This window comes from Schistocerca cancellata, chromosome 5 (assembly GCF_023864275.1).
Source record: "Schistocerca cancellata isolate TAMUIC-IGC-003103 chromosome 5, iqSchCanc2.1, whole genome shotgun sequence".
Classification (NCBI taxonomy): domain Eukaryota; kingdom Metazoa; phylum Arthropoda; class Insecta; order Orthoptera; family Acrididae; genus Schistocerca; species Schistocerca cancellata.
This window is the reverse complement of record NC_064630.1, coordinates 557,406,741-557,478,829: the sequence shown is the minus strand read 5'-3', so window position 1 is coordinate 557,478,829 and position 72,089 is coordinate 557,406,741. Positions and strand designations below refer to the sequence as shown.

The 72,089-nt window shown below is 43.5% G+C and overlaps 1 non-coding gene across 1 annotated transcript; it reads left to right on the top strand.

The window, feature by feature from the left end:
* The first annotated feature begins 27,173 nt into the window (after positions 1-27,173).
* On the top strand, positions 27,174-27,248 carry Trnas-uga (transfer RNA serine (anticodon UGA)). The gene has a single exon. It is a non-coding gene; the product is annotated as a tRNA-Ser (tRNA).
* The last annotated feature ends 44,841 nt before the right edge of the window (positions 27,249-72,089 follow it).

Genomic DNA, 72,089 nt, shown 5'->3' with positions numbered 1-72,089 from the left:
GAATTATGGACTGAGACGGAGTCAGAAAAGAAGAGTATTGAAGCGTCTGATACGATGGTGCATTTGAAGGATGTTGAAAATTAGGCGGACTGATAACATGAGGAATGAGGAGGTACTTCGCAGAATCAGCGTGGAGGGGAACTTTTGGGACAAATTCACAAGAGGAATGCACAGGATTATAGAACACGTGATAAGGGATTAGGAAAAGCTTTCATGGAACTACCGAGACCTGCGTAAGTTGATGTAGGGTAAGACAGAACGAGGACTAATTGAGGACATTGGGAAAAGTGTTACCCTGGGACGAAGATGGCGCAAGAGAGGTATTAATTGCGAGCTTGTATCAACCCACTCGTAAGACTGATGACAGAAGGAAGCTAACATATTACAACATACACACTAGCTTTACTGAAATTCTGCAGTCGTCTGGTATCACGGCACCTCCTGGCTTTTTGTGTATCGATCTCCAGTCGTTTGTTTCTTCTTCTGGTTTCGTATGTTTCTACCTATAATAAGCCAATTTCTCCAAAAGTTTTCAGTTATTTGTCAATTTCGTCTTGGCGATGGCAAAAAAAAATCCATAACGGTGCCAATGAGATAATTATATTGATAAATGGTTCACTAAAGAGAACTTAAGAAGCATATCCACACCATCAAGAGTTAAAAAATTATTGCTACTTCCAATGAAGGGTCAGCTAAAGCGTCGTATTACCGGCAAATGTTGGACAGTAAGGTTTCAAGACAACTATAATCCTACATAGATACTGGTGGTCGTTTATGTAGATTAAGAGCTATGATGGATTATGAATGACGGCGTACAAGTACATATTACTAGCTTGTTCTTTGTTAGAGGTGTTTACGAAAGTATTAAAGGAACTTTTAACTTTTTCATATCAACAGTTTTTTTTCACCAGTAAAACAGGTAGTTGCGTAGATGGGATCATTCCTCACTCAAGGTCAAAGAATTTCGTCACTTCTTTACGAAAGAGAAATATAATGTACGTAATTTCTCTCTCTATGCACTTATGGATTGCTGAAGTCCTAGCAGTAAGCCTGTATGACGGCAAGCTGCAACATTAATTAGAGCTTTTTTTAACTTTTCACCTTACCCGCAACAGTAAATCTACGGTTTCATGTCAGAATGTGATTACAGATTAAATTTTAAAAACGTGCCGTGGGTAAATCCGGTAATACTTGAGCGTGTGGATGGGCGTTATGGCTGAACAGCATCCGTACCAAGTACTAAGTTATCAATGTTATGGAACTATTACTGCGAAACGGCTGTAATTCCACAAACTGTGTTGCGTTGTTAACCCTGAGGAATGGAATCAGGTTATTTCACTGAAATAATTAAAATCAACAAAGCTTTCGGAAGGCGGAAACGTAAATGATACTGAATTAGTTCTCTTCCTAAAGGGCACGAGGAAGAGAACAGTTTTCCCAAAAAATTTCTGATTCTCTCTTCGTCAGCGGTTGTAAACTTAGCTTTATTTCGGAGCACCATATTAATTTAAGCATAACAGAAGTTCACCTCTTCCATACACAAGACTAACGAGGCGATTACATATTGCATTTCTTTTCCAACACTACGATACCAAAAAATGAGACTGGCTGCATGCTTGTCAAATTCCTATTTTCTCCAGTTTCCCCAAAATCGCTTCAGTACTCTTGTATGGGTCCTTAGACAGAATTTCTAATGATTTCCATTCCTGCCGTTGTAATTTAATTCCTTTCATGTTCCTCAGTTTCAGTGGCTGGTCATTTATAAAGTAACGAAATTTTACACACAGTGCATGTAGTGTATAGTAGGAAAAATATACCGTTAAGTTTGTAGGTGCTTTGGAGATACACTGGTTCCGAAATTTAGCAGACATAGCTTACACGTGAGACCGCAACCCGGTTGGGCTTTCAGTCGAACTGAGTTTGGAACCATGTGTCGTTTCTGGAGACTCTTCACATCGTCTGAGAAGCGATGGTTAGGTTAAAACGAAGACTGATAAACCCGTGGTCCAAACGGGATTCGATCTCCCGACTTTTCGGTTTCCAGGAACTTTATTTACCGCTTTTTTGTGTGGAACCCCCTTTTTTCCTATTTAGACAAAAATTAAAACTCTCTTTTCAGTGAAGTAACACTAGTATAGAACAAAGGAAATCTTTTTAGTGCTTATTATAATTTTTTTCTACTTTTTCTATGAAATACAATAGTCATACAAAAGCAAAAGCTTCACAATCGTGAACCCGAGCAAGTATTACCACAAAAGCATCACGGTAGGGTGTGAAGATTTCCAAAACATTAGAGTCCCGTAACTCTAAGTTATCCAGTCTCCTTGCGATTAAAAACAATTGACAGCGATAACGCAGCATCCGCTGCCACTTCTAGTGAGCAGTAACCATGTTTTTCTATAGGGCACGAAGGTCGGGGTAGATCCCCCCTCCCCCCCCCCCCCACTTTACAGTGAACGTAATGGCCTAAGAGCCATATAGTCGTATTGGTTTTCGTCCACGGGAAAAAGAAAGATTCTGGTCGTAAAAGGATGTTAGCCGAAAACGCAATGTCGTTCGATCGGGCGAGAAAAATCGGCTGCCGTCTAATCCCGATCCAGTGCTGTCGACTGCAAAGGACAAACTTATGTCATAAAGTATCAGTTTGGAAGTGACTGCTGCGCTGGTCCGTCGCACTTAGACCTGTACAAAAAGTACGTTCATTGATTGGTACCGGATACTGAACGAACTTATTCCACAATCAGGCCACGTCCATTAGTAGAATGGGCAAGTTAATATGAATCACATCTTCGAAGACGTCGTCGGCGACGCACGTTCAGCAGGGGAGACTTAAGCGAGACGTCTCCAGCCGTGAAAAAATAGTCTGGTGGTGAGATGTGTCTTTGAGAGGATATCGGCTCCCAAAAAACTGACAATGATATAAAATTCCCGTATATGCTTCAGTTCGGAATTCATGCTGCCAACATCGATGGGGGCGTCAAACTGACCTGTCGGAGACAGGTAAACAGTCGAGACGTTACTGAATGAGTGGCCTGAGTACATGTTAATAAAGTGTGCCACATAAATTATACCGAAACCTTCACCTGTATATCAGGAAGCCCCAACCCTCCAAGGAGACTGGCCCCCGCCACCACTTTACATCATACTCGAAAACTGTGATGTTCCTATAGGAAATTTCCAGATAATCGTTTTAATTTAAGGACTATAGTCACGATTTACATAACACGAGGTACTGGCAGAAGTAAAGCTGTGAGTACCGGGTGTGAGTAGTGCTTCGGTAGCTCAGTTGGTAGAGCACTTGCCCGCGAAAGGCAAAGGTCCCGAGTTCGAGTCTCCATCGGGCACACAGTTTTAATCTTCCAGGAAGTTTCATGTCAGCGCACACTCCGCTGCAGAGTGAAAATCTCATTCGAGAACCAAGTTAATTAATTTTTATGCTTGTTATTATTTTAATAAATGTGAATGAATATTAATCAAGTTCTGTTTAAACTTGGTCACTGCCAATCTGCTACTCTAAGTGTGCAAGTGGCATTTCTATCGTCTGACCTGACGGCAGAAGATAAACACGCCACGATAAGACCACGAGACATATTGCTCACATTCGCCTACTTCGTTAGAGTGGCAAGTCAAATAATCTGATGGTGTGTGTACTGAAGGTCTTACAGTACGCACGCCATAACCTCCATGCTACTTTCAATCTCTTACACTAAAGATTTACTACTTTTACCAAAAATATCGGATAGTGCCACTACACTTTGCTTACACTACAAACTTGTACATCATACAGTAACATTGTAATATTATGTTTTTAACTGTGTACTGTATTCACTACTGCCCATTGCATCAAATGTAATTTACAATGTCAAATACGTTAGTTCCACAACATAATTTGCTGGTGCTCAGTCAAACAGTTCTCGACGAATGTCACGATCTCACAAACTGTCGCATCATAATCATTTATATCCTATAATACTGTAACTTTGTGTATTTTAATTGCCATTTATAATATTGTCCACTACCTGATGTGTAATTTGGAATGTAAAAAAGATCTTTGGCGCACATCATACATGAAGAGTGTTCAGATTAGCAGTTTGTTAGCCAATGTCAAGACCTTACAAACTTTAGTATTATGGCCTTGAAACCGTAATACTACAATAGTATATGGTTTAATTATCTGTTGGGGTTAATGTAGTCCATTGTGTGAAATGTAATTTCAGCGTTAAAAAAAAGTTTGACAAACAACATTCTGTGTAAGTGAATTGTATCTTTGCTTGTAACGTTTGTCTGCCTAAGAACTAGTGTCCCTTGGAGTTCCTGAAGATGGGCCAATTAGCCGAAAACTACTTCGGAATAAACAAAAATCAGTAGAACAAAAACAGTGTACTTGTTATTCAACGTCGGCTGGTGTGGCCGAGCGGTTCTAGGCGCTTCAGTCTGGAACCGCGCCCGCTACGGTCGCAGGTACGAATCCTGCCTCGGGCATGGATGTGTGTGATATCCTTAGGTTAGTTAGGTTTAAGTAGTTCTAAGTGCTAGGGGACTGATGACCTCAGATATTAAGTCTCATAGTGCTCAGAACCATTGGAACCATTTTTTTTGTTATTCAACCATACATATGGAATTGTTCTACCAAGAAGTAACGGAAGAATCCATTAACAAGGCTTCTATTTATGCTGTGGAGAGTGGTTGGAGTCATTCCTTGTTATTGCATATGACGTAAAAACAAATCTATTGCGGACAGTCAAACAAACCAAATGCAGGTATATCATAAAAGGTTTGTTGCACGACTGTAATCTGTACACACAAAACGTACGAACATTTTGTATTTGATATTTTATTAATGTTTCTGTACCTTCCATTGCAGGTAAACGGTTTGAGAAAAATGTTCCAATTTATTCGCTAATAAAAATATTATTCACGGTTTAAAGGAAACTTTAATTAATAAATTACAAATTTATTTTTGTTTCCTTTCTTTCGCTCTGTTTCTTTCTCGCTTTGTCGTCAGTGGTTCTGTGTGGATGTCGCGTGACGTCTTTCAGATTCAATCGATGAGAACGTCATTCAGATATTTTTTTATTACAGACGATTACAGATGATGGCCACTCATTGACCGAACACAATGAGCCACCGTGCCAGCGTTGTGCTTGGTTGACAGATGCGGTCACCTCATTTCACACTAATGTGCCGGTCTCTCGGCGACAAATGATCAGATGTTTTCAATGGACGAGAGGTCTGGAGGAAGTGTTGGCCATGGCTGCAGTCGAACACACACTATACCGTGGTAGGTGTGCACAGCACAGGCAACAGGGGATCTTGATTTCTCTTGATGTATGACAATGTCACGGAGACTCCTAAAGTACGGCACAGGCACGGGCCGCAAAACGTCAGAAATGCAGCCCATTGTAACCCATGCTGTCCAAAACCATGTGTCGTGATTTTTTCTCCAAGAAGGAAACGGAGAGTTGCCATCGATGTCATTATCTGCCATGTTGTCAGAGCCGTACTAAATTGATCCGGCCCTGGAATAACTGCCACTACAGTGACACTATCTTTCTGCAGTTATTTTTCTAGGCAGATTTAGAAAATTTCGTTATTTTGTAAGTAAATTTAGTAAAACTTAACCACTGTTGAAAAATATCAATTAAATGAACTATATTGATGAAAGACATTGCACGCAACACCTCCAAATTTTCCAAATAAATTGAATGGGTAAACTGTAAACAGACAACGGTAAATATTAAACATTACCTAATACCCAATAACTTAAATTACAAGTTAAAAATTAAACTAGATGTTTTTAGATATACACCAAACAAACATGAACAAAGAGTTGTTTCATGTAATTTTAATAACATGCACCTTAAATTTTAGCTTATAATTTACGTGAATGGGTGAATTGGTATTTGATAACGTTTGCTGTTTACCGTTATATTACTGTTAACCATTTACGGTTCACCTGTCCATTTTTTGTGGAAAATTTGTATGCAAAAATTAATAATAATTTCGAATGAGAAAATTTGTTTTTATATTTATAGCCCTGCCAAATTTTCTAAAAGAATTTTATTGTTTTGTATCTTTCGGTTGGCAACGTTACAAAGTAGGCAAAAGTGGGTAGCTGGATGATATTGAAAAGCAGCCAAAACTAGATAGCGAATAGCAGAACGTACCCCGTTTCGTACTCATTCGACAGTAAAACTGATGAATTCTGTATCATGTATCTTTATGTGAACAGCCTACACAGCTGGTGAACGTTGCAGCATCTTCCGGTATGCAATTTTGAATGACTTCCTCCAGGGAGTTCCATAAAAATTGTGGTAGACGATGCACGAGACGATTGAACACAGAGTGCACATTAGAAGTGTGCTCTGAATACCCCAAAAATGCTAAAGATTTACATACGGATTTTCCCCTGTGTTCGGAAAGAAATGGCGCCACCATCAGACAGTAAGAAACCAAAGAAACTGTTTTCAACCTTAAATGACAAGAAAAACAATCAATTGCAAAACCATTGCAGTCGCTATTGCAGATTCGATGTAGTCATTAACAAACCACCTGCAGTTGGAATGACGATTTTGGAAATTCTCAAGCCGTTTTTTTCGCCTCCGCTATAGATGTATATTTAAAAAAATTGTACAAAATCGTGTAAAGCTGCGCTACACAGACACTGATAGCCTCATATACCAAAATAAAACTCTGTCTATCTTTGAATATATTAGAAATCATGTTTACAAGCGGTTCCATACTTCGGGATTCCCAGCAAATAACAGTTTATCACCAATTACATTTATTACATTTATTTATTTACATTTATATAAGATCTTTTGATATTACACCCTCGCAAATAGGGTTCATGTCTGGAGAACATGCTGGCCACTCTAGTCGACCGATTTCTTTATACTGAAGGAAGTCATTCACAAGATGACACGATAGGGGCCGGAATTGTCGTCCATGAAAACGGGTGCCTCGTCAATAAGCTGCCGATATGGTTGCACTATCGGTTGGAGGATGGCATTCACGTGTCGTACAGCCGTTACGGCGCCTTCCAGGACCTCCAGCGGCATACGTCGGCCCCCGCATAAAGCCACCCAAAAACAGAAGCGAACCTCCACCTTGCGCACTCGCTGGACAGTGGGTCTAAGGCGTTAAGCATGACCGGGTTGCCTCCTAACACGTCTCCGACGATTGTCTGGTTGAAGGCAAATGTGACACTCATCGGGGAACAGAATGTGATGTCAGTCCTGAGCAGTCCAGTCGGCACGTTGTTGGGCCCATCTGTACCGCGCTGTAGGGTGTCGTGGTTGCAAAGATGAACCTCGCCATGGACGTTGGGAGTGAAGTTGCGCATCATGGTGCTTACTTCGCACAGTTTGAGTCTTAACGTGACGTCCTGTGGCTGCACGATAAGCATTATTTAACTTGGTGGCGTTACTGTCAGGGTTCCTCCGAGCCATAATCCTTAGGCAGCGGTCATCCACTGCAGTAGTAGCCTTTGAGCAGCCTGAGCGAGGCATGACATCGCATGTCATTGACAGTTCCTGTCTCTCTGTATCTCTTCCATGTCTGAACAACATCGCTTTGATTCATTCTGAGATACCTGGACACTTCCCTTGTTGCGGCCGAAGTGGCCGAGAGGTTCTAAGCGCTACAGTCAGGAACCGCGCGACCGCTACGGTCGCAGGTTTGAATCTTGTCTCGGGCATGGATGTGTGTGATGTCCTTAGGTTAGTTAGGTTTAAGTAGTTCTAAGTTCTAGTGGACTGATGACCTCAGAAGTTAAGTCCCATAGTGCTCAAATCCATTTGAATCATTTGAACTTCCCTTGTTGAGAGCCCTTCCTGGCACAAAGTAACAAAGCGGGCCCGATCGAACCGCGATATTGACCGTCTAGGAATGGGTGAACTACACACAACACGAGCCGTGTACCTCCTTCCTGGTGAAATTACTGTAAATGATCAGCTGTCGGGCCCCTCCGTCTAATAGGTGCTGGTCATTCATGGTTGTTTACATCTTTGGGAGGGTTTACTTCAAAAATGTGTTCAAATGTGTGTGAATTCCTAAGGGTCCAAAGTGCTGAGGTCATCGGTCCCTAGACTTACCTCCGGCGGGAGGGGCCGCACGATTAGTAACACGGCGCCTCTAACCGCGGCGCTATTCCACGCGATGAGGATTTAGTGACATCAATGAACAGTCAGAGGGTTGTGTCTGTGATACAATATCCAGTCAACGTCTATCTTGAGGATTTCTGGGAACGGGGGTGATGCAAAACGTTTTTTGATGTGTGTATTTTCGGTACGTGGCCGCGCGAAGTGGCCGCGTGGTTTGAGGCGCCATGTCATGTATTGTGCAGCCCCATCACCGTAGGTTCGAGTCATCCCTCGGGCGTGTGTGTGTGTGTGTGTGTGTGTGTGTGTGTGTGTGTGTGTGTGTGTGTGTTGTTCGCAGCATAAGTCACTTTAAGCATAAGTTAAGTCTAGGGACCGATGACCTCAGACGTTTGGTCCCTTAGGAATTCAAACACACACACACATAGGCACGTGTTAGATAATTTTCTATTTCATCACGTACAATGCACATGAAATGGTTGTCATAAATTTCGCATTATTTGGAGTATCCCACTGCTCACGCTGACGGTTGAGTTGAGATATGACTTTTTTTTATAAATGTTTTTATAAATTTTTAGTCACAACAGTAACCCTTAATTTCGAATCACTATAGTTTCAGCATCGGTAAGAGGAAGTGTACAAAATATAATACAGTAAAAGATGTACATGTACGAAGGACGCAATAAGTACGCAACTATCAGGAAATCTGTTCAGTTCAGGCTTATGTAGTTTCAGGACAGCATTGTTGTATCGCCTAGCCGAGATGATGAATTCAAATTCTACTACAGCGTTCAGTATTCTTTTAGATGGGTACACATGTCCATACAGCTAGAGTGTGAAACCATGTGTGAGTAAATAAGGCATCAGTTGGAACTATATATAAATGTAAAATCCGTATTCGTATATGCATCATGCCTGGAACTTCAGACTTGTTGGACTGGCTCTAAGAGGATACTTCAGATCATTATAGTGTCATTGTCACTCTCCAGTTATCTCGTTCAGGTTTCATAAATGACTATGTTTAATTTTGTTATACTTTAAAAGAATAAAGCAAATGAGCAATGAATTTTAAATTTTTACATAGTTGCTATGCCGAATGTAATGCATGAAAGGTACCTCGTTTGAAAATTTTAAACATGTTTATATTCGTTAATTTATATTCTGAAAAAATGGTAGCATACAAATACAGAGAAGTAACTCATGGTTCCTTAGTATTCAGATAATTTTTAAGCTGACACCTAGACTGGTCGATGTAACGAGAAAAATGAGTGATCCAGCCGAATGGAAATCTAGACATCAGTTGATCTTGATAGAGGGAATCCAATCTGTTCGGAAACTGTGTCAGCTGTTATTCCCTTTTTATGTGAAATCTGCAATCCGGATTGGGATTTCATCGTGCGGCGTAACAGCTTTTTGTCTGCGATTGTGTGAGCGAACGGACACACGCAGTTCGTTAACGAACTGGGGCACATTATGCAAGCACTAAAATGGGAGCGCGCATTGAAAAGTCGAGTAGAAATTGCTGGGAGTGGGGGACGCTCCCTCGTGGCAATCAGAGGAGGCCGTAAACTACATTCCGCGTTCCCCCTGTAGCCCTTCTTTCGAATGTTGTGTCGGTCCCAGAGCAGGATCACACTTCTCTCAAGCAGCAGTAGGATTTGTCACGGTCAATCTCTAGATACAATAGCATACAAGAGGAAACAAACCAAAAATTTTTCGTATTTCTTATAATTCTTCAATTATATTATGCGCTTGTGCGGAGGTAGACCGTGTAAACATGCTGATCACATAATCACCTTGCTATGGTCGGAAACTCCTGTTACTGTTTTCTTCGTGTTTGCGAACTAAATTTTGGTTTTACAAATTCCGCCTTAAGCAAAATACAATGCATTGCTTTCTTTTTTTATTCTTTACACAAACATGTTTAGACACCTTTGTGGTTCTCATTGTATTCAGGTAAAACATTGTACAAACTCTCAATTTGTTTGCTATTTTAAGCCTAGAAACTATAACTTTTGCATTTTATTTTGTTGTGATTGCTCGCATGGAACTAGTCTACGTTACTTTTAAAGACTGGGATGTACTGGTTGTTCTGCTTTTATGTATTTTGCGACTTCTTGCTAACTGGGGAAGAAAATGTCCCTTTTCTCAAAACTTAACTTATATTGGATACACTTTGCTGGGGGTAACGGTATTGAATGTGGTATAGCGCATCTACAGGTGTCTTACATGTTGTAATTATGCACACTGTTTTTCAGACCTTTTTTCACTTCCTTCTCAACTGCAAAAAACTAAGTTCATAAAAACTTCTGTTGCCACACTCATCGAGAAATATTGGGTTATTACGGCTCCTCATTTATTTATCTGCATTTATGTAGATACTCTGCAAATCACACTTAAGTGCCTGGCAGAGGGATCATCGAACCACCTTCACAATAATTCCCTGATATTACAACCTCGAGCAGCGCGCGGAAAAAACTAACACCTAAATCCTTCCGTGTGAGCTCTGATTTCCGTTACTTTATTACGATTATAGTTTCTCCCTATGTAGTTGGACGTCTGCAAAATATTTTGCTTTCGGAGGAGAGAGTTTATGACTGAAATTTCGTAACAAGCTTCCGCCGCATCGTTATCGTGAGGTTTCTGGCGAATGTGGTGCGAATTTTGAATTTCTAGTGCGTCTGTGATGTAGGAACTAGGTAAAAGTATTTCGTTAAATCATATTCCTCATATAGATCAGAAAATCTCCGTTTTTTGGATCTGAATGTTCAACAGTTTTCTAATGAAACAAACAAAATTATACATAATTTTCTTTATTTCTGGTTATCCTAACTACAAATTGGCGAAACATGTTATTCAACTACAAAAGACAGAATTTACCGAAGACACGGCAAACCTAACAATCTGCTGGGCACTTAATATAAACACAGAGAAGAACAGAGAAAAGAATAAAGAATTGTGGAGTGTAGAAATGAAATAAGCGATAAATTTAAGAATATAATTTTGCGGATCACGATGTAGAAGTAGTGAAGAAAGTCTGCTATTTTGGAAGCAAAATAACACATGATGGGTGCAGGAAGGACGACATACAAAGCAGACTAGCACAAGTAAAGAAGGAATTCTGCACAAAAGAAGTCCGCTAGTAAGGAACATTGGAGTTGAGGAAGAAATTTCTGATAATGTGCGTTAGGAGCACAGCATTGTATGGAAGTGGGGAACCCGAAAAAAAAAGAAAATCGTTGCATTTTCGATGTGATGCCTACACTGTACTTGTCTGTCCTCATTTGGAGTACTACTGCGTGGAGTGTGATCATTACCAGATAGGATTAACGGTGTATATCAACAAATTTCAAAGAAGAGCAGCACGTTTTGTATTATCGAAAAATAGAGGAAAGAGTGCCATTGACATGATACTGGATTTGCGCTGGACATCATTAACACAAAGGCGTTTCTCGTTGCGGCGGGATCTTATCACGAAATTGCCTCCAACAAATTTCTCGTCCGAATGCGAAAATATTTTGTTGACGCCGACTTACGTAGGGATAAACGATCATAATAATAAAATAAGGGAAATCAGAGCTTGCATTCTCTTTGATCGTGGAATAATGGAAAATTACTGTGAAGGTGCTTCGATGAACCCTCTGCCAGGCACGTAAGTGTGATTTGCAGAGTATTCATGTAGACATAGACGTCGATGGTGCTATGGAACGCTGTTTAAAATTAAGTCGACTTAAAATACAACAAGTAAGAAGGCTCCCCGCAGAATGGGTGAGGAAAGAAATACGTGGAAAACATTAACAAGATGAAGTGGCAAGATGTGTTAAGACTTCAGGTCCATGGTACTAGAGGGACTTACACAGTAACCGTAGGGGAAGACAGAGATTGGAGTACATCAAGAAATATTTGAAGATGTTCGGTACAAGTGCTGCTCTGACGTGAAAAGGTTGGCATGTGATACGAAGTTGTGGGAAGCAGCTTCAAACCAGAGTACTGACGAGACAAATATACACTCCTGGAAATGGAAAAAAGATCACATTGACACCGGTGTGTCAGACCCACCATACTTGCTCCGGACACTGCGTGAGGGCTATACAAGCAATGATCACACGCACGGCACAGCGGACACACCAGGAACCGCGGTGTTGGCCGTCGAATGGCGCTAGCTGCGCAGCATTTGTGCACCGCCGCCGTCAGTGTCAGCCAGTTTGCCGTGGCATACGGAGCTCCATCGCAGTGTTTAACACTGGTAGCATGCCGCGACAGCGTGGACGTGAACCGTATGTGCAGTTGACGGACTTTGAGCGAGGGCGTATAGTGGGCATGCGGGGGGCCGGGTGGACGTACCGCCGAATTGCTCAACACGTGGGGCGTGAGGTCTCCACAGTACATCGATGTTGTCGCCAGTGGTCGGCGGAAGGTGCACGTGCCCGTCGACCTGGGACCGGACCGCAGCGACGCACGGATGCACGCCAAGACCGTAGGATCCTACGCAGTGCCGTACGGGACCGCACCGCCACTTCCCAGCAAATTAGGGACACTGTTGCTCCTGGGGTATCGGCGAGGACCATTCGCAACCGTCTCCATGAAGCTGGGCTACGGTCCCGCACACCGTTAGGCCGTCTTCCGCTCACGCCCCAACATCGTGCAGCCCGCCTCCAGTGGTGTCGCGACAGGCGTGAATGGAGGGACGAATGGAGACGTGTCGTCTTCAGCGATGAGAGTCGCTTCTGCCTTGGTGCCAATGATGGTCGTATGCGTGTTTGGCGCCGTGCAGGTGAGCGCCACAATCAGGACTGCATACGACCGAGGCACACAGGGCCAACACCCGGCATCATGGTGTGGGGAGCGATCTCCTACACTGGCCGTACACCACTGGTGATCGTCGAGGGGACACTGAATAGTGCACGGTACATCCAAACTGTCATCGAACCCATCGTTCTACCATTCCTAGACCGGCAAGGGAACTTGCTGTTCCAACAGGACAATGCACGTCCGCATGTATCCCGTGCCACCCAACGTGCTCTAGAAGGTGTAAGTCAACTACCCTGGCCAGCAAGATCTCCGGATCTGTCCCCCATTGAGCATGTTTGGGACTGGATGAAGCGTCGTCTCACGCGGTCTGCACGTCCAGCACGAACGCTGGTCCAACTGAGGCGCCAGGTGGAAATGGCATGGCAAGCCGTTCCACAGGACTACATCCAGCATCTCTACGATCGTTTCCATGGGAGAATAGCAGCCTGCATTGCTGCGAAAGGTGGATATTCACTGTACTAGTGCCGACATTGTGCATGCTCTGTTGCCTGTGTCTATGTGCCTGTGGTTCTGTCAGTGTGATCATGTGATGTATCTGACCCCAGGAATGTGTCAATAAAGTTTCCCCTTCCTGGGACAATGAATTCACGGTGTTCTTATTTCAATTTCCAGGAGTGTATGTTCTTCAATAAAATTCTTGAGGGTATCAGACCGCATCGTCATAATTTAAAATGCGCCAACGTTTCGGCCAGCGTTGCAGCTAGCAGTTTAACGTAAGGCCCTGATGAAGGCTAGCTGCAACGCTGGCCGAAACGTTGGCGCATTTTAAATTATGACGATGCGGTCTGATACCCTGAAGAATTTTATTGAAGATGACAACGGCCGCGGAAGCCTACGCTTACAAATATATGTTATTAAAGAAGCAAATGGGTGAAGATTGGCTGCAAATACTAACAATATATTAGATTTATGTTGTTTGTGTGTGTGTGTGTGTGTGTGTGTGTGTGTGTGTGTGTGTGTTTGACAAAGAGAAAGAGCGAGAAATCGGAATGGGAGGAACAGAGAAGAAAAATAAGAGAAGGGGGACAGAGCAAATGTACTATGTGCTCAAAGTTCTTTGAATATGCAGTACCATTCTTTCGAAGAAACTAGCAAAGTAATTAACAGCAGAAATAACATGAATCTGCTACTTTACCAGTTATATCTAAGGTCAGGATTTTTAGTGCACGTGGAGGCTGAGCAGATGAGATGGAGAGTTCGGGAGCTAGTGTCGGGGCCGGGCTGTCTGTCCTATGGCATAAGACCGTTTAACAGTGTTGTCTGGAAATATGATTATTACTTGTATTTTACAGTGTGGTTTGTCTTTTCCAGCGCGGCGGAAAGCATGCTGATTCGTGCACTCGATTGCGACAAAGAATGTGGATGCAGTGCATTGTCGGCTGCGATCCAGACCCATCACAGGTAGGCAGAACAGGTTTTCTATGTGCAGGCGTTCCGTGGCTCATCGGTAATTTGTATGGACCACCCTACTGCTTTCAAGATGGACGTGTGCTAAATATGATGCCAACAGCATACCACTGGTGAAAAGTGTCGTGAAATCATATACCCAAGACCCAAATCAGCTACACTGTATGCGCCCAGGCAGGTACTACTAGAGTACTGCCTCTCTGGCTGTACCATGAGTCTCTCCAAGCAGGTACTCATGTGTCTCTGCCAGCAGGTTGTAGACGGTAGTTTGCATTCACTAGATATGGCCATAAAACAGAGGAAGGCATCTAACGAAACAGCAGTGCCAGTTTTCAGTAGTCAAGTTCCACTAAAACCTACTGGCTGCTGGCTTGGAGGCGAACTCTTCTCTCGGCGACAGACAGCACATTACCATTCGCCAACCAAGTTACCTTGTGATCAGAAAGACTGTCATCCTATCAGAATCAGAAATGCTGGTTGGATGTCCACTGAGGCTGAGGCTTGTAAAAGAAGGGTATTATGCTTGATGTAACGCCATCGCGGCCGGCAGTTTGGTCACTGGTACTTGTTATCTGAACGTGTCAGCAGCCTTTGTCCCCCCTGTGATGTCTCAATTATTGTCAGCTCTCCTTGACTTCGTACTTTCTGTCAGTGCTATGACGTCGTGGAGCAACTGAGTTTGAATGTTATGTGTTATGGCTCTGTATTGTAAGGTTCGTAGAATGACTTATTAAAAGCTGTCATACTGAACCATTTGCACTCCTTAATTACAGCTCGGTGTGTAAATACATTACGAATGGCGCCCTACCTTCTGCATCAGTGGCACTCTTTTCGTGGCCCAGATACCAAATGTGACACATGGTATGAGCCAGGTCTCATTCTCTGCCATCTGAGCCAAGTCGTAATTTTAAAAATTAATTTATTTGCTCACCCAGGAATTAGATGTGTTGTGCAACAATCCCTCCCTCTTCAAAAAAATTGCTTACTAATTTTATTTTGGTGTCAACCTATAACAACGTCATTTTACATAGATTACATTTACACTGGAATATGCTGTATAATATCGATTAATATCTCATAAGACTGAGTTACTTTACTTTTTTCCCCCTTAAATCCAGGTTTTACTCTCGAATATGGTCGAGAGCTATTTCGTTCTAGTTGCTATATTGTAATTACATATGTTGGTAAAACTGATTCAGTTTCTACTTCTTAGTTATGACGTCAACCCATTCTGTGATGCTCTGGTGCAAAGGTACACAATGTGATTAAAAGTATCCGGACACCTGGCTGAAAATGACTTACAGTTCGTGGCGCCTTCATCGGTAATGCTGGAATTCAGTATAGTCTTGGCCCACGCTTAACCTTGATGACAGCTTCCATTCTCGCAGACATACGTTCAGTCAGGTCCTGGAAGGTTTCTTGGGGAATGGCAGCCCATTCTTCACGGACTGCTGCACTGAGGAGAGGTATCGATATCGGTCATAAGGCCGGGCACAAAGTCGGCGTTCCAAAACATCCCAAAGGTGTTTCATAGGATTCAGGTCAAGACTCTGTGCAGCCGTCCATTACAGGGATGTGCTGTGGTAGTGCCACGCAAAACAACAAGAGGTGCAAGCCCCCTTCATGAAGAACACGACCACACCATAACACCACCGCCTCCGAATTTTACTGTTGGCACTGCACACTCTGGTAGATGACGTTCAACGGGCATTCACCATACCCACACCCTACCATCGGATCGCCACATTGTGTACCGTGATTAGTCACTCCACACAACGTTTTCCCACTGTTCAATCGTCCAATGTTTACGCTCCTTACTCCAAGCGAGGCGTCGTTTGGCATTTACCGGCGTGATGTGTGGCTTATGAGCAGTCGCTCGACCATGAAATCCAAGTTTTCTCACCTCCCGGCTAGCTGTCATAGTACTTTCATTGGATCCTAATGCAGTTTGGAATTCCTGTTTGATGGTCTGGATAGATGTCTCCTATTAGACATTACGACCCTCTTCAACTGTCGGCGGTCTCTGTCAGTCAACAGACGAGATCGGCATGTACGCTTTTGTGCTGTGCGTGTCCTTTCACGTTTCCATTTCACTATCACATCGGAACCAGTGGACCTAGAGAAGTTTAGGAGTGTGGAAATCTCGCGTACAGACGTATGACACAAGTGATACCCACACCTGACAACGTTCGAAGTCCGTGAGTTCCGCGGAGCGCCCCCTTCTGCTCTCTCACGATGTCTCATGGCTACTGAGGTCGCTGATGTGCAGTACCTGGCAGTAGGTGGCAGCACAATGCACGTAATATGAAAAACGTATGTTTTGGGGGGTGTCCGGATACTTTTGATCATATAGTGTACGTCCAGAGGATTGGCGACTTTGTGCCTCAGGCGTATGTAAAGTAAAGAAGTTGCCAAAAGCAACACAGCTGTGCTAGTAGTAGAAACACTGGTGATAGTCTGATGCTGTTTTCCCAGAAATATCAGATACGTTCGAACGTCTGTTCCATAGTAATATGCCCCTTTTCTGATGCAATCACTTTATTTATTACATACTGCAAAAATACTTATGGTGCCTTGTGGGCAGCATGAGTATCTGGTAGCACATTCCTCACCACCTTCCCGAGTTTTCTGTTCTGTTGTCACACTGGTACCGGAATTTGTAGTAATTCATCAACTGCACTATCGAATAGTTTTACTCGTCTGATATGTACAATGGAAGTCTTAGTTGGTAACTGAATCTTAACAGTGACGGGGAAGGTCATTTCCATGACTTGATATAGACTGATGTACTTCTCCGGAAACTTTGTGGTTTTCTCTTTCGGTGTATGAGAATTGGTAACCAACAACCATTGGCCAACTCTGATATGTGGAAGTTGGCTTACAGTTGCCCCAAACACACTCGTCTTTCCAGAGCTTTCGAGTTTCTTCGTCTGACTTCACGTGAACCTTCGTGTACCCTTTGGCAAACTCTTTTGCTTAACTGGAAGCTAACATAGAGTTTACCACATCGAAGGGAAACGGCATTTTCATTCCACAGACTACCTCATACATCGAGAGACCATTACTAGTATGGACCTCAGAACTGTACACGCCAACCACAAATTGTAGATACGTGTTCCATTCGGAATGTTGGGTGTTAACATAATGACTCCTGATTTTCGAGATTTTTTGATGAACACATTCCGTTCAGCCGTTTGATTGCAGTACGCAGCACAAGTGTTTCATCATATCAGATAAGAAGATTACACCTTGATCAATTCGTAAATTTTTGGTATGGCAAAATTAAGAATTCATTTATTCACTAGAGCTGAAACAAATGTAGCAGCCTGCTGGTCAGTAATAGCCGTTACAGATATAAATCGTGGAAAAGATGTTTTTTTCATCAGTCTTCTGACTGGTTTGAAGCGGCCCGCCACGAATTCCTCTCCTGTGCCAACCTCTTCAGCTCAGAGTATGATTTACAACCTACGTCCTCAATTATTTGCTGGATGTGTTACAATCTCTATCTTCCTCTACAGTTTTTGCACTCTATAACTCCCTCTAGTACAGTGGAAGTTATTCCGTGATGTCTTAATAGATGTCCTATCATCCTTGACCTTCTTATTGGCTGTGTTTTCTATACGACGGCAAAATTAGTCACATCAACCCAACTTGCTTTTAGATAAGACGTCATCGAGGAACACTGTTATATCCTCTGTTGCATTGCCAGAAAAAGGCGTTATCAAGTTTGCTACTACAGGGTTGATAGATGGAGAGGGTACACTAAGTATAACTGGATTCGTGATTTCCTGTCAGGAAGGTCGCAGTTCGTAGTAATAGACGGCAAATCATCGAGTAAAAGTGAAGTGATATCAGGTGTTCCCCAGGGAAGCGTCCTGGGACCTCTGCTGTTCCTGATCTATATAAATGACCTGGGTGACACTCTGAGCAGTTCTCTTCGGTTGTTCGCAGATGATGCTGAAATTTACCGTCTAGTAAGGTCATCCGAAGACTAGTATCAGTTGCAAAGCGATTTAGAAAAGATTGCTGTATGGTGTGGCAGGTGGCAGTTGACGCTAAATGACGATAAGGGTGAGGTGATCCACATGAGTTCCAAAAGAAATCCGTTGGAATTCGATTACTCGATAAATAGGACAACTCTCAAGGCTGTCAATTCAACTAAGTACCTGGGTGTTAAAATTACGAACAACTTCAGTTGGAAAGACCACATAGATAATATTGTGGGTAAGGCGAGCCAAAGGTTGCGTTTCTTGGCAGGACACTTAGAAGATGCAACAAGTCCACTAAAGCGACGGCTTACGCTACACTCGTTCGTCCTTTGTTAGAATATTGCTGCGCGGTTTGGGATCCTTACCAGGTGGGATTGACCGAGGACATCGAGAGGGTGCAAAAAAGGGCAGCTCGTTTTCTATTATCGCGTAATAAGCGAGTGAGTTTGGCAGATATGATACACGAGTTGGGATGGAAGTCATTAAAGCAAAGACGTTTTTCGTCGCGGCGAGATCTATTTGCGAAATTTCAGTCACCAACGTCCGAATGCGAAAATATTTGTTGAGCCCAATCTACATAGGTAGGAATGATCATCAAAATAAAATAAGAGAAATCAGAGCTCGAACAGAAAGGTTTAGGTGTTCGTTTTTCCCGCGCGCTGTTCGGGAGTGGAATGGTAGGATGAACCCTCTGCCAAGCACTTAAATGTGAATTGCAGAGTAATCATGTAGATGTAGATGTAACCTTAACTTTCTCAAGCTTTCCTAAAATGTATTGCTTCTTGGTACACATTACTTATCTCTGGTGCTTGTAATGTTCTAGTCCGCCAGCTTCCTGTTCAAGTGCTGTTTGTAACATAATGATCTGTTCCGTCATACCGGCAACAGAATCACCCGCATTAGTGGTGAACGTTTCTACCGGCATACCACTACTGCCGAAACATTAAGGAATATACAATACAAAATGGATGACGCCACATTCGTAATACAGGGAACAAAATACACAAAAGATTGCTCTAGTTCTCAGGTTGTGTCATAGCCCATCTACTTTCTTACAGTCTCATGCCAAATGACCCCGACGTCGACAAGTGAAACATATGGCTGGTACAGCCTTCATGCATCGTAACAGGTGCCACGACATATTGCAAAATGTACACTTGACGTGTTTCAAATAAGGTACATGACAGTTACACCCAAAACCAGAGAAGTCAGAAGGTTCACACAGTTTACTTTCAGTTTACCTTCTGGTTGCTTTCAGATAATGAACTCCCCTACGATTCACCGCGGCCAATGATTTACACAATGGAAAAGGCGAGTTAAAAGGTAAACAAAAAGTTTCCCACGCATTGCCCTGCAGTGTGCCATGCGTTGACTGCAAGGTGGGCAAAGCAGCTGTGTTGACGACAGAGGCATCAGAAACTGGCGCCAATCGTATTAAGTTACGGCCAATATTTGATACCAGTAGACTTCTCTTGGGTCCCCTTTGCCTGTGTTGGTATGACTTTTATGTCGTCCTTGTTTCGCCTGCCATGAATTATTTTATGCAAATAATCACCCAAAAACTATAACATCACGAGTGATGACCCATAAGCCCAAATCAGACAGACTACCACCGACAAGATATTCTCCTAAACAATTCGTGGCGTGCTATTGCCTACTAATGTAATAACAGATAATGCATATCATGTACACTCTGTCGTCACAGCACAATGATCCACACGAGATTAAATTCAAGACAATAACATATGCAAATGCAGATAACTACATAAACAAAGAAGCAATGGCAATCAAAAGCGAATAAAAAGGAAAAGAAATGTTTAACTTTTATGTCATTAGTACTGGTAGCAATTGTTTGCAATAATGAGGAATGTATCTTAAGTCAACGAGTTTGCAAAATTATTATGATTATGGAAAGAAATAATTAAGTGAACGAAACGTAGTTTTAACTATTGTTTTGAATGTTATGGAAAAGAAATGAGAATAATGTTACAATTACGTAAAATGAATAACCAAAAAGGTTACTGTTGTATCTGTGCACTGTGTTTCTACATCGCTGATTTTCGAATCAGCCAATGTTCCTTCAAACTCGTTTCCACTTAGCTGATGCTGTCGGCGAGTCGTCGACATCCGCGTCGTTAATACATGATCCTTGAGCGAGAATCCAATAAATGGCATTGCCTTGCTGAGCTCCTTGACCGTGGGTGCCTGTTGAGAATCTAACAGGAACACTCGATGTCTGCAGAATTAATTCCAATTTGCTTATCTGTATGAAATGACAAACATAAGACATTCTTCTTTTCATAAACGCCTGTCGTGATCTGACATCATAATATTTGTTACACAGCTTAGCCACAGTTTTCAGATTTATGCTTTACTACTTGATCACAATGCGGCGCCGGCTGCGGTGGCCGAGCGGATCTAGGCGCTTCAATCCAGAACCGCGCGACTGCTACCGTCTCAGGTTCGAATTCTGCCTCGGGCATGGATGTGTGTGATGTCCTTAGGTTGGTTAGGTTTAAGTAGTTCTAAGTTCTATGGGACTCATGACCTTCGATTTTAAGTCCCATAGTGCTCAGAGCCATTTGAACCATTTGAACCACAATGCGGCACTTCTCACAGTATGTTTACGGTGTGCACACAGCTTACCGGCCTGCATATCAAACTTCTATGGTTAATGAGTCACACGGCACTCACGACGAAAGAGCAATGCGACACTAATGTTACTAATTCGTTAATCGCGGTACATATCGAAATATAGCACTGTTGAAACACGTGATATTTACCAACGGGCACGAGCACAACGCCTGGTAATACACGCGAACTACGAAAATCATCTCCATTCTCTTCTTCTCGCTCCGCACTTTCTGTTTGTGCCTTTCTCTGTCTGCCTGTCCACATGGTTCCACACCGCTTATATATGCCACTTCACATAACACTTTCGGAAATGCTTGATAGGTTCCCGGAAATTACGCCGGATAATATTGTAGAAACCGCACAATATTTCAGCGAGACAACTGCCCGCCATCTTCAGGTGCTACTGTCTCGTCGCTTTTTCTTCTTTTATTGAATTTTATTAAGCAGGCAGCAGCTTAGTATGCCGCTCTGCAGCCTACAGACTTTGTTAGAAAAATGAAGAGAATAAATAATAAAAACAGGCGATAAAATCGGAGACTTAAAGAGTAACATGGCGAAAAGAAATCGTGGAACGTAAAACAAAGAACAGAGGGATGATGACGCTAAGAAAATACATACAAAGCAGACAGGTAAAACAATAGACAGACAATTTAAAAAAACACGGCGACAGTCTGGTTTCTGTTCGCAAAAGACATAAAATTCACACCCAGCATGGTTTCTGTTCGCAACACGAGAAAGACGAACAACACTGAACAGTCACTGGAACACTGCACTAAAAAGTTGGCAAATGTGACATACCACAGCCGAGAGCAGGTGGGGGAAACTGGACAGATGATGGGAAAATAAAAAATGGGGGGAGCCGGGAAAGGAGCTGATGGAGGATGAGGACCCATAAGAGGGGTGGGGGGCGCTGGGCAGACGCGACAGGGAGTGGGGTAGGCAGAGGAGGGGAATACAAAAGGACTCGGGGGGGGGGAGAAGGGAGGTAGGGAGAGATTTAGTGGGGAGAAAACAGGACGGAAGGGGGGGAGAGGGAGCCCAGGGAAAGGACAGAGGAAAGGAGGGAGAGTGAGGATCAGAGTTGATAGGAGGGATAAATGGAGGGAGAGAGGGCATCATCCGGGAGGGGGAATTGATGGAAGCTACCTTGGGAAAGGAGATGTAGGGTGTAGAGATGGAGGGTAGGATGTACACAATGGTGAAGACGTGGCAGGGGGTGGGGATTGGAGAGGAGTGGAGCAACCAGGGGGTGAGGGGGTTCAAGACGGCGGGAGGTGTAGAGGATGCGGATATGTTCGAGGAATAGGAGCAGATGGGGGAAAGGAATGAGATCATAGAGGATCCGCGTGGGGGACGGGAGGCGTATACGGAAGGCGAGGCAGAGTGCATGACGCTCAAGGATCTGGAGGGACTTATAGAATTTGGGGGGGGGGTCTCGTCGCTGAGAAGCTCGCCAATTTATATGCTGGCTTTTTTGAGCATACTGACTGTGTTGCTATGGGTAGCCCTCTGTCTCCCATAGTAGCAAATCTTTTTATGGAAGATTTCGAGGACAAAGCACTTCAGACGGCGGTTTTGAAACCCAAATGTTTTTGGAGATATGTAGATGATACGTTTGTGGTATGGCCGCATGGGACAGCAACGCTTCCTTCTTTCCTGGAACATCTGAACTCCCTCCATCCAACCATCTGTTTCACCATGGAGGTAGAAAAAGACCAAGATCCTCTCGCATGCTTACTGGGACTCCATCATCAAAGAGGCGGTCGAAGTACGTACAAGCAGTGACCTAATAAACAGAGACACGGGATTTCACCTGAGCAAAGCCTGGGAGCCAGCCTTGATGGCACTAAGGAATCGTCAGCCACAGATTAGCAACTGCACCGAGTCAACGCAGATGGGAAGCCTTAGCGCAGATGCTTAAATCGCGCGCCAACACCTCGCGCGCGCTAAAGCGGTCCGTCCCTCCCGGTCGCATTTTCCCGCGCCGCGGCGCGCTTCCGCAGACCGCGACCCGTTTCTCCAGCAGAGGGCTCTGTTATTCGACGCTGTCTACGATTGGTCTTCGATGACGTTATGCCCCGCTGGCGCCTGCGCTGTTCTAGAAAGCCAGCATATAAATTGGCGAGCTTCTCAGCGACGAGACAGTATCACCTGAAGATGGCGGGCAGTTGTCTCGCTGAAATATTGTGCGGTTTCTACAATATTATCCGGCGTAATTCCCGGGAACCTATCAAGCAGATGCAGTGCCGGGAAAGCCTCAAACAGCACTTTCAGAAATATTAAGTACATCGAATTACTGTTTCATACAAAATTAAAATTCATGTCATTCTGTGCATGGAAAGAAGAATTTAAACGACATGTTAATTAACGTGAAAACTTGCAACAATAGAAAATGGCAATTATATTCATGACCACTACATGACGTAAAGAGAAACATAGTTTTACAAAGAAATAACTTTACCAAACTTATCCTGAAATTATTCTTTCAGTGTACCACGAAAAACAGGCAAAAGAAGAAGAAAGAGCGTACAGGGAAAAGAGAAAAATGTCTCTCCATCGATCTGTAGTTTATGTTCACAATCTGTATCAAACCTGTCCTCGGATTGTAGGCCACCACAACAATTTTGTACGTAGCGAAAGAAGTTGGCTGGGAATTAATTCCAAATAAATAAACAAGACGCCAGAACGTGAGAAAGAGTGGAGCCATTTTTGAATCCGTCTTTAACAGTGAGATTCTGACTATTCGTATTTCCATAAACAATGATCGCAGGTGGCCATGTATCTTTGTCCTATAGGAAACGTCTTGCTGCAAATAATCACGGAGCGTGGAATAAAGGTTCTGCTTGGCAGGTCCGGAGCTCGTGGCCTAGTGGCTAGCGTTGCTGCCTCTGCATTGCGGGGTCCGGGTTCGATTCCCGGCCGGGTTGGGGATTTTTCTCTGTCCGGAGCTGTTTGTGTTGTCCTAATCATTTCATCATCATCGTCATCGTCATCATCCGTGACAGCGGCTAGATTGGACTGTGTAAAAAGTGGGACTGCGTAAAACCAATCATCATCATCATCATCATCATCATCATCTGTTTGGCGGTGCCTACACCTCATTGGCTGACTCTGGCCGCATTGCTTTCCAGTTCTACTAGATATCTCGGATTCTTTTGTGATAGATTTCAGTGTCAATATTAACAGGCTCTATATCACTGTAATTGTCTTTCGAGAGCTACTAAATGCAGTTATGGTAAGTACAGGGTTCCATTAAAAACTATACTTTATTCAGTATCTCGGTTGTACCAGAGTTCAGAGCATTCCATACAAAACGTCACGTGCCCCTCAACATGTTACCAATTGTGGAAAACCTCGTTTCGATATCTGGAACCATTCACGAAATAAAAGTTGTGATACGTTACTCACCATGTATACTCGATGTGGAACCGTGAACATATGGTGTAGCAATCCAGCTGCTGTTGCTTCATTCTCATGCTGGCATTCGCTAGGGCTATAATGAATTTCACGTCTTAGAGAAGCAAGCTTCATCTGCAGCAACATTTCTCGATTTCAAATTGCCATATACGGACTACTGACGTGAAATCAAGAGCCACGGATAGGAACGTGTCACAACAAACTAAAGATGGATATCATGCACATTTACGTACGTGCGTGTGATTCTGAGTCAGTTTCTCGTACAAAATTTGACTGTGAAAAATCGGAAATTTTTAGACATCCATTAATGTGGGATACCACCTCCCTCGATTAGCTTTTTCTATTTTGTTTACTTAAGTGTTTGATAACTTATTAGGAGTTTAGGAAAACACCTCTAGTTTTTCACTTCTTTATATCACTTAAGATTCAATTTAAGAAGTAGTGTGAACTTATATCTTATTTATCTATCTTGCTATGTTTTAAGAATTGACTGTGGGGAAAATGTGTCTGTTTGAGCGTTTAATTTTCTGAATACGCATACGTATATGAATTTCGTACGATTTACTACAAAATGTTGACGTGTATTTTAGTTGGCCAAATAAAACAAAAAGAGGTTTCTAGTGTTAGTGATCACGTATGTAAAGTTGTTCCGAAATATGGAATAAAGACCGCTTTTTCAGTCAGTACAAAATAATAGTCTTTCTGCCGCAAACGGACGATCCTGATCACTGAATACCACGTGAGTCTCTGAACTGGCAAGTGGCTGTGGCAACTCCTTTATAGGCGCAACTGGGAGGACAATAAAAGAATGGATTATAGAGCGGGAAGGCCATGCATGTTTAAACCAATGTATGAAATCTGCGGTAGTGGAACTGCCGACAGGACATAAACAACGTATGAGTGCTTGCTAAGGAATGTAACATTATAGAGAGGGAGTCAAAAGGTTAGATATCGCTAGGGACGAGGGTATGATATCGTGATGAAGGTCCCTACTCACTTTCTTTGCTGATTATTGCTATCTATGCAACGACGGCCGAAAATTTCATCTAATAACAGCACCTCTTCTGAACAAAAAAGAGGAAACCTCCCTTTTATTAATGAACATGACACTGATCTTAAAGAGTTCAGCTAACAGGGGACACTAAAAGATCCTGAAAAGTATCCCAGCAGAGATGTCAAAACGTCGTTTGTGAAGAAGATATTTGAAGAGGAACAACTTTGAAGAATGTACGATCATAGACTGCTAGAAGCCAAGCGCACTTCCTTTGATGTTTAGGCAAATATTTACAATTTGTTTTTTACAAGACGTAGCTGGAGTAAACTGAAGGCAATTCTGCTCATGTCGTCTCTCGAACGACGGTTTGTTTCCCATTACAAACCAAACGATTGTTAAAACAGAATTTTGCGCTCCCATTTGGCACAGCGGTCCCAAATTAGTTTAGTGCGATATTCATGTTAACTCCGTCTATTAGCAGGAGCAGTGAACTGCGAAGAATATCCTAGTACTCAAGCAGCGACTGAGCAGCGCCTCTGTATGACGGTAGCAGTCAGAGCAGGCCAAGGCGGTGCCGACGCAGCTGGAATACTGGTTATTCGTCGTGTTTTACTGTCCCGGTTAGCACACAACGATAAAACGGATGATGCGCTAGATTACCTTGTGACGGCTCTGTCGAATGGGCACGTAAAATTCCACTTTAAAAAGTCATTTTATTTGTAACGGGAAACAAACCGACGCTTTCCGTTGAAGCCGGGCATCGTTTGAAAAACGTGATGAGCTGCATTGCTTATGGCTGACTCCAGCAACACGTTACAAAAAATAAATTTCAAATATCTGTCGGAACCCCAGAGAAAATGTTCCTGACGACTCTCAGGAGAGACACGCTATATAACAGTTATACTCAGGTACTTTGAACATCATGAAATACAAAGTACGTCAGTGAATCGACTTCATATCGCAATTTGGTAAAAAAAAAAATACTGCGTTCCTGAAGATCGCTTTGGAGCTGTGGAACTTCCACTGTTTGAGCTCTCTTGCCTTCTATCTCATACACGTCAACTGCAATTCTCGAATGCCAACATCAGCGTCGCCACTTTAAATGACTGTATCAGAAATCAAGTGTGAGGCCATCATAAAACTGTATCACGAATCATTGAAAATACTGCGCATCATTTGTCGAAAATATATGATTTATTTACTACACATTTTCGACAACTGGTGCGTAATATTCTCTGTATCAAACATCTCGCAAGAAACTTGGCAGTTTCTGATTCAGGCTGTCCACTTAATATGTATTACATGAATACGTTATTAAGACAGTCATAGAAGTGTTAAGAACAAGAAAATATTTGAACCACGTCTGAGCTGTGTAAAATGGGATCTACTATCGGCTGCTCAATAATTATCTGACATGTTGCAGAGACCCAGCGTATCATATACGAACACGATTTTGAGAAACTAACATCGTCTTTAGCTTTATTTGCTTTGGTATTTTGGAATGAGGGGGCTGTTGACTACTTTTAGTTCTGTTTTATGAGAAAATAAAGTTAATCAATATTACTAAATATTCCTACACGAATCCGTATTGGACTGGTGGGAAACATTATAGGTTGTAGAATGAAATTTTCACTCTACAGCGGAGTGTGCGCTGATATGAAACTTCCTGGCAGATTAAAACTGTGTGCCGGACCGAGACTCGAACTCGGGACCTTTGCCTTTCGCGGGTAAGTGCTCTACCAACTCAGCTACCCAAGTTTGGAAGGTGGGAGACGAGATACTGGCAGAAGTAAAGCTGTAAGGACGGGGCGTGAGTCGTGCTTGGGTAGCTCAGTTGGTAGAGCACTTGCCCGTGAAAGGCAAAGGTCCCGAGTTCGAGTCTCGGTCCGGCACACAGTTTTAATCTGTCAGAAAGTTTCATATCAGCGCACATTCCGCTGTAGAGTGAAAATTTCATTCTAGAAACATCCCCCAGGCTATGGCTAAGCCATGTCGCCGCAATAGCCTTTCTTTCAGGAGTGCTAGTTCTGCAAGGTTCACAGGAGAGCTCTGTAAAGTTTGGTAGGTAGGAGAGGACGGGGGGCGTGAGTCGTGCTTGGGTAGCTGAGTTGGTAGAGCACATCTTACGTTGTTGATCCGCAGAGTGAGTCGAAAGAAACGGAATGGTCGTTCATACGAAATATAACGTAATTTGAGAACTAAACGTGCAATACAACCGGTTGGTAGAGACTATTCATGAAATAACTCCATACTACATCGCATTTTATTTCTGTTACGTGAACTGCGAGACGCAAAATTTCAATGTGAAGCCTGCATAGTCGCAGGTACCACTCACCGCAGTAATGCTGACCTGACCACAGCAGTCGGACATCGCGACCATAGAAAACTACACACGTATCCGGAAACACGTCACCTGAGCTGTAAGTGAATAGTTGCAGCCAGGAACCAGCGACAATTGTGGAGCAGCGCAGATTTTGTATGCAGAGCCACGACACCCACCACGGTAACCGTCCGCCCCCCTCCCCCCCCCCCCCCCCCCACCGCCACCACAAATCACACCCGCCGAGCACTGCATTTCAAGAGGAAAAGTGCTGCGTGTGCGCATTACGAATTCCAGTCGTCCGAACATGCAACTGCAGTATGTAAATCAAATTCGTGTGAGCTAAAAGCGCAACTTCTTCATCCTTACATCCTTCTACTACCTAAGTAAAAACATGATAAGACACTGCAGCGACGTATGTTAAGAAAAAATGTAATAATGATTCTCCGTAAAACGTTTTGTTGCACAAGCGTGTGGAAACCTCATTTGATTTTAAAATGTACCTATCTGGTGCAAAGGACCCTCGTCCGAAATCGACCGAGTCTAACATAAGCGAAAATAGTTATGATACCACTGACAATAGAGCTCCTCTACTGCAAGCTCTTTGCTTTCCCCATTTGGGAGTAGTTTTTATGGAGTAAAAGAAGAAATAAATGTCCAGTAGACATGGGCTCTATAGTGCATACCTCAAGATCTCTAAGCTGTTGTTATCTTTGCTACGATAAAACACATCTCTTCCATTAAACAAGTCCCATAGCTCTTCAGGAACGCAATTTAGAGTCCTTGTTTATTGGACGTATTTTCCTTGTTTTGGTCCATACTAACCCCGCTCAAAATATGTAAAGCAAAGAGCTTACAGTAGATGAGCAAAATTGTTAGATGTATCAGAACGATTCACGCTTATAACTTTCGAGTCTGTCGTTTCCTGACCAGGCTCCCTTACCTCAAATTAATACAGTTACTCTTCTCCTTCATTCCCGAAACGGTCTAGAATCATCACGGAATCACCCTGTACATCCTTTATTAAGATAAGTGATTTAAAATACTACACTATGGCCATTAAAATTGCTACACCAAGAAGAAATGCAGATGATAAACGGGTATTCATTGGACAAATATATAATACTAGAACTGACATGTGATTACATTTTCACGCAATTTGGGTGCATAGATCCTGAGAAATCAGTACCCAGAACAACCTGGCCGTAATAAAGGCCTGATACGCCTGGGCATTGAGTCAAACAGACCTTGGGTGGCTTGTTCAAGTACAGCTGCCCATGCAGCTTCAACACGATACCACAATTCATCAAGAGTAGCAACTGGCGTATTGTCACGAGCCAGTTGATCGGCCACCATTGACCAGACGTTTTGAATTGGTGAGAGATCTGGAGAATGTGCAGGCCAGGGCAGCAGTCGAACATTTTCTGTATCCAGAAAGGCCCGTACAGGACCTGCAACATGCGGTCGTGCACTATCCTGGTGAAATGTAGGGTTTCGCAGGGATCGAATGAAGGGTAGAGCCACGGGTTGTAACACATCTGAAATGCAACGTCCACTGTTCAAAGTGCCGTCAATGCGAACAAGAGGTGATCGAGACCTGTAACCAATGGCACCCCATACCATCACGCCGGGTGATACGCCAGTACGGCGATGACGAATACATGCTTCCAATGTGCGTTCACGGCGATGTCGCCAAACACTGATGCGACCATCATGATGCTGTAAACAGAACCTGGATTCATTCGAAAAAATGACGTTTTGCCATTCGTGTACCCAGGTTCGTCGTTGAGTACACCATCGCAGGCGCTCCTGTCTGTGATGCAGGGTCAAGGGTAACCGCAGCCATGGTCTCCCAGCTGATAGTCCATGCTGCTGCAAACGTCGTCGAACTGTTCGTGCAGATGGTTGTTGTTTTGCAAAGTCCCAACCTATTGACTCAGGGATCGAGACGTGGCTGCACGATCAGTTACAGCCATTCGGATAAGATGCCTGTCATCTCGACTGCTAGTGATACGAGGCCGTTGTGATCCAGCACGGCGTTCCGTGTTACCCTCCTGAACCTACCGATTCCATATTCTGCTAACAGTCATTGGATCTCGACCAACGCGAGCAGCAACGTCGCGATACGATAAACCGCAATCGCAATAGGCTACAATCCGACCTTTATCAAAGTCGGAAACGTGATGGTACGCATTTCTCCTCCTTACACGAGGCATCACAACAACGTTTCACCAGGTAACGCCGGTCAACTGCTATTTGTGTATGAGAAATCGGTTGGAAACTTTCCTCATGTCTGCACGTTGTAGGTGTCGCCACCGGCGCCAGCCTTGTATGAATGCTGTGAAACGCTAATCATTTGCATATCACAGCATCTTCTTCCTGTCGGTTAAACTTCGCGTCTGCAGCACATCATCTTCGTGGTGCAGCAATTTTAGTGGCCAGTAGTGTACACTAGCTGAATGACCTTTCAATTGTTCAAAAACCTTTTTCAAACATATCGTCAAAAGGGGTTACGCTGTGTGGAAAGGCGCTGGACGCTTTGTGACCGTAGGTGCTCCTCCTTGGAGTCTGAGTGTAGTAAAAAGATTTTACAATAATTGTAACTTTTGCTTTGGTTTGGACACTGCACTAGTGCGAACGCTTGTAGTGATTAATAGCACTTTTGTTAATACGTGTGCTATTGTTAACCACCATTACGACATGTATTAATTTAACCTCATTTACGCGACACAGTTGGTGTCCGATAAATACACTCCTGGAAATGGAAAAAAGATCACATTGACACCGGTGTGTCAGACCCACCATACTTGCTCCGGACACTGCGAGAGGGCTGTACAAGCAATGATCACACGCACGGCACAGCGGACACACCAGGAACCGCGGTGTTGGCCGTCGAATGGCGCTAGCTGCGCAGCATTTGTGCACTGCCGCCGTCAGTGTCAGCCAGTTTGCCGTGGCATACGGAGCTCCATCGCAGTCTTTAACACTGGTAGCATGCCGCGACAGCGTGGACGTGAACCGTATGTGCAGTTGACGGACTTTGAGCGAGGGCGTATAGTGGGCATGCGGGAGGCCGGGTGGACGTACCGCCGAATTGCTCAACACGTGGGGCGTGAGGTCTCCACAGTACATCGATGTTGTCGCCAGTGGTCGGCGGAAGGTGCACGTGCCCGTCGACCTGGGACCGGACCGCAGCGACGCACGGATGCACGCCAAGACCGTAGGATCCTACGCAGTGCCGTAGGGGACCGCACCGCCACTTCCCAGCAAATTAGGGACACTGTTGCTCCTGGGGTATCGGCGAGGACCATTCGCAACCGTCTCCATGAAGCTGGGCTACTGTCCCGCACACCGTTAGGCCGTCTTCCGCTCACGCCCCAACATCGTGCAGCCCGCCTCCAGTGGTGTCGCGACAGGCGTGAATGGAGGGACGAATGGAGACGTGCCTTGGTGCCAATGATGGTCGTATGCGTGTTTGGCGCCGTGCAGGTGAGCGCCACAATCAGGACTGCATACGACCGAGGCACACAGGGCCAACACCCGGCGTCATGGTGTGGGGAGCGATCTCCTACACTGGCCGTACACCACTGGTGATCGTCGAGGGGACACTGAATAGTGCACGGTACATCCAAACCGTCATCGAACCCATCGTTCTACCATTCCTAGACCGGCAAGGGAACTTGCTCTTCCAACAGGACAATGCACGTCCGCATGTATCCCGTGCCACCCAACGTGCTCTAGAAGGTGTAAGTCAACTACCCTGGCCAGCAAGATCTCCGGATCTGTCCCCCATTGAGCATGTTTGGGACTGGATGAAGCGTCGTCTCACGCGGTCTGCACGTCCAGCACGAACGCTGGTCCAACTGAGGCGCCAGGTGGAAATGGCATGGCAAGCCGTTCCACAGGACTACATCCAGCATCTCTACGATCGTCTCCATGGGAGAATAGCAGCCTGCATTGCTGCGAAAGGTGGATATACACTGTACTAGTGCCGACATTGTGCATGCTCTGTTGCCTGTGTCTATGTGCCTGTGGTTCTGTCAGTGTGATCATGTGATGTATCTGACCCCAGGAATGTGTCAATAAAGTTTCCCTTTCCTGGGACAATGAATTCACGGTGTTCTTATTTCAATTTCCAGGAGTGTATTATTTCGATTTGCTGTGAGTGTATTAATTTCAAGACAACAGAATATCTGAATTTCAAGGTATATAACATTTTTATTTATCTAAAAGTGACTGGTCTGAGTTCGTACATATTGATTGTTGCCGTAGGACTTTCGGACAGTGATTTCCGGATGATTCCCGATGAATCTGCTGTCACGGTCAGTTCATCCCGAGAATTACTGACACGTTACTATCTGTTTTTTTAAATACTGGCAACAGAAGGTTGCTACATGACCACGCCAAGCTGGAATGAAATAATTTGTACTAACACGTTGTTGTCTTTGTGAAATCTGCAAGAAAATCTATGAGTCATCTGAGTATAGTAATTTTCCTAGTACAGGATCTGAGGGTTATGTTCTTGAAGATTTCCTATCTCACTTTCTAATCTAGTACAGTCAGAATCATCTGATATAATTTGGCTACGTTTTAATTTTGTTACTGTTTTCATCTTACGATCTTTTTTCAAGGATACTGGGAGACGTCGCCGTTTGATTACGTTTCCTTGATTTTTCATTTCCGTTGCGAAGTTTTGCTTCATTTTCATTATTACTTGCTCAGTGTATAAACTCAATAACACCAGGGATGACTGTAAGCATGTCCCACTCCCTCCTCAACTACTATTTCTCTTTCATGTCTTTTGTCAGGTCTCTATAAAAGTTGTGGATAACCTTTAAATCACTACTACCTTCTGAATTTCCGAGAGTATATTCCTATAGACACTCATAAAACCTCTAAGTTCGTAGGCTTCCATGGCAAGTGTCACTTTCGATAGTAATTTTCTTGGGTGTTCGGCCATGTCATTAAGAAACATTAAAACAGCTAGAATACCAGTATTTTCAGCCTCTTTGCTGCGTTCCTCTTCGGAGCGACTGATTAAATTGCTGGGTCGGGTCGTATTCCTTATCCATGCCCATCATGCTTCGGTTATCAGGTTACAGCCGACATCACATTCTGGTATGCGCAGGACAGATCGAAGTCATGATGCTGTATTAATTGGCTTCCACCTCCGCCAACCAAAATATGTCAAAATTTTACCAGAATGAAACTTCTAAATATCCAAAATTGGTGTTAGTAGCGGCTTAACAGTGGATATGGACCGATGGAATTTCAGAAAATGTAAATTGCATATCGCGATTTGATCTTGGATGACTGATTAAAAATGTCTCGGATTTTTCTCTGAATAACTGCAGGCCCTGGTCGTACTATAAGCAATAATGAACATTGCAGTTAGTAACAAAATCACGCCAATCGCGGATCGGTGCCAAATTTTAGTGTTGTGTCTTCCTAGCGAGAAAACGTGAATATAGAGCTTGTAATACAATAGATATTGACATAAACATCAGATGTGATGAAATAATAACAATACAACACGTTGTTAACCCAAAGTCAGTTCGTGCATTAGAAAATTATTAATTACTACAGCCCACGATGGTTACATTCTGATTGCTGGAAGAATGCAAACGAATGCGAACAGCCACGCTTCTCCTAGCTGCTCTCTAAAAAAAAAAATTGAAGGCCACGCCTTCCATTATTTGTACAGATAAGTCGAGTATGAACGTCGACTCTTTGGTCACAAATCTTTACACAAAATTTTACATAAAAATATCTTTCCCGTGCGAAGTGGCGGCGCAGTTAGAAGCACGGCCCCTCCCGCCGGAGGTTCGAGTCCTCCTTCGGGCATGGCTGTTAGTGTAAGTTACCGTAAGTTAGTTTAAGTTAGTTTAAGTAGTGTGTAAGTCTAAGGACCGATGACCTCAGCAGTTTGGTTCCTTAGGAATTCACACTCGTTGGAACGTATAAAAATATCTTTCTAGAAATGGGTGTTATGGAGCGTGATATTACGGTAGATTAGTGCCTGTGTTACTCTAGCATAAGGATACAACTGGCCGACGGCCTGGGTGCCGGTGATTCCATTCCAACTGGTCGCTTGTGGTAGCCAGCCAACAGCTCCGAAACAACCGGGCACAGTATCTCAAAACAGCGGCCACAAGAGAACAGCCGTGAGACATCGGTATCTAACTGCAGAAAAAGCTGCCCCTGGGTACAAACTGCCGATCCCTGTTTCCAGTCCACCACCTGCTAGGGTAGTAATGCTAGGTACAGTCCTCCTAAACGCCTAATGGAAGAAACAATTTCACTGGTAATAGTAATTTTTACTTTCAGCATCAGGGAACAGTCTGGTGCAGTCTCAATATTACCTCAAAGGTCAAACCTGTTTGAGATGCATTGCAAGGGAGTACAGAAGAAGGGTTTCGTAGTATACAACTAGAAACAGAACTTTGCTTGATTTTAAAGTGGAATTAGTATACACTGATGAGCCAAGAAATTATGACTCCAGACCACTGCGAGACTGAATGACGCCTGGTGGCGTTACGGACGTGTGACGTGATAGGAAAGTATGTAAGTGGAACAGAGACGAGTGTGGAATCATTCTAACGATGGTACGGGCAGCAAATTGGAAATATACTTAAATAAGCAACTAAGGAAATCGTTATGGCTCGGTGCCTGGGAACGAACATCGTTGGAACGGCAAAATTCGTCTGTTGTTACGTGTGCTACTGTCTTGAGAATCTATGGAATGTGGTGGGTGGTAAGACCACGAGCTGCGGCAATGTGCTGGACGCTCACGCCTCAGCACAGAACGTGGATCTCGGAGAATTTCCAGATCTGTGAAGTAGGACAGGTGGTGATCTGTGGCAGATCTCACGACAGAGGTCAGTTTCGATCCAGGCGCAGGTGCTTCAGAGGAGAGCTTTCTGCACACAGCACACGCTCTCCCGAGTTGACCCAACGACATCGTCAGTTACGACTGCAGGGAACACGGAATCATCGAGACTGGATGGTGGACCAATGAAGGTATATCGCCCTTGGGGCTTTAAAACGCTGTTAGTAAAAACAGAAATTTTTTCGGGGCTCGTACCTCGGCTTCTCTTGTTGGTAGAAAGATAGTGTCAAGTGTTTAGGGACCATTTGTATACAGAACAGAAGAATCATCTTATCGTAAATATCCTACACTACAAAGTATAAGCCTGAAAATTACAAACTTCCTCCAACTTAGGCAAATGCCACAAACCGTTTGGTTCTTTTTGCATTAGATGTGATCTGTGTTGCGCCTTAAGAGTCTGGAGGTGACATTTAGTTCATGGGCGGTTCCTGACAAAAACAGAAAAAAGCATTTTTCACAATTTTTCCCCCGTCAGCGGCAGCTATCTAAATAATTAACCGCAACAAATTGCTCAAAATTTAACAGTATGTTTTCTAGGCATTTATCTACAAATAACATCTTCCAGTTTTCAAATATCTTCATCCATTAGCGAGGAAAAATATGGATTTTGGGTACCAAAATGGAGCCGCTGATTCCAAGACGGCTATGCACAGAAAATGGCTTTTTTTAAATATATTCCTAAGATCTCGATCTCGAACAGATTTGAAAATTCTATTGATATCTTCGCTCGTTTCCGAGATACAGAGGCTCAGTTTTACCCTATTTCTGCACTTAAAATACGTCCGAATGAGGCGGAAATGAAGTTTATAAAGCGACATTGCACGGCGAAGTATGTTGTAAAGTGTCCCCATTATCAAAATAATCGTTCAGGGAACCACATATAGTGGAACTGAAGCACATGTAAAGTTTTTGTTTACGTAACATCCGGTGTGCAGTGTAAATTAATTTTGGCTTATTTCACTTTCACACAAGCACTATCCAAATTTTACTGACCCATAAAGTTCTATTCATGTTAGTGACATGCCATGCTTTGGGAGGGAAAATAAGAGAGTCAGCGGAAACATGCTCCTATCGCAGCACAAAAAAGACGAATATACTCCTATTTAAAAGACTGACTGTAAATTGGCATACAAGCTGCCTCATTCTTCCTGCTTTAGCACCTTTAAAAATTTTCCCAAAAATTTTGGGTGTCTTGTAAATTTCACCAGTGAAATTTTACCCAGTGAAATCTTCAACCAGAAAAGGTTGAGGGAGGGTCTGCTAACCTCCCGTCCCAACTCGGCGACTTTCCCGGCGGATAGAAGGACATACGGATCGCGTCGGTCCGCCCTTGTGTGGTGTACTGATGAAGAAAACTGGAGATGCTCGAACAATGCCTAAATTTTTATAGTCTGAAAGGATTATGACCTTTTTATTTTCTGTAAGACCAGTTATTCAAAAAATACAATGGAAAACATGAAAACCGAATTAAAAACACTGAATTTAAAAATCATATCTCTTCTACTCGACAAGACATGCTTTAAAATAAAATGTGGTCTATTCCCGTCCATCAGAATATGATGCGTTGCGTAATGCGTTGTCATTCTAACGAAAAGGCCGTTTTGCATGTATACTGAGTGAACCAAAATTACGCAGGTTGTCAGGCACACTTTCCACTATTTTGGCGTAAGAGTGCTCTCCAGTGGTTAGTTAAGAGTAATAACATTTCGTTTGGTTTTTTTCCATAGTACTAGCATTGCACTGACAATACCTGCACATCACTGACATTGTTGACGGTACGCGCTGAGTCTCTTGTTTGGAGACAAACTTATTCCATCCACTCATGATACTTACTGTTAACAAGGCCTGCTTTACTTTTAGTTCTCAAGCTTGAAGTTAATACTGCTCGGTTCAGTCTCGGATTGGTTTTTACAGCAGAGTTAGTTGTATGTTAACTGTGATACAGAAAGATGCGGATAGGTTTACACATGAAGAATCGGTCGATATGCATCTCGTCTATGGGTTCAGTGAACACAATACAAAAACGGCCGAACGACGATAAGCTCAGCTGTTCCCGCAGCGACGGTAACATTGTAACAGCAGTTTGGATCTTTACATAGGCGCCCACGAATAACCTTATCCTTTGTGTTCTTAGGTTTGGGTGATTACGTATTACAGCTTCGTCCAGTGTGGTCAAAATATTTTCACATAAACAAAGATAATTGTAGTAACAAAGTCTGTTATGTCATAGTTACATCATTGCTTCGTGAGACGCCATCGGAGACCATGGATTTTTACACTAAAATACCCAACAAATTTCCCTAAACAAACTCTGAAATTTTGTCGGTGGGGTTCTGGTTCATACCTTACAGGTGAAATGAGTTGTACGTACGTACCTTCTTTTCCACTCCTTGCGCTAGGTATGCGCGTCCTCTGCATGTGATGTAAACCATGAAAACAATTTTCTTGCCAGCAATAATTCTGCATCCATATCGTGCAAAACGCTGAAATTCATGCAGATAGTACTTCCGACTGCATCCGTTACTAAGGTTTCTACCCGTTTCTTACACGTGTGGAACGGGGAAAGAATGATGGCTTAAACACCTCAGTGGGCGCTGTTATTAGTCTAAACTGTCCTCGCTATCCCCAAGGGGCTGATAAATAGCGGATTGTAGTATATTCGCAGATCCATAATTTAAAGCTGGTTCTTGAAACTTACTAATCAGACTTTCTCTGAATAGTATGCGTCTGCCAGTTCAGCTTCATCAAAGTCTCCGTCACAATCTCCCGCTGGACAAACAAACCTGTGACCATCAATGATGTCTTTCTCTTGTTTGTTAGTCCTATTTAGTGCTATTTGGTACTGGTCCCACACACTTAAACAATATCCTAGGGTGGGTCGCATGAGTGTTTTCTACGCAATCTCCTTCGTATACTGATTGCATTTCCTTAGAGTCCTAACAACAAACGAAATCTACCTTGCTCTACGTATCGCTGAGCCTATGTGATCTTTCCGTTTCATATCCCTACAAAGTGTTGCAATCAGATATTCTTATGAGTTGATTGTTTCCAATTATGACTTGTTGATAGTGTAGCCGTAGGATACCAAGACGATTTAGTTTTGTGAAGAGCACCATTTACATTTCTGAACATTTAAAGCACGTTTTCAGTCGTTTCACTAGTTTTAAATCTTATTAAGACCTAACTGAACATTTGTGTAGAATTCAAGTGATTCATGTGAGAAGGTTTGCGACGTGATTATGGCCGCGCGCCGGGAATTAACGAAATTCCAGCGAGGAATGGCAGTTCGATCTAGACGCAAGGGAATTCCATTTCGGAAATCGTTAGGAAATTCAATATTCCGAGATCCACAGTGTCAAGAGCGTGCCGAGAATGCCAAATTCCAGGTATCACTTCTCACCACGGACAAAGCAGTGGCTGACGACCTTCACTTAACGACCGAGAGCAGAGGCGTTCGCGTTGATTTGTCAGTGCTAACAGACAGCTGCGCGCAGGGGCCGCGTGGTTTGAGGCGCCATGTCAAGGATTGCGCGGCCCCTCCCGCCGGAGGTTCGAGTCCTCCCTCGCGCATGGGTGTGAGTGTTGTCCTTAGCATTAAGTTAGTTTAACGACTGCATAAGTCTAGTGACCGATGACCTCAGCAGTTTGGTCCTTTAGGAATTCACACACACACACACACACACACACACACACACACTCGCACACTCGCACGCTTACAGACAAGCACCACTGCGTGAAATGATCTCATGAATCAATGTGGGGCATACGACAAACGTATCCGTTAGGACAGTGCGTCTACATCTGTCGTTAATGGGCTATGGCAGCAAATGACCGACGAGAGTGCCAGAATGACACGGCCTGCAACGCCTCTCCTGACTCAAGTTGTCAACAATCCACTGTGCAAGCTGATGATGGCTCCATAATGCCGTGGGTTGTATTCTCACTGAATGGACTGGTCCTACTGAACCGATCATTGATTGGATATGGTTACATTTAGCTACTTGGAAACCACTTGCAACCATTCATGGACTTTATGTTTCCAAACAAAGATGGAATAAATATGGATGACAAAGCTACAAGTCGCCAGGCCACAGTTGTTCGCGATTGGTCTGAAGAACCATCTGGACAGTTGGAGTGAATGATTTGGCCACACAGATCGCTCGAACTGAGTCCGATCGAACATTCCTGGGACATAATCGAGAGGTCAGTTCGTGCACAAAATGCTGCACACATTCGCAATTATGGACCTCTATAGAGCCAGCATAGCTCAATATTTCTGCAGGGGACGTCCAACGATTTGTTGACTCCATGCCACGTCGAGTTCATACTATACAACATTGACAAGAGGGGCCCAACACTTCCCTGGGCACACTCGAAGTTGTTGCGACCTCTCTACCAATAAATCCTCAACCCAGTCACAATTTTGGCTTGCTGTCCCATACGATCGCAATTTCGATAATGAGCGTGTATTTGTGTAGAATCAAACTCTTCTCGGATAAGGGGAAATACTGCATCTTCCTGCCGGCCTTGATCAATGGCTTTCAGGAAGTCAGGTGAAGAAACTGCGAATCGAGTTTCACATGGTCGATTTTCCTTGAATCCAACCTGTTTCACATGGAGGAGACACTGCATTACGTTAGAGATCAGAATATATTCAAAGATTCTACAACAAATGGACCTCAAGGATACTGGACATTACTCTTACGGTTCATTTCTGACACGATTCTTGTGTACCGGTGTGCCTTGTGGTTTCTTCCAACCACTGGGCACCGTTTTCTGTTCGAGGAATGTCGGATAGATTATGGTTAAAAGGGAGCTAACTCAGACCGAAATCTGATACAGAATATGATAGTGTTCCATAGCGTGCTGAAGCTTTGTTAAATTTTATCGGTTTCAGCTGTTCCTTAACACCACTGACACTAGTATCTCTATCATTTCCCTTTGCAGTGGTGCGAGAATTCTGCAGCTCACTGTCGTTATTGCTAAGTGATAATTATAAAGTTCTACATTAAGTAAGGTGCTCTAAAAAAACGGAGTATTTATCACAACATACATAACAGCATAACGTACAAAAAGAACAAAAATTTTTCAAGCCGATTGTAACTTTAGTGATGAAAGTGCTACTAAAGGGTAATTACTACATCCAATTTTCTGAAATTTCTTCGCCAAATAAGACAAAGTAAATATTCCACAATTCGAACTAAGAACTGTTGTCAACATGACTAAATTAGAGACAGATATCCTGGGTGTAGCGAAGCATATCAGATCACGTAACAAAGGCAAGTCTTCCCGTCCGGACAGTATACGCTTTACGTTCCTTTCAGAGCGTAGTGTTATAAAGCTCCTTTTATCGATCGTATATAACCTTTTGGAGAAACTTCCGTAGAAATAAAGAGGGAAGTTGCGCAGGTCACAATAATCAAAAAAGGAAATAGGAGTAATCCACTGCATTAAAGATTCATATCACGGATGTCGATTTACAGTAGGATTTTGGAACATAATTATACTGTGTTCAAAAATTATGGAATTACCTCCAAGAAAACGATCCATCGATACGTAGTCAGCAAGGATTCAGTATAATATTTCTTGTGCAGAACAACTAGCTCTTCCTTCTCAAGAAGTAATGAGTCCTATCGACAGGATGTATCAAATTAATTCCATATTTCTATATTTCTAGTAAGTTTTTAATACCGTTCCTCATAAACTACTTCTAATCAGATTGCGTGCCTATGGAGTATCGTCTCAGTTGTGCGAATGGATACGTAATTTTTTTCTCAGAAAGGTCAAATTTCGTACTAATTGACGAAGAGTCGTCGAGTAAAACAGAAGTCATACCTGGGGGTCGTACATGGAAATGTCATAATCACTCTGGTATTCCTAGTTTATATAAACGATTTAGGAGACAGTCTGAGCAACCCTCTTAGTATGAGACGATGGTGTCATCTATCGTCAGAATATCAAAACAAATTACGAAATTATTTAGCCAAAATATCCGTATGTTACAAAATGTGCAGACTGACTGTAAATAATGGAAAGTGTGAAGTCATCTACATGAGTACAAACGGAATCAAATTTCGATTATACGATAAATCACACGAATCCAAGGCTGTCAATTCAACTGAGTATCTAGGCATAAGAGTTACGAACTACTTTTACTGGAGCGATGTACACTGAAGCGCCAAAGAAACTGGTACAGCCATGTGTATTCCAATACAAAGATATGTAAACATGCAGAACACAGCGCTGCGGTCGGCAACGCCTTTATAAGACAACAAGTATCTGCCGCAGTTGTTAAATCTGTTACTGCTGCTACAATGGTAGGTTGTCAAGATTTAAGTGAGTTTGGACGCGGTCCTATAGCCGGCGCACGAGCGATGGGACACAACATCTCCGAGCTAGTGATAAAGTGGGGATTTTCCCGTACGACCAGTGTACCGTGAATATTTGGAATCCGGTAAAACACCAGATCTCCGACATAGCTGAGGCTGGAAATTGACCTTCCAAGAATGGCACCAACAGCTACTGAAGAGAATCACTCAACTTGGCAGAAGTGCAATCCTCCCGCAAAGTGCTACAGTTTTTAATGCGGGCGATCAACAATGGCAGCATGCGAATCATTCAATGGAACATCAGCGATATGGTCATTCGGAGCCCAAGGCCCACTCGTGTACCATTGATGACTGCTCGATACAAAGCCTTACGCCTCGCCTGGGGCCGTCAACACCGACATTGGAAGTGTGATGACTGGAAACTTGTTGCCTGATCGGACGAGTCTCGTTTCAAATTGTATCGAGCGGATGAACGTGTACGGGTATGGAGACAACCTTATGAATCCACGTACCCTGCATGTCAGCAGGGAACTGTTCAAGATGGTGGAGCCTCTGTAATTGTGTTGGCCGTGTGCAGTTCGAGTGATATGAAACCCCTGATACGTCAGATACGACTCTGACTGGTGACACGTACGTAGGCATCCGGTCTGATCCCCTGTATCAGTCCATGTGCACTCTGACGGATTTGGGCAATTCCAGCAGGACAATTGACGCCCCCCAAGTGCAGAATTGCTACAGAGTGGCTCCAGGAACACTCTTCTGAGTTTAAACACTTCCACTGCCCACCAAACTCCAGAGACATGAACATTATTGAGAATATCTGGGATGCCTTACAACTTGCTATTCAGAAGAAATCTCCACCCTCTTGTACTCTTACGGATTTATGGACAGCCCTCCAGGATTCATGGTGGCAGTTCCCTCCAGCAGTCCTTCAGACAATAGTCGAGTTCATACCGCGTCGTGTTGGGGCTTTTCTTTCTTCTCGGAGGCCTATACGACATTAGTCAGGTATACCAGTTTCTTTGGCTCTTCAGTGTATGACCTTTGTGAAAGTAAAACCAGAGACTGCGTTTCATTATTAGAAAAGAAGATGCAACAGATCTATTAAAGATACTCCCTATACTACGTTTTTTTGGACTCTGTTGGATTATTATTGTGCGGTATGGTATCCTTATGAGGTAGTATTTACGGAGGACATTGCAAAAGTCCAACGAAGGGTAGCTTGTTTCGTATTATCTAGAAATAGGGGAGAGGGTGCCACAGATATGATACGCGAATTGTGGTGCCATTCATAAAAAGAAAGATCTCCATCGTTGCGATAAGTTCTCATCACGAAATCTCATCCTTCAACTTTCTCTATCACGAGAATGTTGCGTTGAGAAATGATCGTCGTAATGAAATAATAGAACCAGAGCACGTACGCAAAGACGTGTGTGTTCTTTTTTCCCACGCCCTGTTAGAGAGTGGAACGGTAGAGAAATGGTGTGATTGGGCCTCTGCCAGGCACGTAAATGTGAACAGCAGAGTAGTCATGTAGATGTAGAAGTAGATATGCATCACAAAAGAGGGAAAGTAAAATATAAACGTTAATACAAGTAGAACCAGTGCCACATGCGTATGTAAGAGGTAATATCGTAGCACTTTGTGGTGCTCTTGCTCCTCTTTCGGCAGCAGAATATTTTGTTCACATTCGTCATTTGCTTGGTGGCGTCGATACATCTCCGACGTTACGATTCAGCTCTCCACAGTGGCCGCAGGGAGGAGGCGAGGGAGGATTCGTGGCGCAGGTAGGCCGTGACGTAATGATCAAGTAGTCTCCAGGTTCAAGATTTCAAACATGGCTGAAACAGCAACTGTTGAAATTCTTCACGGTAAATGATGACAGCCAAAACAGTTGCAGGATAAAGATTTATTAAAATTCTTGACCACGGTTTCGGCATATCTAAATATACCTTGATCAGATGTAAAATACACTAAAATTACATCTTACAGTGGAGATTCATAAAACAATTGTGCCAAAGGAGTCGTCAGTAGTTAAAACATCGTCTCCATTTATACAACATCATTATGGACAGAGGTTCGATGCGAACACAGCTTGGCATCAGTACTCCGCCTATGAACTCCTCAGCAGTTCATAGGTGAAGTATGGATGCTAAGCTGTGTTCGCATCGAACCTCTGTCCATAAGCACGTTGTATAAATGGAGATGATGTTTTAACTGGAAGATGGTCGACAGTGATTTCGATACAGAAAGAGCGAAGGAGACAATGACTGTCGGAGGGAACGAGAGGGCATAATGGCAGTCGAACATAGTTGACGGTGACAGAACAGTGCTACGAAATGAGTGAAGGAGACAGTTCCGGTGGGAGAGGAATAAAGAGGAGGAGAAAGTGGAAGTGGGTGAGACCCAGAGATAATAAGAGACAGAGACTATGACAAAAACAACTAGGAAGAGAGAAAGAGTGACAGTGAGAAGAGACAGCAGCAATGGGAAGGAATGAATGAGATAGTAGCAGCAAAACAGAGCAAGAGGGAGACAGTGACAGTGAGAGAAGACAGTAGGAGGAGGACACAACGCAGGAGAGTCCGACTGTCGGACAGGAGACAGGGACATAGAGTCACAGAGATAATGACAATGAGTTGGGCTGAATGAGTGAATGAGAGAGTGAGCAAGTGGAAGTGGCTGGGCATGAGCAATTTACAACGACGAACAACTGTGGGAGTGAGAGGTGAATTGCATGTTGAAAAGAAGGCGGATATGTTCGCACGCCAAATTTTTTGGGAAAATTTTTGAAGGTGCTGATTAAGGTAGAATGAGGAAGCTGATACCCCGCTTTTCAGTCAGTGTCTTTCACTGGAGCATATTCGCTTTTTTGTGCTCCGATGGGAGCATTTCTCCGCTGGTTATACTATGGCGGAAATTCGTCTGGCTGCCATGGGACTTGTGCTTGCAATCCAAGTCACCATAACAGCTGTGGACTATGTGAACTTTCTTGCGTCTTCCCCGACAGTTATGGAATTTTCTAGCAAGATCACTGTCCACGTCTAAAGGCCAAAGCCGTGCTGCTGTGGTGTTAGGAGCATGATATTGAACTCAGGTCGATGTCTTGGCCACCAAATTCGCCTTATCGGAACCCGATGGAAAATATCTGGGACGCTGAACGAACAATCTGCCTGACCGTACTTTTAGGGAACTACGTGACCTTTGCCTAGACATCTATTGCCACTTACTGTAAGTTCTCTATATGAGCCATTTCATAATGGTTTGCTGAATTTTAACAGGATTTTCGATGTCTTTAACACCTCATGCTTTCGGTGCCAGGAGAAAGATCCAGCAGCTGGAGTGCTTCCTTATCAGCCACAATTTAACAGATTCTCTGAGTTCGTGTTTGTCCTGTATCTTTGAATGAGAGAGTGAGTGAACGCGTCTGCATATCGATTTTTTGTGGAGTTTGATACCACGTAAAGTTATTGTCTGCTACTGTGTCAGAGGCTCAGAGTGAGGCAAACAGGTATCGTTCTCCTGTTGTGGCTAAGTTGTCAGGGTACGGAAAGCGTTCTCTTTGATGACTTCCGCTACCTTTGCGGACCCCGATTTGGCTCGGGTGTTCTTCACCCGTTTTTGGGGCTTTTGAGAGAGAGATTGCTCGTGGGCGCTCGATTGCAATAGTGAATATGGTAACTGGGTTTGTGTAAGTTTCAGCTTTGCTAAAGTATTGATAAGTTCTGAAGCTTCAGACCTTTATAATCATGAAGAATGCTCCATTCAGAACATAAAGTGGTAAAATGTTTGTAATTGTCCGATTTTATTGGTAGTTACTTTCTTCAGCCAGAACTGATGAATGTTGGAGTGTGGTTTCCGAGCCATGCTTAGTCTCGGCTAGAATTCGTATTTCTCACTGTGGTTGTATGTGTGCTTGCGTTTATTGTATCACTTATTCTTCTGTTTCGTCAATTTAATCTGTATTCCATATTTTCTATCCGTTGCTTGTCAGAGCCCATGTGTTCGTCGTTGTTTTGGAGACCCTTCAGTTCTCGTAATCTGTTTCATCTCGAAATTATTTCGCGGTGATTTACTTGTGTGGGTAATTCCTTCCACGCATTAACCGAATTTTCAGAATTTTTGTATTTCTTTCTTGGTCTGGCTTTGTGTGACTTCAACCATGTGTTTAAGAAACGGACGAGCTTTCATTTCATCGGTTTGCAGTTCTTGTTCTATACTGGTAGAGTTTGAATTACATTGCCTTCAGGTATTATAGTGTCTCACGTGCATTTCCGATCTCATCTGGCTTTTGGATCGTAATTCTCGTTCAATTCCACAGCTTGACTTTTTTGTTTTACGTGTGAGGCCCGTGAAGCAAACCTTTCGCCGACGAATTGCGTTTGTGGTTCATGATGTAGTTGTTCCAGTTTCTTTTCTATCTTCTGAATGGTGTTTACGTCAATGCGGAGTGCGTGTCTGACTCCTTACAATTAAGTTATTCCTATTTTTTGAGAACCTAACAATTTATGAGACCAACAGGCAAGATAGTTAATTAATTGTTGCACCCATATAATTATTTAAAGCTGACACCAGCAACAATAATGTTTTCATATAAATGTGTAGTGCACTTCCAACTGTCTGCGGAAAATAAATATTCAGTCTAAGCTGAATTGAATTTCGCTGTTACTGCTGGTAATTTATCCCACACATCCCAATCTGTATTCCATGGAATACATCCTACAGCGTTTTTCCTTGCGCAAAAATATACAGGTCCATTCATGTATCTGCTTATTCAGTCTAGATTTATATAAAAAAATAATCAACCTAGAATAAGATTGCGTGTTTGATTAATGGTAGATTTAAGCTGTGAGTCACACACTTTCTGCCCTATACCCAAAGAACTAATACTTTTGATGTGCACTGCTTATTGATGGGAGGCCTATCTTCTGCTTATCGAAGACAAATTATTACTATTGAGTAAGGAAAGTACGTGGTGCTAGAGATGCTATGAATTGATCCTAAGGTTTATCCAGCAATAGCACCACTGGCTCATTTAAACTATTAAATTTATAAGCAATATTTGTTATCACCTATTGTTTTGTTTAATGGCGACCCTGAAGTAAATTTACGTACATAAATTCATAGAGAAAAATTTTAAACTCACACTAAATTTACAATAAATGTTAAATTAACATTGAATTTACTGCTGATTGAATGTAGCGATCATTTTCATTATATACCGTCCTTTACCTTCAGAAATTACCAAGAACTTGTCGAATCCGTATTATTCAGAATCGCTGCTGTACTGCGTTCCGAAAGTGAACCAATGTGCTGTTAATCGGGTGGTTTCAGGGTTTTCGGTCATTAGTGTACCTAATGTTATACAATAAATGTCACTGATATCACTACTGAACTGTCGATAGTGTCAAATAAAACGTTCCTGTCTAAAGTGTCATGATGATTACGACACTCATAAGATTACATACGAGCGAAATAAACAAGTATCTACTTCTACATCTATTTCTACTTGATTACTCTGCAATTCCCAAATAAGTGCTTGGCAAAGGGTTCATCGAACTAGGTTCGTCGAACTACCTTTAAGCTAATCCTCCATCGTTCCACTCTCAAACAGCGCACGGGAAAAACGAGCACTTAAAACTTTTTGGTCGTGCTCTGATTTCCATCATGGTCTTTCCTTCCTATGTATACGGGTACCAACAAAATATTTTCACACTCTGAGGAGAATGTTGTTGATTAAAATTTCATGAGAAGGTCGTGCCACACAGCAAAACGCCTTGTTTTAATTATTGCCACCCTAACTCAGTCCTACCTTATGCAGACCGCTCATCAGCACTCCTGAAAGAGGGCAGACTAGCGTGCTGTAAGCAGTCCCTCTAGTAGGCGTGTTACATTTCCAAAGGATTCTGCAAATAAATCGCAGTCTCTGGCTTGCTTTCCCCACAGCATTATCTGTTGTGGGTTGGCAGGAGAGCCAACACCGGGTTACTAGAGGTAGTTGGAAGGCACGCGTTTTAGCTCACGCAGGTCTGGAACAGGACAAGGAAAGTAGAATTTAGAAAAACGGACGTAGCTGGTGGAATACTTAACTTTAATCTATTAATGATGAGCGTCGCTCTTGACTGTACATGATTCAGTATCAATAGTAACTGGTAATGGCGCCTTGCTAGGTCGTAGCAAATGACGTAGCTGAAGGCTATGCTAACTATCGTCTCGGCAAATGAGAGCGTATTTTGTCAGTGAACCGTCGCTAGCAAAGTCGGTTGTGCAACTGGGCGAGTGCTAGGAAGTCTCTCTAGACCTGCCGTGTGGCGGCGCTCGGTCTGCAATCACTGATAGTGGCGACACGCGGGTCCGACGTATACTAACGGACCGCGGCCGATTTAAAGGCTACCACCTAGCAAGTGTGGTGTCTGGCGGTGACACCACATTATCTACGTGAACTTTCCACTTTAAGTTATTCATAACTGTAATCCATGAGTATTTAGTTGAGTTTACGGCCTTTAGAATTGTGTGATTTATTGTGTAATCGAAATTTAGCGGGTTCCTTTTAGTATTCACGCTTTTCATTATTTAGAGCGAATTGCCACTTTTGCACCATATAGATATCTTTTTTAAATCAGTTTGCAATTCGTTTTCATCATCTGGTGGCTTTACATGATGGTAAATGACACCATTATTTGCAAGCAATGTAAAGGGCTGCTCTGATTGTCTCCTAAATCGTTTATGTATTCCGGAAAAACATAGGAGCTGTAACACTTTCGTAGGATCGCCAGATATTAGTTCTGCTTTACTCGATGACTTTCTGTCAGTTATTAAGAATAGCGACGTTCCTGATAGGAAACCAAGCATCCAGTCACACAACTCAGAAGAACTCCATAGGCACGGCATTTAATTAGCTTGTGAGGAGCGGTGTCAAAAGTCGTCTGGAAATATAAATTTAGGGAATCAATTTGACGACCACTATTCATAGCACTCATTACTTCGTGAGCGTAAATAGCTAGCTGTGTTTCACAAGAACAGTATTTCCTTAATCCCTGTTGGCTATTTGTCAATAAATCGTTTTGTTTGAGATGATTCATGATGTTCGAGCGCGGTATATGTTCCAAAATTCTGCTGCAAATCGACGTCAGTGATATAGGTGTGTGGATTATCCCTATTTCCTTTCTTAGGTATTAGTGTGACTTGTTCGACTTTTCAGTCTTTAGGTACGGATCTTTCTAAGAGCGAGCGGTTATGTTATATAAGTATGGCGCATTACTTCCCATTTTTCTATAATTACAGCAGCGGTACTGTTTACAGTTGTTCGCCGTGGACAAACGTTCACCTTTTAGCAGACTGGGTACACTGAAGGGACGGACTATGCCGATAGTAACTGTGCGTGACTTCGTCAGAGGGGCGGGAGCCACCGGTAACCTAGGGCCGTGTTGGCAGTTGGCCACTTTTCAGGTCTTCTTCTCTGAGATGACCCCACGGAGAGGCTGGCGGCTGCTTTCTGCGCTCATCCAGGTGCCGTTCTTTTGTTCCCGTCGCCAAAAATACTGCCGCGCATTTTTTTGCTTCCTCCCGTACGCCTCCTGCCTCCATCCGCCCGATTGTCTTTCCTCCGGCCGCAGGCTGCGGAAGTTTCCCCGTTGTCAGAGGAGGAGGACTTGACGCAGCGGGGCGGGCAGATAAAATGAAAACAGCGACCATCTGAGCCGCCTCCCTCATTCATCAGCGGATGGGCCGGCGACCCCGCCCGCCCACAGCGTAGACTCCGTCCGCAATGCATCTACTTAGCGTTTTATCCACAAATTCGTCTTCCTGACTTTACTTAGCGTTTTATGCTCAAGTCAGTCACCGCTATTCTTAAGTGCATGATCTCGCGACAGACTGGAGCTGGCTTTGATCTTAGCGATTACTAAAGGCGAAAAGCACTATCCAGTACATTAGAAAGATTTGTTGTAGCTGTAGGAATTAATCAGATAGAGCATACGGTTTAACAGAAACTACATAGACGGAATTGGAAAGTGGTACACCATGAACACTTTGACCGAACGCTGCCAAACTGATATTCTGCTATTACCATGCTTACGGGATACGCCGATTTAAATTTATGATGTATATTTGCAGCCGGTTCTAGGCGCTACAGTCTGGAACCGCGCGATCGCTACGGTCGCAGGTTCGAATCCTGCCTTGGGCATGGATGTGTGTGATGTCCTTAGGTTAGTTAGGTGTAAGTAGTTCTAAGTTCTAGGGGACTGATGACCTCAGAAGTTAAGTCCCATAGTGCTCAGAGCCATTTGATCCATTATATTTGCAGACAGAAGCGACGAATGAATATTTGTACCAAGGTCGGGATTCGAAACCGTTCGCTACGCAGGTGTGCTAACCACTAAGCCACTCTGACACAGTGGCTTTGTACAACTGCATGGACTACCCTACCAAGCCTTCCCACTCAATTCAAACTCTCATTCACGCCTCAGCCCACTCCGTATTCCCCCTAAACTCGAAGAGCATTACACGCGCTCTCTAACTGTTTTGGAATGATAGCACAACATCGCAACGAGACGGGGTATCCTGCCTGAAACCCATGCATAGGTGCTGTTAATCAAGTAAAACTATATATGATTCTAGAGACATGTTCAAGCAGCTATGATGTGCATATGCAGACCGAAGCGATGAGTGTAAATTTATACTGGGTCATCTGGTCACTAAGCTGATGGGAATTTTGTTTGAGGAGGGAGGTGAGCTAGAGTAGTCAGTGCTGTTGTTAAAAGTCACTGTGCCAGGGTGGCGAAGTGCCTAGTGATCGGGAGACCTGGGTTCGAATCCCAACCTTGGTACAAATTTTCATTTATCGCTTCAGTCTGAATATATAAATCATAGATGCTTGAGATCTGGAAACGGTCTCTGAAGCTATATATAGATTCATTTGATTAAAATTTAATCCTTACGTGAAATTCTTATCAGTATAGAAATAAATCTTTCCCACATGAAGAATGATGTGAGCAGGTGATCGTTTTTTGGTTGTGTGTAACGTTGCTGGAACTTTTCAGCTGAAGATCGCAACACAGTATGCCAAGTGGAGGTCGAAAAATTTTTCATCGCCATCATTCGTCACAGCAGCACATTCACACAGTTCAGGAGGAGGAGGATATTGGTGTTAAACGTCCCGTCGACAACGAGGTCATTAGAGACGGAGCGCAAGCTCGGGTGAGGGAAGGATGGGGAAGGAAATCGGCCGTGCCCTTTCAAAGGAGCCGTCCCGGCATTTGCCTGAAGCGATTTAGGGAAATCACGGAAAACCTAAATCAGGATGGCCGGAGACGGGATTGAACCGTCGTCCTCCCGAATGCGAGTCCAGTGTGCTAACCACTGCGCTTCACACAGTTCACAGTAGTGCAATAACTTGAAGGAGACAGGATGACAGAGTGGCAAGAAGAGTACACCACGAGACGATCGAAGACTTGTTCGACTGGGTTTGAAGAACAGATGGATGACAACAGCAGAGGTTACGGGAAGGATGACGAGGAACCGTCGGGAACGGATTACTGGAAGTTGGGTTGAGATCTCGAGCTGCCATACATTGTTTACCATTTAAATCATACCACAGACGACATCGAGTGGTGTAGATCCAGGGACAACTGAGGCACTGAGAAGCATTGTATGGTGTTAAGCAATGATTCTCTCTTCTACTTCTCGGGGTATATAGGTCACCTGGAGAAACGTATGTTTGCAGGTGGGGATAGTCAACTGCCAAATAATTGTTAAAATCCATGGTGAAACCTTCAGCTGTCATCAATTTGGCATAATTTGCTACTAGTTTCGGTCAAATGGCCATTACCAAGTTAAGCCGGCAAAAACGGCAGCTTAGCTTGATAATGGTCATTTGACAGAAACTAGTAGCAAATTGGTGCAAAATAAAGGACAGTTTGAGATTTAACCATGAATTTTAAAAACCTGGAGAAAGGTCACAGGAAGCAGCTACCCTCAAGACCCAGTCGTCCGAGGCTGAATGCTGGCCATGTTGAAACTGACAGCAGTGGTGAAACCTCTTGTCACACCTTTCATGACTAACGAACCAACTAGCGTATTCCAACTACACTCCTGGAAATGGAAAAAAGAACACATTGACACCGGTGTGTCAGACCCACCATACTTGCTCCGGACACTGCGAGAGGGCTGTACAAGCAATGATCACACGCACGGCAAAGCGGACACACCAGGAATCGTGGTGTTGGCCGTCGAATGGCGCTAGCTGCGCAGCATTTGTGCACCGCCGCCGTCAGTGTCAGCCAATTTGCCGTGGCATACGGAACTCCATCGCAGTCTTTAACACTGGTAGCATGCCGCGACAGCGTGGACGTGAACCGTATGTGCAGTTGACGGACTTTGAGCGAAGGCGTATAGTGGGCATGCGGGAGGCCGGGTGGACGTACCGCCGAATTGCTCAACACGTGGGGCGTGAGGTCTCCACAGTACATCGATGTTGTCGCCAGTGGTCGGCGGAAGGTGCACGTGCCCGTCGACCTGGGACCGGACCGCAGCGACGCACGGATGCACGCCAAGACCGTAGGATCCTACGCAGTGCCGTAGGGGACCGCACCGCCACTTCCCAGCAAATTAGGGACACTGTTGCTCCTGGGGTATCGGCGAGGACCATTCGCAACCGTCTCCATGAAGCTGGGCTACGGTCCCGCACACCGTTAGGCCGTCTTCCGCTCACGCCCCAACATCGTGCAGCCCGCCTCCAGTGGTGTCGCGACAGGCGTGAATGGAGGGACGAATGGAGACGTGTCGTCTTCAGCGATGAGAGTCGCTTCTGCCTTGGTGCCAATGATGGTCGTATGCGTGTTTGGCGCCGTGCAGGTGAGCGCCACAATCAGGACTGCATACAACAGAGGCACACAGGGCCAACACCCGGCATCATGGTGTGGGGAGCGATCTCCTACACTTCCCGTACACCACTGGTGATCGTCGAGGGGACACTGAATAGTGCACGGTACATCCAAACCGTCATCGAACCCATCGTTCTACCATTCCTAGACCGGCAAGGGAACTTGCTCTTCCAACAGGACAATGCACGTCCGCATGTATCCCGTGCCACCCAACGTGCTCTAGAAGGTGTAAGTCAACTACCCTGGCCAGCAAGATCTCCGGATCTGTCCCCCATTGAGCATGTTTGGGACTGGATGAAGCGTCGTCTCACGCGGTCTGCACGTCCAGCACGAACGCTGGTCCAACTGAGGCGCCAGGTGGAAATGGCATGGCAAGCCGTTCCACAGGACTACATCCAGCATCTCTACGATCGTCTCCATGGGAGAATAGCAGCCTGCATTGCTGCGAAAGGTGTATATACACTGTACTAGTGCCGACATTGTGCATGCTCTGTTGCCTGTGTCTATGTGCCTGTGGTTCTGTCAGTGTGATCATGTGATGTATCTGACCCCAGGAATGTGTCAATAAAGTTTCCCCTTCCTGGGACAATGAATTCACGGTGTTCTTATTTCAATTTCCAGGAGTGTAGATAATACACTCTAAAACGAAAATGCTAGGCACCAAGAATAAATTATTCGAATGGCACAAAAATCGGTATATGTGATGTAAATGTACAGACAAACATATGATAAACGATTACAGTTTTGAAGAAATTGGATGATTTATTCAAGAGAAAGAGCTTCGCAAATTGAACAAGTTAATAACACATTAGTAAACTTCTGGCCCTTAAACAAGCAATTATTCAGCTTGGCATTGACTGATAGACTTGTAGGATGTCCAACTGAGGGATATCGCGCCTGGTTCTGTCCAATTTGTGCGTTATATAGTTAAAATCCCTGCCTATAAAGCTTCAAACTTTCTCAATTGGGGAGAGATCCGACAACCTCGCTGGCCGAAGTAGGGTTTGAAAGCACGAATACAGGCAGTAGAAACTGTCACCGTTTGCAGGTGGGCATTGTCTTCTTGGAATGCAACCCCAGGATAGCTTACCATGAAAGGCAACAACACGGTGTGGTCTAAGGGCGCTTTGGATGGCAACTTAAGGAGTCCAACTCGAAAAGAAATGGGTCCACAGTCCATCACTCCTGGTTGTAAGACCAGATGATGGGTGACAGAGAGGTTGGTATCTCACAAAGAGACTCATCAATGAAGACAGTTCTACTCAGTCAGTGAGATTCCAGGCCGAATACGTCTCTGGAGAGGCCCTGGACAGCAGTGGGATTCTAAACTGACCGTCGGCGGTCATACAGCCTGACTACCAGGAGTGATGGTCTGGGATGCCATTTCTTTTCATAACAGAACCTCTTTGGTTGTCATTCACCGCATTCTTAAAGCACCGCCGTTCCTCGGCAGTCTGCTACCTCTTGTTTTGTTTCCCTTTATGGTAAGCCATCCTGGTCTTAAATTTCAGCAAGATAATGTCCACAAGCACACGGTTTCTACTGCTGGCCTTCATGCTTGCCTTGCAGCAACGTAGCCGCATCTCTCCACACTTGAAAACGTTTGGAGCATGGCTCTCGACCCATCTCGGGATTTTGACGATCTAACGCCCCAATTGGACAGATTTTGGGGCGTTATCCCTTAGAAGGACATTCTATTAATCAAAAAGACGAATAACTGCTTACATAAGGGCAACTGACCAACCCGTTATCAACTTCTACATCTCCATGTACACTCCTCAATCCACCGCACGGTGCGTGGAAAAAGCAACTATCTTTATGAGTCCTAATTTCACGTATTTTATCTTCGTGACCCTTACTCGCAACGTATGTCGGCGGCAGTACGATCATTTGGCAGTCAGCTTCAAATGACGGTTCACTAAATGTTCTCAATAGTGTTCCTCGAAAATAACGTCGTCTTCCTCCACGGATATCCATTTGAGTTCCCAAAGTGCTGTCCTAACCTAAGGGCAACAAATACAGCAGTCCACCTCTGAAATGCTTCCTTCCTTTACCCTGGTACGGATCTCAAATACTGCAGCAGTACTCAAGAATAGGTCGCACTTACGTCCTATATACGGTCTCCTTTACAGTTGAACCACTCTTTCCTAAAATTCTCCCAAGAAACCGAAGTCAATCATTCACCTTTCCTACCTCATTTCTCACATGATGGCTCCATTTCATATCCCTCTGCAACGTTACGCGCAGGCGTTTAAATGACTGTGTAAACCAGTACATTACTAATGCTTTATCCAAACATTACGAGTTTGCGTTTCCTACTCATCGGCATCAACTTAAATTTCCCACATTTAGATCTAGCTGTCAATCATCATACCAACTACAAAATTTTGTCTGTCATCTTCGTGGTCTAGCGGTCGCGTTCTCGCTTCCCGAGCACGGGGTCCCGGGTTCGATTCCCGGAGGGGTCAGAGATTTTCACCTGCCTCGAGATGACTGGGTGTTTGTGCTGTCCTCATCATTTCATCATCATTCATGAAAGTGGCGAGATCGGACTAAGCAAAGGTTGGGACTTTGTACGGGCGCTGATAACCGTGCAGTTGAGCGCCCCATAAACCAAAATCATCATCATCATCATCAAGTCATCTTGTACCTTACTACAGTCACTCTACTTCGACACTTTACCGTACACCGCAGATTGCTGCGGTATGTAGACAACAGCGATCTACTGGCACTTCTCTGGAGCACCCCTGACGATAGCCTTTTCTCTGATGAACACTTGCCATTGAGAAAAACATACTGGGTTCTATTACTTAAAATATCTTCGAGCCACTCCCATATCTGTGGACTTATTACATATGCTCGTACCTTCATTAAGAGCCTACACTGAGGCACCGTGTCAAATGCCTTCGGGAAACCTGCCTGTTGCCGTTCATCCATAGTTCACTGTATATCATGCGTGAAAAGGGCAAGTTGAGTTTCGCTCGAGCGATGCTTTTTAAAATCTTGCTGATTCGTGGACATAAGCTTCTCAATCTCAAGAAAATTTATTATATTAGAACTGAGAATATGTTCAAGGATTCTGCTGAAAATTTACGTTAGGATTATTTGTCTGTAATTTCGCGGGTCTGTTCTTTTACCTTTCTTATGTACAAGAGTCACTAGCGCTTCTTTTTTTCCAGTGGCTTGCGACTTTGTACTGGGCGAGGGATTCACGATAAACGCAAGCTAAGTATAGGGCCAAAGCCGTAAAGTACTCATTGTAATGCCGAATTGTGAGTCCATCCTAACCTGGTGACTTATTTGCTTTTTACAAGTCTTTCAGTTGTTTCTCTACGCCAGGAATGCTTATTATTATGTCGTCCATACAGGAGTGTGTCCGATGGTCAAGTGACAGCATGTTTGCACGGTTCTCCTGCACGAAGTACTTCTTGAACGTGAAATTTGGAATTTCGGCTTTCGTTTTATTATCTTCAAGTGCTGGTCAACAAGGGACTGAATGGAAGCCTTAGACTCGCTGTTTTACTTAGGAACATATTTTCCTGAGTTCTCTGGTAGAACTTCTGCTTGGGTGGTAGTTGTATGCTTCGCGCATAGATCTTTTCATAGACGCAAGAATGTCGTTTAAACTTTGCTTGTCGTCATTTGTCAGTTCTCTTTTGAACCAGAGTGCAACAGCCTCTGTTTCCTCAGCACCTTCCGAATATCGTTATTAAATGATAGTGGGTCTTTCAAAAATATTTCGCACCCCTGTCTCTCTGTAGCTACCCACCTTCCCCCCCCCCCCCAACTAATGAATCCATAGATATTCCAGTCTATACTTGGTAGATTAAAGTCGCCTCCAGCTAGTATTGCATTCTTGGGATTTTTAAGCTCTACAAACCGTAGACTTTCTTTCAGTGACTCTAGAACTGTCACAGCAGAACCGGATGGCCGGTAAAAACATCCAACAGTTAACTTGGTTTCACCTACATCTGTTATGCGCTACCAGGTAACTTCACTGTCGCACTCCACTTCGACCTCAGTAGAGAGAATATTTTTGTCAACTCCAATGAATACTCCCCCTCCTGTACCCCTAATCTGCCTTTCCCTTATGTGTTCCACAACTCGTTTAGTATCTCAGAGTTTTCCATTTCGTTTCAGCCAGCTCTCGGTTGTAAGACTGAGTGCGAGAGCTTTCCTGGACGGCAGTAAATTCGGGAACTTTATTAAGAATACTTCGACAGTTTAATGATAAAATTTTAGTCGATGTATCTTTACTCTGACTTTCCATGCTGCGTAACGACTGGCGAGCGTTCACCAGAGTACCTCAAACAACTCTCTAGCCTAAAAATCCATCATGTGCACTCCACAAATACTCTGCTACCCGAGTAGCTGTTTCCCTCGCGTAGTGTACCCCTGACCCATCAAGGGGAGTCCACCCGATAACGCAGATCTAGAAATGTGCAGCCAAAACCGTCACAGAGCCGACGAATCCTTTTGCTGAGACCCTCCACTCGCCTCCAAACCAAAGGACACCGAGGAACAACGTTGCAAATCGCGAACTCTGCTTGCACCACGCGCATGAGGCCAAGTCTTCACCACCACCTTCAATCGCCTGTATGAACTAAGGATTGCATCAGAACCCATGCAACAGACGTCGTCGGTGCCGACGTGACCCACAACTCGCATGAGACCTCGCAGCAGACGTACCGAGTGCGCATTGGCTTTCTTTCCAGCCCTGGACCCTATCTGTATAAGGGGCTCCATAACGCTCCTAACATTGGAGCTCCAGGTAACTAGTAAACCCCTCCCCTCTTGTGCTTACTCGTACTCTGCTGAAGGAAGACCACCTGTCCTCTCATATGGTGAATGGACGAGACCAGACGACCAGCCTCCACGTTGGCCGTCCGCCTCGAGCTATGCGAACGCCTTACCTACCGCCACTCACTTTTCTGTTAGGACAGATCCACTGGGTCGGGTGTACTGGGAGGTGCCTCGTCAGCGGAACCCGACAGCCAAATAAGCGACACCTGAAGTTTCCCGTGCAGTGTGGCAGATGGTCCTCCGCTACTTCACCCCGACGAAGCAGCCTGAAGATGACTGACCGTAGCCAAAAGTGCATTCAGCTGTTCGCAAACTGAGGCCAGCTCCTCCTGCATCCGCACACTGCATTCACACATCGCAACTGTCCTTCAATATTAACTGAAAAAGTAGACTATAAAAGCAGACAGAATCCCAGATACGCCACTTGCTACCCTCCTGATGTGTCACTAGTGGATTATTAAGCGTTAATTATTGTGAAGCTCTTTCTTACGAATTAATCATCCAACTTTTTGAAATTGTAATCATTTGCTTGTCTGTAGATGTAAATCACATCTACCAATTTCCGTCCAGGTCAGATAACTTCTTAAAGGTGCTTTTTTCCTTTTTTTTTTCAGTGTATAAAATCCGACGTTGCAGTCTGTGCTGAAAACTCGTACGCCCTAAGTAACGCATAGATACTAGATTAGGTTGATCACTCACCTGATTTACAATGCCTACAGCGTGTCTCGGATGCGATTTGAAGATGTAAACGTGCTATCAGCAATCAAGCAGAAATCTAAGTTAACGGACACAGCATATGTTTCAGGCATGGCAAAGAATTCCTCAATTTGACATTTTGAGTCAAACTACTACTAAAAGGTAATATTCAGTTCCAAGAGGGGTCATTGATGATGGACGAGAGTTACCGATGGAACGGAAAGTTTAGACATTTAATACCCGTCATGTGATGAACATCTCCACAATAAGCTATAACTGTGAAAAAATAAAATGCCTACAACCGTCCTTATGATTTTATATATTTTGTTGCAACCAGTTTCGGCGCTTCAATGCGCCATCTTCAGGCTGTAGTTGATGCGGAACGGCTTGATACGACCCCTATATATATTGCATCAGTGGCCAGCATAACTGTATACGCAGATAATCTGAAAAATTAGGTATCAGAACTCTAACCATCAACTGTCTGCTGACACCTAAGCTTTCAGATTATCTGCGTATCCAGCCATGCTGGCCACTGATGCGATATATATACTCATGCTCATAAATTAAGGATAATTGCAGAATATGGTGCCACACAACGCCGCACAACAGAAAACTGGTGCTAATAGCATAGGCACGTAGGGAACACACATGATAAAGATCTGTAAGTCCACGGTATTGATGATAAGTTGAGAAAACCGTCCCGAAACACATGTCTACAAAACTTCAATGTTTCCTGCGCATGTACCCCGACATCAACAGGGGATAGGATCACCATACACACTTACGCAGGCCACACAACGAGTTGGAATACTCTGGATCAGGTGGTCGAGCAGCTGCCGGGGTATAACCTCCCATTCTTTCACCTGTGCCTGTCGGAGCTCCTAAAGTGTTCAAGGGGTTTGAAGACGTGCAGCGATACGTCGACCGAGAGCAGCACAGACGTGCTCGATGGGGTTTAGATCTGGAGAAGAGGCAGGCCACTCCATTCGCCTGATATCTTCTGTTTTAAGGTACTCCTCCACGATGGCTGCTCGGTTGGGCCGTGCGTTATCATCCATCAGGAGGAAGGTGGCACCCACTGCACCTCTGAAAAGGCGGACACACTGATGCAAAATGACGTCCCGATACACCTGACCTGTTACAGTTCCTCTGTCAAAGACATGCAGCGGTGTACAAGCACCAATCATAATCCCACCCCATACCATCAAACTACGACCTCCATACAGTTCCCTTTCAAGGACATTAAGGGATTGGTATCAGGTTCCTGGTTTACGCCATGTGAAAACCCTGCGGGAATTACTGTTCAGACTATACCTGGACTCTTCCGTGAACATAACCTGGGACCACTGTTCCAATGACCTTGTACTGTGTTCTTGACACCAGGCTTTACGGGCTCTCCTGTGACCAGAGGTCAGTGGAATGCACCTCGCAGGTCTCCGGGCGAATAACCCATGGCTGTTCAGTCGTCTGTAGACAGTGTGTCTGGAGACAATTGTTCCAGTGGCTGCGGTAAGGTCCCGCACAAGGCTACCTCCAATACTCCGTGGCTGTCTGCGGGCATTGATGGTGAGATATCGGTCTTCTTGTAGTGTTGTAAACTGTGGACGTCCCGTACTGTAGCGCCTGGACACGTTTCCTGTCTCCTGGAATCATTGCCATAATCCTGATATCACACTTTCTGGCTCACGGAGGGCCCGAGCTACGACCTGCTGTATTTGACCAGCCTCCAGTCGCCCTAGTATTCTACCCTCATAACATCATCAATATGTGTTTTTTGGGCTATTTTCAACTCCCAGTCACCATTAGCACGTCTGAAAACGACTGCACACTTACTCGCTGCACCGTACTCTGACATATACTTACACACCTCTGCGTATGTTGTAATATTAGTATCTGTTACGATAGCTTAAATAAACTTAAATAATCTAACCATGCAGGTTCATAAAACCCGTCTGTGTAAAAATTTCTTACATCGTTGCTGAGCAGCGACCACCTTATATTACTTATTACTTAAAGTATTTCTAGGCTATCCATCTCCTATTAATAGCAACAGAAATAACGGTGTTTTTATAGTTTTCATACAGCTACCAGGGACCGACTGCATGTCGGCAAACGTCGTAGTTAAGGCAGAAGGCGCATTGCTATTTACCTTGTTTGTGATTTAAATCCAACATCTTTTAATGTGTGGTGTAGTACAGCAAAGAAAATTTCCAGCTCTGTCTGGTCCCTTAGGTTTTTTTGTTCGTAGTTGCTATGTCTCATATCCGGTCGTGATCGAACATGATTACGGACCGCGCGACGTGGCGCAGTGGTTAGACATTGGACTCGCATTCGGGAGGACGACGGTTCAATCCCGCGTCCGACCATCCTGATTTAGGTTTTCCGTGATTTCCCTAAATCACTCCAGGCAAATGCCGGGATGGTTCCTTTCAAAGGGCACGGCCGACTTCCTTCCCCGTTCTTCCCTAATCCGATGAGACCGATGACCTCGCTGTCTGGTCTCCTTCCCCGAAACAACCAACGAACCAAGATTACGACACAAATAAATTAAGTGGCAATGCGAACTCTGCTCTTGATCTTGAGAACGCTACACCTTCTGCAAACGATTTCAGGTGACATATAAAATAGGACATATAGTACTTAAGTTTTTTGAAAAGTCGTTGCTCTTCCCCCCAAGAAGTGGTGTAAAACTCACAACAGATTTCTGAATCTTCACAAGAGAATAATAATCTAATCAAAATATAAATATCTTTTTTTAAAAAGAAATACACCACACTTAGCGCCCGAACAGGGACTTGACTGAAATCACGAAAATCAGTCCTCTTGTGTTTGCTGCTAATATAGATGTATCTAACAATACATTTATTTTTCATGTGCACGCTACGCGCTTAATAAATTGTGGACGAAAATTTCAAAGAGGAAAGACGAGTCGACGGCGGAAAACGGAGAAATTGTATATCCAGTAGCCGACTTTCAAGGCATCAGACGTAAGTTACGAAAAAATTTTCATACGCAGTTGTGAGGCTTCAGTAGTACAGTTGTCCTTCGAGCTACATTACCATTCTTCCTTTTATTTCCATCTGCGTATTTTAAAAAAATCAGCTTAAAATTATTTTTTTAGTCAAAATTTACTAGGATTTGCAACGTAGTGCCTACATCCCATTGTTTAGTCTTGATTTCAATGTGTGAATATGGCGTCGTGTTACATGTAAAACGCTAGCGATGTGTGCTAATTCAGTTGTTTAGTGTGCCCGTCTTCCATCTTGTCTTCTCCGCTTCAGTTCACAGTCGTTTGTTAGGTGAGTGCGCTGGCACCCCAACTGTAGATACGAATACTATGCTCCTTCAAATCCAAAATAATGATAGGGAAAATGAACAGTTACGGTTAGAAAAGGAACGAAAAGCAAGAGAGAGAGCTGAACGAGAGGAGGAAAACAAAAAAGAACTAATGCGAGCTTTTACCGATTATAAACAATTTGATGCGGTAAATGAAAAATTTGACAGAGTAAAAACTGAAGTAACTACCGACTTGAAAACTGATCTGAATACCCAATTGGGCGAGGTCAAGTCGGAAACAAGGGGGAAAATGGAAGCAGTAAAAACTGAGATCCGTAAACAGGTCGAGGCTGAGATCAAGGAGGCATCTAGAAAATTTGATGCAGCACTAGGAGCTGCCAAGGGTGAAATTAATGCCACGGTAGAAGCATACCATAACGAAGCTGTAGCATTACAGGGTAATTGTGATACCATGTCAAAGGAGGTCAGCGCCGTGAAACTGGTTGTCACGGATGTGGGAAAGGAGATTGTGATTTGACGAAACAAGTAGAATCACTTGACATAGAGAAGCAGGTAAAAATTACGCTAAAGGCCCACGCCGAAGCGTTATCCGACCACTACACAGAGTGGATAAAAACCAAAGACCATCTGTTAGGAAAAAAGGTAAAGACAGAACTGAAGGAAGTAGTAAGGGTAGTTACTTATGATCTTTTGGCGGAACCAGGAAAATCGGGAGACACCGTTTTATCTGAGCGAGTACAGATAAGGCGAACTTTGGCACAAGACCTTCCTCAATGGAAGCAGCAGGTCATTGAAGAGGTGCACACACTAAAGAACGAAGTGGAAAGTCCCTCACATCCGATGGGTAGCGATTGGAATCACTCCCCATACCGAAATGACTATAGGCACATTCATTACAGCCCTCCACTTGATCACACGTCATACCACAGTCCGACACACACAGTGCATAACACCACTGAAGTGAACAGCCCACCAACACTCATAACCCAAATGCAGGAGGAAAGTGTATTGAAACACAAAACATATCCAACCTTTCACCCGAAAAAACGTGACATACACCCGATCGTATTTTTGCGAAACTTCTCTGGAGTATTTCCGAACAGTTGGACAGACAAGCAAAGAATACAGTTTGTAACGGAGTATATAACAGGAGATGCCGCCTTATGGGGAATAGAAATGACAGACAAGTGCGGGAGTTATAATGAATTCGAGCGGATGTTTCTGAACAAATTTTGGAGTGATGGTGTTCAGCAACGCTTAAGAAAAGAAGTGTTCAATGCCGAAATGTTCAATTCGAAACAAGGCAGTCTCAGAAGATATTTCGAAAAATATTTAGCCAAAAATTAAATTCTGGGGCTCGCCAATTACAAATAAAGACGCGATTATGATTTTTAAAACCAAATTGCCCATCTCTATAAGGTAGAAATTAGTTAATGTTTCCGAGGACGATACCGAAGCATTTCTTTCCATATTGGACTCACTGGATTTGATTCACGAAGATGCGGTAGCAAATGTTGGTAGCGCTCCGAATGAAGTGAGCAGGCGAATCAGTGGAGGTTACGCTGTCAACAATGGCAATGAAAGCAGAGCGCGTGGTAGCGACGCTTACTACCAACCATCCGGCGGCTACAAAAATCAACAGATGTCGTACGGAAATGGACAGTTTCGGCCGAAAAATAATAATAAACAACGGTACAATCCAATGGATAGTACACAACGGCCACAGTACAACAACTCAACACACAATTATCTACAAAATCAATACGGAAACAAACCACCACAGCAAGCAAATTATCAGAGCGGACCAGGACGCGTGAGTGGAAATCACATAAATGGCATGGTACAAGTGGAGGACAACAACATTTTGCTAATAATGACAACACAATACACTACATGGCCCAGAATACATTTCGACCTCCGACAAATATAAATTCTTCCGGTCACTCAAATGATTATGCAGGAAATCCCAAGCCGAAACGGCAAAGGACTACACGAATCTATTATGCGCAAAGTGGATAGTACACGGGACAAGAAACTTGTCCACCACCCTTCGTGCCACAGTCACAGCACCAACACGAAACGGAGGAGACGTTAAGGGCGATAGCCGTTCAAGCAGATGCAATAAGGTATGACAAAGGCACCGACTTACGTGATGACTTATTGCAAGAGACTGACAATAATGACAGTGACGACATATGGGACGAACAAATTCAGGCTTCTACCAAGATTTCAATAGTCAACATGCCTATAATCGCTTTTATTGATACGGGAGCCAGTGTTAATGTTTTATCTTCATGTTTGTTCAAGCAAATTTCTTCAATGAGTCAAGTTTTATCGCTCCCTGTACAAGGCTGTATAGTGTCTGGAGCAATACGGCCTATGACACAGCGTGTAATCTTTTAAGCGCAACTTCAAGTAAATATTGACTTTATGTGCAATTTTCTTACAGTAAAGAACCTATCGGTACCATGCTTCCTTGGAATGGAGTTCTTCAGACTGACAAAAGCAAAAATTGACATTGAAAATGGGACTTGTAGATTAACGGTGAACCAGCAGGAGGTAAATTGTTGCGCAGCAAGGTAAAACCAGTGCTTAACAAATGTCAATTTAAGTTGCGGTACTTCACTGACAGACAAAGTTACGGATGGGCAGATGATGAAACAAATTCTGTAGATATTCGTGAGGACGAATATGTTGACTTACTACCTGACAAGACTGAGTTAGATGACAAAGCTTTTGAAGAGACTGGTTTGACTAAGTATCAAATGAGTGAACTTTTTGACTTGCTAGTTAGTCATGTGGAGATATTCTCCAACAAACCTGGAGTAATAAAGGGATATGAGTATCGTATGGACGTGCTTCCCCATAAGACCTACTGCAAAACGAGCTACGCAGTTCCCCAGTCACGACGTGAAGCTGTCAAACGTGAGATTAGGAAAATGTTACTCTGGAATGTGATTGAGCCGTCACTTTCTCCGTATTCGAGCCCGTTGTTATGAGTTTTAAAATCTGATGGAAGTGTGACATTAGTGTTAGACGCAAGGCTGATAAACAAAATAATAGTGCCGATTCGAACGAGACCCGAAGCCCTGGAAGAACACTTGCAGAAGTTTAATGGAGTTAAATTCCTCAGCACAATTGACTTAAAAAACAGTTATTGGCAGGTGAGATTGGCGCCTGAGTCAAGAAAATACACAGCATTCATATTTGCAGGCCGATCTTATCACTTTACAGTCATTCCCTTTGGACTGAAAGTCAGTTCTGGAGTTTTTATTTCAGCGTTAGACTATGTTTTAGGACCGGAGTTATCGGATGAAGTAACTGTGTATGTGGATGACGTCCTAATAGCTTCAAGAACATGGGAAGACCATGTGATGACACTGCAGAAAATATTTAAAAGATTTATAAATTATGGAGTCGCAGCCAATCTTCAAAAGTCAAATTTCGGTAAGAGTGAGATCAAGTTTTAGGACAGCAGAAGGCATTAGGCCCGATCCTGAAAAGTTGGCAGCGATTAAGTATTTTCCTACACCCACAACAAAAAGACAGCTGAAAGGTCTTTTAGGCACTGCGTCATTTTTCAGACGTATCATATCGAGTCAGGCAATGAACAATGAAGCTCTTCATAATATGTTAAGAAAGAATGTGTATTGGAATTGGGATTCTGAGTGTCAGAAAGGGTTTGAACAAATTAAAAATAGTCTTGCTAACAGCAATATTCTTCATCATCCTAAGATGGATAGAGAATTTTGTATTATGTCCGATGCTTCGTCTGTGGGCATTGGATCCTCTTTGTTCCAAATCTACATCGTTGATGGACGTGAGCAAGTTCAAGTAATCAACTTCGCTAGTCGAGTCTTATCAGATTGTGAGAAGTCGTATTCTGTTACGGAGCTCGAAGACCTTGTCATCATCTGGGCATTTAAAAGATTTAACTACTACATCTACGATAAGAAGATCAAAGTGTTTCGGATCATCACGCACTCTCTTTTCTTCAAACTTCCCCGCTTAACCAGATGGTGCATATTTCTACAAGAATATGATTTTCAAATAGTATATATTAAAGGAAAAGACAATATCATTGCCGGCGCTTTATCCCGATCACCAGAAGGATTGCCTGAAACCAGCGAGTTAGTAGACCAAATGTCTAATTACTGGATACTCTTAATGAAAGACCTGATCCACAGAAAATATTTTATTCAGTTGTGTAAGGATATCCGAGCTCTCTAAGATACTGATCCAAAATAGAGAAAAGTTAAGCAGATCCTCACAGAAAAGAATAATCATAAAGTGTCGAGATTTTTATAAATTGCATAATCAAGTTGTTGTTGTTGTTGTTGTTGTTGTAGTCTTCAGTCCTGAGACTGGTTTGATGCAGCTCTCCATGCTACTCTATCCTGTGCAAGCTTCTTCATCTCCCAGTACCTACTGCAACCTACATCCTTCTGAATCTCCTTAGTGTATTCATCTCTTGGTCTCCCCCTACGATTTTTACCCTCCAGCTGCCGTCCAATACTAAATTGGTGATCCCTTGATGCCTCAGAACATGTCCTACCATCCGATCGCTTCTTCTGGTCAAGTTGTGCCACAAACTTCTCTTCTCCCCAATCCCATTCAATACTTCCACATTAGTTATGTGATCTACCCATCTAATCTTCAGCATTCCTCTGTAGCACCACATTTCAAAAGCTTCTATTCTCTTCCTGTCCAAACCATTTACCGTCCATGTTTCACTTCCATATATGCCTACACTCCATACAAATACTTTCAGAAATGACTTCCCGACACTTAAATCTATACTCGATGTTAACAAATTTATCTTCTTCAGAAACGATTTCCTTGCCATTGCCAGTCTAGATTTGATATCCTCTCTACTTCGAACATCACCAGTTATTTTGCTCCCCAAATAGCAAAACTCCTTTACTACTTTAAGTGTCTCATTTCCTAATCTAATTCCCTCAGCATCGCCCGACTTAATCCGACTACATTTCATTATCCTCGTTTTGCTTTTGTTGATGTTCATCTTATATCCTCCCTTCAAGATACCATCCATTCCGTTCAACTGCTCTTCCAAGTCCTTTGCTGTCTCTGACAGAATTACAATGTCATCGGCGAACCTCAAAGTTTTTATTTCTTCTCCATGGATTTTAATACCCACTCCAAATTTTTCTTTTGTTTCCTTTACTGCTTGCTCAATATACAGACTGGATAACATCGGGGAGAGGCTACAACCCTGTCTTACTCACTTCCCAACCACTGCTTCCCTTTCATGTCCCTCGACTCTTATAACTGCCATCTGCTTTCTGTACAAATTGTAAATAGCCTTTCGCACCCTGTATTTTACCCCTGCCACCTTTAGAATTTGAAAGAGAGTATTCCAGTCAACATTGTCAAAAGCTTTCTCTAAGTCTACAAATGCTAGAAACGTAGGTTTGCCTTTCCTTAATCTTTCTTCTAAGATAAGTCGTAAGGTCAGTATTGCCTCACGTGTTCCAGTATTTCTACGGAATCCAAACTGATCTTCCCCGAGGTCGGCTTCTACTAGTTTTTCCATTTGTCTGTAAAGAATTCGTGTTAGTACTTTGCAGCTGTGGCTTATTAAACTGATTGTTCGGTAATTTTCACATCTGTCAACACCTGCTTTCTTTGGGAGTGGAATTATTATATTCTCCTTGAAGTCTGAGGGTATTTCGCCTGTTTCATACATCTTGCTCACCAGGTGGTAGAGTTTTGTCAGGACTGGCTCTCCCAAGGCCGTCAGTAGTTCCAATGGAATGTTGTCTACTCCGGGGGGCTTGTTTCGACTCAGGTCTTTCAGTGCTCTGTCAAACTATTCACGCAGTATCGTATCTCCCATTTCATCTTCATCTACATCCTCTTCCATTTCCATAATATTGTCCTCAAGTGCATCGCCCTTGTATAAACCCTCTATATACTCCTTCCACCTTTCTGCTTTCCCTTCTTTGCTTAGAACTGGCTTTCCATCTGAGCTCTTGATATTCATACAAGTGGGTCTCTTATCTCCAAAGGTCTCTTTAATTTTCCTGTTGGCAGTTTATATCTTACCCCTAGTGAGATAAGCCTCTACATCCATACATTTGTCCTCTAGCCATCCCTGCTTAGCCATTTTGCACTTCCTGTCGATCTCATTTTTGAGACGTTTGTATTCCTTTTTTCCCTGCTTCATTTACTGCATTTTTATATTTTCTCCTTTCATCAATTAAATTCAATATGTCTTCTGTTACCCAAGGATTTCTACTCGCCCTCGTCTTTGTACCTACTTGATCCTCTGCTGCCTTCACTACTTCATCCCTCAAAGCTACCCATTCTTCTTCTACTGTATTTCTTTCCCCCATCCCTGTCAATTGTTCCCTTATTCTCTCCCTGAAACTCTGTACAACATCTGGTTCTTTCAGTTTATCCAGGTCCCATCTCCTTATATTCCCACCTGTTTGCAGTTTCTTCAGTTTTAATCTACAGGTCATAACCAATAGATTGTGGTCAGAGTCCACATCTGCCCCTGAAAATGTCTTACAATTTAAAACCTGGTTCCTAAATCTCTGTCTTACCATTATATAATCTATCTGATACCTTTTAGTATCTCCATGGTTCTTCCATGTATACAACCTTCTATCATGATTCTCAACCCAAGTGTTAGCTATGATTAAGTTGTGCTCTGTGCAAAATTCTACCAGGCGGCTTCCTCTTTCATTTCTCTCCCCCAATCCATATTCACCTACTACGTCTCCTTCTCTCCCTTTTCCTACACTCGAATTCCAGTCACCCATGACTAATAAAGTTTCGTCTCCCTTCCCTATCTGAATAATTTCTTTTATTTCATCATACATTTCTTCAGTTTCTTCGTCATCTGCAGAGCTAGTTGGCATATAAACTTGTATTACTGTAGTAGGTGTGGGCTTCGTATCTATCTTGGCCACAATAATGCGTTCACTACGCTGTTTGTAGTAGCTTAGCCGCATTCCTATTTTCCTATTCATTATTAAACCTACTCCTGCATTACCCCTATTTGACTTTGTGTTTATAACCCTGTAGTCACCTTACCAGAAGTCTTGTTCCTCCTGCCACCGAACTTCACTAATTCCCACTATATATAACTTTAACCTATCCATTTCCCTTTTTAACTTTTCTAACCTACCTGCCCGATTAAGGGATCTGACATTCCACGCTCCGATCCGTAGAACGCCAGTTTTCTTTCTCCTGATAACGACATCCTCTTGAGTAGTCCCCGCCCGGAGATCCGAATGGGGGCCTACTTTACCTCCGGAATATTTTACCCAAGAGGACGCCATCATCATTTAATCATACAGCAAAGCTGCATGCCATCGGGAAAAATTACTGCCGTAGTTTCCCCTTGCTTTCAGCCGTTCGCAGTACCAGCACAGCAAGGCCGTTTTGGTTATTGTTACAAGGCCAGATCAGTCAATCATCCAGACTGTTGCCCTTGCAACTACTGAAAAGGCTGCTGCCCCTCTTCAGGAACCACACGTTTGTCTGGCCTCTCAACAGATACCCCTCTGTTGTGGTTGTACCTACGGTACGGCTATCTGTATCGCTGAGGCACGCAAGCCTCCCCACCAACGGCAAGGTCCATGGTTCATGGGGGGGATAATCAAGTTCTATTTCACAAAACATTCGGACCGATCGAAAGATGGTCCATATGTGTTCCAAACGGTTTTGTTGAACATCTATTGTGGCACACACACATTTCCTGGGGTCACTATGGCCCGGAGAAATGTAAAAGAAAAATTTCTTCATATTTTTATGTTCCAAATATGCATCACGAAGTACATAAGTTGCTAAGAGGCTGTATCATCTGCCAGAAGGCAAAAGCACTAAATATTCCTACGTTGATTCCCCTCAATCCTATTCTTTCGAAAAAAACAAACCAACTCCTGAGTATTGATTTGGCTGGACCGTACCCTACTGGACGGGGAGGCACAAAGTTCCGAACAGCCATTCTCGGCAATTTCGTAAGACACGTTAGATTGTATGCAGCAAAATCTTCTTGCGCCAGGCCAATTGTACGGCGTTTAGGAAGTGGTAATTTCCCACGATTCGGCGGACCCGAGTCGATGCCGTCCGACAATGGTTCGACCTTCACTTGTCGTACTTGGCGTGAATTCCTCGCTCGCCTCGGCATTCAGGAAATTTTAATATCCAATTACCGACCTCAATTGAACCCGACTGAGAGAATATTCAAGGAATTCAATCGATTGATTAGGACCTATGTTCCTAACACGCAGACTAAGTGGGTAGAATTTGTTACTCCGTTTGAAGAGATTATTAATAATCTCCCACACTTGTCAACGGGCTTCCCACCGCATGAACTCATATCAGCCAACAAAGAGCGAAATGAATGGATCAATCCTCTTCCTAAGGTGGAAGACCAAGAAACTAGTTTAGACACCAAAATCAGGCAGGCGTTGATTTCACTGACAACGTATGCAAACCTCCGTAAGAAAGCATTTGACAAAAAGGTAAATAAGGTTATTGAATATAGAGAAGGTGAGATAATCTTACTAAGGACTCATTTCAAACCATCGAAGCTACGAAAGAAAAATCGTAAGTGGCAGCGCGTTTATGAAGGCCCGTATGTTTTTGTCAGGAAGCCGCACACAGGAAGTTACTTGCTAGCCAACCCCGTGACTGGAAGAATTAAAAGTTTGTTCCATCATAGTGACTTAAGAAAATTCCACAATGGTAACACAAGAAATGTACAAGTATTTGTAGTACGAGGCAATTACAAAGTATCATCAGAGAACAAGGTAAGTCGTCGACGTCGAATGATAACTCAAGAAAAACGACAAGCCAGCAGTTAATACGTCTGGTGGTCATCATACAGTGCTGACTGTATGTGAAAAGTTTGTACCGATCTGTTAATTGAATACAGGTAAAGAAAAATGTCAAAGAGAGAACTTAATACTAGTTTTAAGTTAGTATATAAGTAGATGATGCATGCTCGTGTGGTAATCAGCCCCCGATATGTATAAACTAAAGAGAGAGGAGTGATCAGTGCCCTTCTCTCAGGTCTTATAATGAAGGATTTTTTTTTAATTTTTTTTTGGGGGGGGGGGGGTAACTAAAGTCTCTCGGAGGACATGTTGTAGTCCTATGTAAAATAAATAAAGGGTCATAACTTTTCGTGACTAGAATCAAAGTATAACAGAGGATATCGTAATGACAGCGACACATTACCTAAAAAAAAGAGTAAATTATAACATGCTAAAGAACATGTGTAAGATCCGATGCTTAGAAGAAGTAATGTATGTGGAAAACTTCATTAGGAACAGAGTTTTAAAGTCTATGGCAGGTAAGTTATGCTGACGCAAATTCGAAGGTGTAGCATAGCAAGTAAAAGAAGGGGTAGAGATAGCACTATCTTATAAGTTCCATGGAAATGCTATACTTTAGAAATGCCAGCCGCAAGACTAAATTAGCGAATAATAACAGGAGTCCGCAATGCTTTATAGAGTGATGCCGCAAAAAAAATAAAAAATAAAAAATGAATGGATGACAGCTTCTTGTAAAAGACTACAGAGTCAAGTAACCAAGCAAATAATTCGTCAAACAAGCACATTCATAGAGGCACGTAAATGAATCAATTATATTTTCTAAGTGAATGACACGCAAAAAACCAATTGCAGCAGCATAAGCGCTCGCATATAAATGTTTCTTGTTTAGTATGATAATTTTATAATGTCCAGATTATTTAAATGCTGATTTTTGTGTTCCTTTATAAAATCTTGTCCATAATAACGACCCCTGATAGCCGGCCGCGGTGGTCTAGCGGTTCTGGCGCTGCAGTCCGGAACCGCGGGACTGCTACGGTCGCAGGTTCGAATCCTGCCTCGGGCATGCGTGTGTGTGATGTCCTTAGGTTAGTTAGGTTTAAGTAGTTCTAAGTTCTAGGGGATTTATGACCTAAGATATTGAGTCCCATAGTGCTCAGAGCCATTTGAAGCCATCGACCCCTGATAATCCTTCAAACATCCTATTCCAAGGATCAGCTCGTAGAGATTTACTTGTGCTGTCTGGGCGAAGCAACTCATATGAAAAGCGTGCAGGTTCGCGAAGAGATCAGTTAAATTTTGCTTGCTGAAGCCAATTAGAGTCAAGCCACTGCTTTGGCATGCAATTGAGCTTGTTGTCTTTGTAACACGCGATTATTCCGTCATCGCCGGTATATTTTTAAGCGAATACTATTCAGCATGGAAAAGGGGGCAGTATCTCTGTCTGGAGGCTGTCCTCAACTTAAATAACACAGTAAACACAAGTTAATGGACACATAAATGAAAAGAGTAATAAAAAGAGGCGTGTTCTCAAAGAGGAAGTCAATTAGTTTGTCTTTGATACAATTGAAAAAATAAAATAAGAATTTGACGGTAAAGAATAAATGAAACTGGTAGCTGAGTTTAAAAGAGGAGATTGAAAAATAGTCTTAAGTGAATGACGAAAATTTTAACTGGTAAGCAAGAGAGAGCCATAAAGAAAATGATCGACAGCAGTTCTGTACCGGATGTGACCATTAGATTAAGAATATATATGTATATATTAACAAACTATGTAAATATTATTAGTCAAGGTATCCTGTTATCCTTCTGTGAAAATGTTATTTTTGCAGAGAGAAAGTGAGATGAAGGTCGACGTTTAGTTCACGAACGCCTATCAAAGTAAAAATTTTTGCGTCGAAAAGCGAGTCTGTGTCACGACTCTTTAAACCACACCTTGTGTGTATCAGTTTTATTTTTAACGTGTGCAACGGTCAGTGAATAAGTATCGTTCGCCATGCAGCCCTCGCAAGCCAGCAACATATCTTCTTTTCACTTACCTGTGAGTCCTTTACGGACAGTTGACGAGTGGTACGACGAGATGACTTCGTGCAGGCTTCCTCGGTGAAGCAACAGCAGCAATCCTCAAAGAACGTGCTTTAAACGCAGCACGTTGTCGGCGGACAACACAACACACACCCAATCTACGATTGCGTGCGGGATACTGGCCGGTGTTGGTCTGTCAACATTGCCGCGCAGCGGCGTATGACGAAGGATATTTGAAACTTTAATGGCCGGGTCCGCGTGGCTCGCGCCCGGCAATAATTGAGACTTCATACTACTTTGAAGGACATTGTTCTATATGTATATAGTAAACATCATATTTTAGAGACTGAAAGAGAACGATTTGTATTAAGCAAATATTAATATGGTCACGACTAGAAAAAAATTCGGCCACGGTCAGAACGAGATTGATATTTGGCTTAACCGCCGTCGTAAACAAGAGCAGAAATGAAAGAAAAAAAGAAATGATTATTACCCATCATGAACCCATTGTAATTAAACCGATAATTTTAAGTAATACTAATGCAGAGTATTCTCTGTTTATGTTCCATATTCCATGAGTTGACGGAGAATGGCAAATTGCATTCAGTGAAGTGGTAGAAAAGGGACTCCCATCGTGAGCGATTCTTGACAAACAATTCGACGGCACACTGTGATCCAC